Genomic DNA, 72,089 nt, shown 5'->3' with positions numbered 1-72,089 from the left:
GATAGAAATATAATTTATTTTTCTCAAAAGGAATACATTGGAAAGGTATTGGAGCATTTCAATACGTAATGGGGAAGGCAATGAGTGTTCCATTGCCTCCATACTTGAAACTTAGCCAAGAAGATATCCCCAAGTCTGATGAGTAGAAGGCTAAAATGGCTAAGGTTCCTTATATATCCATAGTCGGTAACTTGATGTATGCCATGGTTGCTACACATCTAGCAATTACACAGGTAGTGGGAGTTGTTGGCAAGTGCATGGCAAACCTTAGCAAGAAGTATTGAGAGGTAGCAAAGAGTATCGTATGATAGTTGGATAGCACCAGCTCTATGAACATATACTTTGAAAGGAAAGATCCATTTGTTTTTAGATGTCTAGATGTTGGTTTTGCTGGGTGTAGAATCTAGGAGGTCTATTACAGGTTTTGTCTTCACTTTCATAGGTGGTGCAACCTTTTGGGTCTCTAGAATTGCAACCATACATGGCTTTATCAACTATTAAGGCATAGTACATTATAGCCACTGAGGCATGCAAGGAAACTATATGGTTGACTCATCTAGTGGGAGAATTGAGTATTGCACGAGAGGCAACTACATTGCATTGTGATAGTCACAATGTATTCAGTTGGCACAAAACCCAGTCTTTCATGCAAAGACAAAATGCATTGAGGTGAACTATAACTTCATTAAGGAGGTGCATGAGGACAAGTGCATTGAGATTGTCATACAAATGATAGGGTTGTAGATCTTCTCACAAAGAGTTTACCTTTTGAGTGCTTTGCACACTATAAAGTGTTGAAGGGCGTTGGGTACTATGTTCACTTTCTTCTTATACTCCCATAAAGGTGCATTGACCTTTAAGTGGACAGTTGTTGGGGTAAAGGCCAAATGGCCTATGGCTAGGTGGGCACATCTTGTATATATACGCATTGTACAATCATATTTAAGTGAAGATAACAAAGAACAAGGGTACCAACCATTTTGTACCCACACAATTCTCTCTCTTTCTCTCTCTCTCTCTCTCTCTCTCTCTCTCTCTCTCTCTCTCTCTCTCTCTCTCTCTCTCTCTCTCTCTCTCTCTCTCTCTCTCTCTCTCTCTCTCTCTCTCTCTCTCTCTCTCTCTCCTACCTTGCATCTCAGCACTGCTTCTTGAGAGAGGATGAGAGAGTTCCATAGTTTTTTTCCTATTCATAGCTTCTACCTCTTGAATTCCATCATTGCAGAGAGAGAGAGAGAGAGAGAGAGAGAGAGAGAGAGAGAGAGAGAGAGAGAGAGAGGCTTCTCCTCTTTCCTCATGCACTTATTATTCCCTCTTCTCTATGACTCTTTCCTTCTTGAGGATATTCATCAAGATGGGTTTTCATTGCCAAGCATGATGAGGATTTTTGAGTCATTGGAGCTTAGGGTTGAGGTAAGGATATTTTTTCCTATTCGTGTGAAGAGATTTTTCTTATATTCTTGAGATAGTGAAACTCTGATAGAGAGAGTAGAAAAGGCTCAAAGTAAGAGTATGAGTCATCTAGGTGTAAGGTAGATAAGCCATTGACTAAAGAGAACACATAAAGAAATATGCAAGTCACATCCATCTATATTAAGCTTTCTAAGTTTAGCTTGGCGTACTCTTTATCGACACCCTTTAATGGATAGACCATAATAATGGAGACAATTGGACTTCTTGTCATTCTCTTGACCTTTCTTTTCTCCTAGCTTGCATGCATGGTTAATGTGGAATGGGAGGAGGAGAGAAGGATAGAGTGAGAATAGAGTAGTCTAGATGAGAGGTAGAAAATTTATGGATAGAAGGGATTATAAGTCTATCATGTCCCTTTTTGTGAGCTTACTTTAGAGCAAGTAACAACTTTCACGTTTGCCACAGAGACAAATATGTTTCTTATTCTTATCACCATGATCATTAATTTTAGTAGAATTTTATGTAGAAATTAACCTAGGCTTTGAGCACTAGCAAAAGAAGCATTTCATTTGCCTTTTGATGACTTGCATGTAGCAAATGCCTGATCAAGTCTATGCATGATAGATTTGTGTGGATGGTTCCTATTATAACAACCTCAAAGTAAACTTATCAAACATGATAGTACTTCATGGACCAATGTGGATATACAAAACTTTGATATTTGTCAAATAAGGCATTCAACAGTTTACTAAACTAATGTGCCATTTTTGGAATGGTTTTATTAATTGTAATAAAATGCTCCTTGAGATTCTTGTTTTTGGCAATGAATTCACTCTCTGTGTCATGCTCATTTTTATTCTCAAAATCCAATGGGTTATGTAAGCAGGCTACTTGCGACTCTTTATATAATGGATAGAGCTTACCAAGTACATCTAGAGCTTGCTTGGAAATTCAGTAAGAAGTAATGAGCAATAGACTTGTTTTTTTTTTACTTAAAGGCAATAGTACATAAGCATGTACATCCTTTCCATCCCATCGGGATTCTTTTTGAGTGGATAATAGATCGAGGATAGTTACAACCATAGATTCTTCACTATTAGGATCTATCCATCCTCCACTATGCCTCAAAAGTAATTGTGGGTAGCTTGGGCTACTTTTCAATACCTGTAGTAACATCCCATGACCTTCTACCAACCCACATATGTCACATAGAAAGAAAAATGAATAGTTGGCTCCATCAAGCTTGTCCTCATATATATTATTGCTTCTAGACATTTTGACATCTCACATGTACCTTTATATTGCTCAAGTCACAATTGCAAGCATTCCAATTCACAAGAGTAATACATCTACTTCCAATATAGAAATGACTATTGTAACAATTCAACTTGTGTTGCTAAATGAAAAAATGGTATAGAGCAAAGAGAAGACTTTATGGATAAAACAATAAAATGAGAGTGGGTTTGTTGAACCTAGTAACTATAGACATGAACTTGTGCAAAATTTGATTGTTGCAATGCAATAAATAGCCTAAATATTGTACTAATATTTCTGCATCAAAAATGACACTAAAAATATGCTTGTAAAACCAATCATGTATTCAAAATCAACTTGTAAAGTATAGAGCACACTTAAAATATACATTTTTCATAAACATGTTGTAAGGGTTGGGCATGAAGTCCACTTCAAATGTGTAGAAGAGGCACTCAAATGCCATCTCTTAGTTACTCACTTATGCTCCAAGTGCTCAATGTTGTGAGCCCCCTAAATGCAGAGAAGCCATGATGTTCACTAGACAAATTTAGTATAGTTTCTAGTTTAGAGGCTACAATGGACCTACCCTTGGATGGTTACACAATGGCTTGTGTGATAGAGTGCATGAATACAATGGAGTGTACTTTAGATGATGTGTCTTATAGGATGGCGTATGGGATAGAGTTAATGGAGTGTACATTAGATGATGTGTTATCAAGTGCACTTACCAATATAGTCAGAGGCTAGTTCCAACTAGGGGTCCTAGGGGTAAGAGCCCTTGGCCTAATAATATATAGAGGTTGGACCCCCTTAGTGGGGTTCTAGGGGTGAGAGCCCCTTGGCTTGACAATATAGGGAATATTCCCTAGAATATCATATGTCACATACATGGGTGGCAACTAATGGGTCGATCAAACCATGTGGGCAGTGAGTTGAGGTGAATCCATTTGCACTTAAGACTAATCAATATCCAGTATCACTTACACCTAAGCAATACAACTCTCGTGCATATCACTCTTTGACTTATTTTGATGAGACAATAAAATAAGAGTGGGTTTTTGTACCGTGCTAGAATTGATGTTGCAATGCAATAGATAGCCTAAACATTGTACTAATATTTCGAGATTGCAAACAATACTCAATAGATGCTTGTAGAGTCCAAAATGCATTTGAAATTGGCTTATAAATTCTCAAATATACATTTTTTCACAAAACATGGTATGAGCGTTGCATATTGTTGCAAAATCACAATTATTTAGATAACATTAATAGAGAAATGACATTATTATGATAAGTTGGGAGATTATGTGATCATATTTTTGTTTAAAATTTAATTTATATTATAATATTAACAATCAGATTCTAGTTGGCTATTTGCTCTTATATCATAAAGTTGAAGATTCTTTGAGTATGGATGATCTCTAGGTCATTGTAAAGTAAGTGTAATGTTATGATAGTATGTTTATGCATTAAAAATACAACTTTTTCACGAAACACATTATAAGCATTTCATTTTTTGCAAGGTTACACATTGTTGCAAGGTCATAATTTTTTACATCGTATTAATAGAGAGATTGAATTCTTAGGATGACTTAGGAGATTGTATGATTTTATTTTAGTTTGATAACTAATTTTATATTACAGTATTAACAATAGAATTCTACTTGAGTATTTGCTCTTAGATTATAAAGTTGAAGAATCATTGAGTATGGATGATCTCCAAGTCATTGCAAAGTAGGTGTAATGTTACAATGGTATGTTTATGTATGATATTGTATCATATTGTCACTAAATTGATTGCTTATTACGCATTCTCTATTTAATAAATTCATGTTAATAAATGAATCTCACTTTTCTTTAAGTGTTGATGATGATCTAGCATGGCCATGAGACCATTTAGAGACCAATATTCCTAGTGCATCACTTAATGGGGTAATCAGAGCACTGTGACGGAAAATCTGGTACAGGCAGTACAAGTTATGAAGGGGGAAAGAAGTGTCTGCCAAGTGTAAGAGTGTACACAAGAACCAAGGATTTACACATAAATGAGAATGGATTGAGTTCTAAGAGGAGGAAGTACATTAGCATCGTGTATATGTATTTATGTGTGCATCCAAGGACACCTGGGAATGTTTACTTGTGTGTAATGAGCATTGCATTCAGTTGGGGTCATCCTCTCCCCTACAAGTCAAGGTCTAAGGTCTTTTCTTTCATTAAGAAAGATGAGAGAGGGAATTCTCTCACTAAGAAAGATGAAAGTCGTAATCCTCTGGAAGTGAGGAGAGATGTGATTTTCTCTTTCTAAGGTCTAAAATGACACCAGCTTTTGCGTGGAATTCAATCTTAAGGTTGAGGCGGCCCAAGGCAATCTAATGAGCTCTCCTTATCTATGACTCGAGGTGGTTGCATGGACCACGAGTTATGAGTACAATTTAAAAAGCTATATTTTTAGAAAATCTATTTTTAAATATTGCGCAATAGAAAAACGATCTCTAAAAATGGGTCGCGTGGGTTATCAAAAACAATGAGATCTACAACTTTTGTGTTGGACGTTTTTTCATCCAAACAATGCACAAATAGATATCTCGAAATTAGTGCTACAGAGTGGAACAACCACGTCTTGCATGAAGATCAACTCAACTCTCTCTCAAAGAAGAGAAACTCTTGAAAGCCTATAAAAGAGGAGGCTCTCCTTGGGTGTAAGGGAGAGGTGAAGGAAGCATCACTTTGCATGTATCCAAGAGGAGAAGAGAAGGTGCAAGTACTGCGGAAGCCCTACTAAAATCAAGTGCTGTGGAAGCTCTACTGAAATCAAGTTCCAAGAGGAGAAGAGAAGGTGCAAGTGTTGCAAAAGCTCTACTGAAATCAAGTTCCAAGAGGAGAAGAAAAGGTGCAAGTGCTGCGGAAGCTCTGCTGAAAACAAGTTCCAAGAGGGGAAGAGAAGGTACAAGTGCTGCGAAAGCTCTGCTGAAATCAAGCGTCGAGAGGAGAGCCCTACACATATTGTGTAGGAGAGAAGGACACTCAAGAAGGATCAAAAGGTGCCAACCTCCAAGTTGACAAGTGTTAGCCGATTGTATACTGTGCAAGGAACCATGATCTTGTTTCCAAGATCTACAAGTAAGAACTGGCTTATGTGTAACGGAGGAGCTTGCTCCTTGTCAATAATATAACTCCACAAGGGGGGGGACTGGCCCATCTTCCAGTCCCTTGTGTGTTGCCAATTTCTCTACTTCTCTCTCTACATCTTTCTTTTCTCTCATCTATTCTCCCTCTGTGCCAACATAATATTCGCCATATATATTTTAAGTATATAAGAAAGTCGAGTGTGTATCTCAGACTTTATAACACATACATTTTGTATAATTCAAAAGTATGAACTTATTTATCATTATAAATTTAATATTAATTATTGTTATTTTATTATATAATCAAATTTTAAAATTTTAATTTATTTAAGCATATTTATTTAATATAAAAACATTAGAGCACTAGATCTAAGATAAACTTTTCTTTTAGATCAAAATAAGATTTCTTTATGGAATTTTTGCTATTTTCTACACATAATCAATTTTTAGAAAGCTCTCCTAGCTTTGTTTATTAAAACAATAAGATGTATGAAAAACTAGAGAACGTGCCAAAAAGATAGTTTTTGTTGTTTCTGCTTCGTGTAAAATTGAATTCAAAGCTTTCAGAGTCATTGAAGGGATTTTGGCATGTATTGGATGCAATGCTAGTATCCAAACTGGATGATGGTTTGGCATGCAAAAATCTCTATAACTATTGTGGCAATATTTAATAAACATCTTAATACACACATAAGTTTGTAGTTTGATGTATATTTGCATTTCCTTTACATGTAGGCATGAGATATGGATGTAAGTAGCTATGTAACTCAATATTCCATAATGGAGTATATCAATCCATAACTTCCATCGTGGGGGAGGTTGGGCCCTATTGTATATTTTGTCTTTATTATTTCCAAACTAGCAGCAACTAGGTTTAATCACAATAAATGGTGCTAGATACTTTCCACTTTGATGAGGGGAGAGAAAAATGTGTTGAAGGCCGCTCAAATGTCCTCTCAATTTCTCACGTATGCCCCAATTGCCCAATGTTGCATGTCCCCCCATGTGAGGAGAAGCCATGATGTGCACTAGACATTCTTGGTATGGTTCCTAGTTTAGAGACTAAGGGGCATGTCTGTGGATGGTTACACGATGGCCTATGGGATGGAGTTAATTAAATTAGTAGATTGTACATTAGATGATGAGTTATCAAGTACACCTATTGATAGAGACTAATGTTGGCACCAACTAATGGTCCAAGGGGGCCCAACAGCCTTGTGGTGGGGGTCTAGAGGCAAGAGCACTTGATTGGTCAATTTAGGGAAGTTGGGGCCACTTGGTGGGGTCCTATGGGTGGAGAGCCCTTGGTTGGCACAATCTAGGGAAGTTTGGCTCCCTTGGTGGGGTTCTAAGGGGAAGAGCCCTTGGCTCGATAATATAGGGAATATTCCCTAACTATCATATGCCACGTACATGGATGGTGGCCAATTGGTTAATCGAACCATGTAGAAGGTAAGTCAAGGTGGACTATTGATGTGCATTTAAGGCTAATCAACATCCAATATCACATATACATAGGCAATGCAACCCTCAACCATATCACTATTTCAACTTATGTTGTTGAATGAAAAAATGGGGTGCAAAGAAGATTGTATGGATAAGACAATGAAATAAGAGTGGGTTTGTTGAAACTATGAACTATAGACAAGTTTGTGAAAGAATTGATTGCTACATTGCAAAAAATTGCCTAAAATTGTATTAATATTTAAGAGTTGCAAAGAAAGCTCAAAATATTCTTACAAAGTCTAAATTGCATCTAAAATCAAGTGCAAAGTCTAGAACACACCAAAAATACACATTTTTCATGAAATGTGTGGTAAGAATTGCATATGAAGTCCACTTCAAATATGTTAAGAGGGCACTCAAATGCCATCTCTAAGTTAGACACTTATGCTCCAAGTGCCCAATGATGTAAGCCCCCCTCATGAGGAGAAGCCATGATATGCACTATATATTCTTCACATGGTTCCTAGTTTAGAGATGAGAAGGGACCTATCGAATCATTACATGATTGCATTTGGAATAGAGTTAATGAAGATATTGGAGTGTACATTAGATGATGAGTTATTAAGTTCACCTACTCATAGGGTTTAGGGCTAGTCCCAAATGGGGATTGTATGGGAGTCCCAATGGCCCCATTGACGGAGGTCTATGGGCAAGAGCCCTTGGGCTTAACAATATGGGGAATTGGACCCCCTTAGTGGGATAACGAGTTCTAGTGAGAGCCCTCATGAGACCCTTTGGCTTGATAATATAGGGAATATTCCTTATCATAAGTCACATGCATAGGTGGTGTTTGATGGGTCAATTAGACTCTTTGGGCAATAAGTCAAGGTGAACCACCCATGTAGGTTTGAGAGTAACCACACATACCCATAGGGAATGTGGCCCTTGAGCATATCATAGCCATTAATCACTCACACCTTGCGGCTTCTATGCTTGTTGTCCTTCAACCATATCCATATGGATCACAATGCTTATGGGGTTGCATAGGTGGACACCACCTTCAATGATCTATTTGTCATAATAGAAAATTTAATTCTCTCATCTTCTCTCTATAGATGTCATGGTTCTCATGCATGTAATGTTCATAGCATGGTGAAATGTGATTAATAATTGCTTTAACGTTTTGTTAATCATATAATCTATAAAATCTTAATAACGTAAAAGCTTCAAATCATGATATTGAATGTTCTAGATGTTTATACATGCACATACATTGGTCTCCTTTGTCATTTCCTAGAGCATTCTTATTTTTTACACGTACAAATGTTTGTGTGTTCTCTCATTTCTATTTTGTTCCACATTACAATGAGGCTTTATACTATTGAGATTTATTTCATATATTTGAATTGCAAAATATAATTCACAAGTGCATACAACAAGTAAAAGAACACTAGGTTTGCATTGGCATTGAAGTTTCATAATCTTGATATTGGTATTGGTCTCAAGGGGTGCATATATGCGGAATCATCTATATAATTGCATTCAAAGGGTATTTAGAGTTACTCTTTTTTACATGCTATAAGGGCATAAAATGATCCCTTTTACTTTAATGAACTTATGAATTAATGAAGTCCTTTTGCAACTATAATCCTATAAATTTTGCTAAATAAAACACCATTTCTTTTGAACTCACGTGGTATCTTACATGTTTTTATAAGGTGTACTTCCTAAGCATTAGTTGTCTCTTCATTGTTTACTAGATAAGAATGGTAATTTTTGTGCTAAAATGAAGACAAGTAGAGTAAATTTTCATTCAAGCTCCATTGATTTTTGACTGTAATGCATTGTCTTTTATGAATCATAGAACATTCCATTTTTGTAAAGCACTTGTTTGGAGTTGTGTACTTGGAGAGAGAGAGAGAGAGAGAGAGAGAGAGAGAGAGAGAGAGAGAGAGAGAGAGAGAGAGAGAGAGAGAGAGAGAGAGAGAGAGAGAGAGAGAGAGAGAGAGAGAGAGAGAGAGAGTGTGTGTGTGTGTGTGTTGCAATGTCATAAAAAATACCATTATTTATGTGAATCAACAATAGACATTGGAAACTATAAAAGAGAGTTTTCCTTTTTACTACTTGCAAGATACTAAGGTACAATTCTAGTAGTGCCATGACTTGCTTTTGCTATTCATCCTATGGTTGTGACACACATGCAAGTTTCAACTCAATAATGAGTATCATTAACAAGTCTTCATAGTTTTGTTGAACCCATGGGTTGTAGAATCCACATAGAATTGACATTGAGAGCACAAAATCTATATAATCTTGACATTGTGAGTATAAAAACTATGACATTGCAAATGGTAGAGAAACCTCTAATTTGTATGAATAATATAAGCAATCCATTATCTCGTCCTTAAAAACAACTTTATATTTGCCAAGCTGAAATTAAAAGGAGATGAATGGGTCGAATTTTTTGCGACCATAGTAGTACAAGAAACCTAGCTAGGTTTAATATGAGAAATTTTAGTTTATCAAGAAGGTATGTGTAGGTGTATCATTAGCCATGAACAGAGGCTTAATCACCATCCTAATCCTAATTTCTATTACCTTTATTAGTTGGCTAAAAATTTCAACAAAAATCAATGAACAATGTTTGTTGAACACCCTCTTCAATTGTGTTTATGAACTCAAGCCTTTGTTCAAGATTGATGTTTTGGAAACCGGAGCTTTTTTAATTGTGATAAGGTTGCATAAGATGACATGTTCATGAATTATATGGTTATGTTCTTGAAGAAAATAATTATTCTACAAAGGGAGATGCTTTGCACCTTTAGAAGAGTGCCATCATGGATAATTGTAAGATATTTGACCAAAAGAAGGCATCTAGAAAGAAAGTTTGCCCTTTGAACACATATGAGCAAAAAGTTGCAATAGGGGAAGCATTGCATGTCTTTGGAAGGCTAGAACCTCTCTCCTCCACATGGGAAAATTTCAAATATTAAGATCCAAAAGTTGCAATATGTGACACGATTCATGAACTATTTGATTCTTTAGAAGATGGTATGTGGAGTACTACCTTGGCAGAATTAATAACACCAAAAGCTTTGCATATGTTTGCATGCGATTCAGACTTATCAATCATTCATTGTCTCATTCATTAGTGTTTAAGGGCATGTAAGCTAAATGTTTTAAGGAGACTGGATTTGATTAGTTCAGTGTGAAGATGATGTGTTTATGAAAACCATAAGTGATAGCTAGTGACAAGAAAGAAGCTCACCTCATTAGTGTTTAAGGGCATGTAAGCTGAATGTTTTAAGGAGACTGGATTTGATTAGTTCAGTGTGAAGATGATGTGTTTATGAAAACCATAAGTGATAGCTAGTGACAAGAAAGAAGCTCACCTCTTTGTTTATCAGATGCACTAATTGTATGATGGGTGCTAGTTATTGACAAGTTACACCATGATTGCATCGATTAAGAGTAACTTAGCAATTTGATGATATGGCATTCATTGATAGGTGAAAACACTTGTCTATTAAGGTGCAATAAAGCAATATTTTCAATTGATTCACCTTGAAACTTTAGGCATGTTGATGCACACAGCAATGAATGAGCTTCTTATGCAGACAAAATTAAAACACCAATATTGCCAAAAAGTAAATAAATAACAAGCAAGTCTATTTGTTTTAGCATATGATATTAAAGAGTTGTCATATTATTGTTGTGAACCTGAAAGATGTTGTGCCATTGGGGTGAAATCCTCATGTCTTCTCATCTTTAATAACATGAGCACTTGTAATGAGGCCTAACTAGCTTTGTTATGTCCAAGCATAAAAAATACTTTGCGATCTACTTTTTTGTAGTGGAATGATGGGTTCTTTGTTGCAGTGGAATGAGTAGATAAAGCATGGATGCTTATATGATTCACATTCCCATTGCCTTTGTTCATAATCGAACTCCTTTTTCTCTCTTTCAATTGATTGCTAAGTGCCAATGCTTTGAATTGTGGCAAGCATAGGAACCCCCACTAAAGACAAGTGAGCTAAGCTAAGGTTGCATGCCTATGCCATTCAAGCTTGATTTTAATAAATAAGGAGCAAAGACAACATGCATCATTGACACAACTTTTAGTAGACTTTAACTAGAGGTTTGTACTATCTCTGGTTCTCTTCTAGTTTTGCCACACTAAGAGTTGATGCTAAGCATTGGAAGCCCTTCTAAAGGCAAGTGAGGCAAGGTGCGCGCGTGTGTGTGTGTTGGGTTGTAAAAAGGATTTCATGCAGATAGGCAAAGAAAACGTGAGTGCTTCTTCGATTTTTAGTATTGCCAAATCTATTCATAACATGGATTTTGTTGGCTCTTTGCCCATTCAACATGGGCAAGGGGCTATCAAGATGCAGGTGCTTCTCATGTTAGTCAGTCTTGTTGAATTTGTTCATGGAATGGATTTTTATAAGGCATTAAGGATAGCCTTAGACAAATGCAAGGTGAGGCAAGGGTGCATGCATGTGAGAAAGGGATGAAAAAGAGATATGATCATAATAAGTGGGAAGGAATAAAAAGAAACATGGGTGCTTATCACGTTTGGCACTCTTGTCGAACTCGTCTAGATCTTGCAATTTCAATGCTCAAGGACATGAATGTGTTGTAGATGTGGACAACAACATTTAAACCCACACAACCAAGGAGCTTAATCCACAAGGGGACTACAACTCGATTGTTGGCAGGGATACACTATATTTTGATTGGACCATTGGATGGGTTGATGCTTTCAACGTGAAGTGAGCCGGTGTTTACAAGAAACCAATGTTTAATGCAAAATGAATTGCAAAAATCTTGAAAGAAAACTTTAAAATTTAGACAAGAACGTCAAAAACCTTAGCTTTGACGAAAATTTCAGCTATAAAAATCGCAAACAGATGTACTTCGGTTTAAAAATCCCTTGAAAATATAGAGTCAAAGATATTCTGTATAGGCAATTACTGAAAATGTGAACACTAGGGTGAGGAGAGGAAGTAGCTCTATGAGCTCTACCACCTCTAGCTTGCTGAGTGGAGTAGAACACAGTATCTCTACTTTGAGAGGTACTCAAACTTGAATAAAGCACGGGGTAGAAGAAAAGGAGGAAAGAGGAGAGGAGTCCGATTCTTCTGAACAACTCGATGGTGAGGAAAATATTAATTACCTAATAATAATAATATGTACATTAATTAATTGAACGATGGTGTGTTTTTCATCTCCCTTATTCGCACCGCTTTCTCTCGAGTCTCTGTTCTATATGCTGGTGGTAAGCCCATATATAACATACAATATAAATACTTACGACCCATCTCTATTTTTCCTCTCAAGCACCCCTTTCCTCTCTCTCGCTCTCTCTCTCTCTTCCTTCGTCTCCCTCTCTTCTTCTTCATCTTCTTATTCCTCTTCTTCGTCTCCCCCTTCCTGATGCTGGCTTTTCCCCTCGTCCATCTCCTGCTTCCGCCTGCCACCGCCACAGGAAACCCTAACCCCGCCCCCCGCCCCACCCCCACCGCCTCCCCCGAGCTCTCCCCTCCCCCCCTCCCTCCCTCCTCCCTCGCCTCGATTCTCCCCTCCCCCTTCCCCCCCTCGGATCACCCCTCTCCCCTCCCCGGCTCCTATCATGCCCCCCTCTGCACATCTCGTGGTGTGAAGGCGAGCCGGGGGAGAGCGGGGTTGCAGGTCTTTTATGGAAACACGCAGCCGTAAGCGGGCGGAGGCCACTGGACAACGGCCATCGCCTGCACGGGCCGCCAAGCGAGCACGCATCCCCCCTGCATCCTCTGCCTCTATCCCCCCTCGTTCGCGCAGAGGAATCCTAGCAGCAGCAGCAGCATCAAACAGCACCAGCACAATTTCTCGCTCTCTGGAGGTAAGTATGGATTCGCCGTTCCAATCGTCGTCATCTGCATCTAGGAACGAGAAAAACCCTAAGAAGGAGCAGGACAAGGAAGACGACCAGGGATCTCGCAAAGCCATCCTGGGAATGGACACAGAGAAGGAGTTGGAGAAGGGGAAAGAGAAAGAGACGGAGGATGAAAAAGAGCGGCAGCGTGACAGGGAGAGGCACAGCGGAGGTGGTGATGATGATAATGATGGAGAGGGCAACAGCAGCCTGCAGCACAACCTCGCATCTGCAAGCAGTGCATTGCAGGGACTTCTCAGAAAACTAGGAGCAGGATTAGATGAGCTTTTGCCAACTTCGAGTCCCCATCAGAGCAGCAAATTGAAGAGGATTCTATCAGGATTGAGGGCAGAAGGTGAGGAGGGTAGACAGTTGGAGGCCCTCTCTCAGCTATGCGAATTGCTTTCTATCGGGACTGAAGAATCACTAAGCAGTTTCTCAGTAGATTCTTTTGTGCCTTTGTTGGTTGGACTTCTGAATCACGAGTACAACCCTGATATGATGCTTCTAGCAGCTCGGGCACTTACCCACCTGTGCGATGTGTTACCGACATCATGTGCTGCTGTCGTACATTATGGTGCAGTTCCTTGCCTGTGTGCACGTCTGTTGACTATAGAATACATTGACCTGGCAGAGCAGGTAATAGAGATGCCCTAGCAGGAGGTGACACAAAATCAAGCTTCTGTTTTGACACACTTTTTCTGCTCCTTGCAAAATTTTAATTGGTCGAGGGTGCTATTGCAGTCCTTGCAAGCTCTTGAAAAGATTTCTCATGAGCATCCAACTGCCTGTTTACGAGGAGGAGCACTACTGGCTGTTCTGTCATACCTTGACTTCTTCTCCACTGGCGTGCAGGTGACTAAGATTTTAGCTACAGTAGTTGATTCTTGAAACCTACTTTGTCCTTTATTGTTCTTATGAATCGGTATAACTTTAACAGAGAGTTGCCGTTTCAACTGCTGCAAACATATGCCGGCAATTGCCTTTGGATGCCTCTGATTTTGTGGTAGAAGCAGTTCCCATCTTGACAAACCTTCTTCAGTACCATGACACAAAGGTAATACAGACCTGCATTTCTCTGGTTAATGCTAGTGTTATTCTGTCCTCAAAAGTATGTAACACATGTAAATTTGTTCATGATTCTGGTGCAGGTTGTAGAACATGCTTCAGTTTGCCTGACTCGCATAGCAGAGTCTTTTGCTTCGTCTTCTGAAAAGCTAGACATGCTGTGCTCTCATGGCTTGATACCTCAAGCTGTGCGTCTCATCTCTGTCAGTACTCCTAGCAGCGGGATGGTTTCACAAACTTCTCTCAGCAATTCAACTTACACGGTGTGTATTGTTTGTATAGGACTTGTGACTTACATATTTCAAAGCAAGCTCATTGGATACTGACAGATTTTTACTCACTGTAGGGTTTGATACGGTTGTTATCCACTTGTGCAAGTGGCTCAGCGGTTGCTGCAGAGAGTCTTCTATTGCTGAACATCAGCAGCATTCTAAAAGACATTCTTGCTGGCTCTGGGCTTGTTTCTAGTATTTCTGTATCACCTTCGTCCGTGAATCGGCCACCTGAACAGGTAGGCATTTTCTATGTTATCTATGTTTGGCAAATTGAGTGTCAACATTAATGTAGTTAGCAGACACGTTTTGGTCAGAAGAGTCAGGATATTAGTTGATATGCACATTGCCTAGATACAGGAAGATACAGTTCTTCATTGGTTAAGTGTGGCATAATGTGCTCTTTCTGGTTACATCATGTGCATCTGTTAAGTTGAAAATTGTAAAGGGTTCAGACACTAAATAAGCATAGAGCTGAGAGAAAGCTCACGATTCCTCTCTGTAAGCTGGCGTTTCCGAGTTTCTTTGCTCAATTCATTTTTGCCATTGTTGATCAAGTTTACAACACAGCGGAGGAAAAAAGAATTAATTTAACAGAAAGGACAGCAGCCTACTCAGAATCTCAGAGTGCTGAGAAAGCTTATGATTCCTTTTTTAAAGCAGGTGCTTTCTGAGTTTCTTTGCTCAATTCATTTTTACCAATGCTGCCCAAGTTTACAATGCAGAATTGGATTTCTTGGGTAGGTTCAACTCAATTAATGAATGAGCTAATATGTTGAAGGCAACTATCCAAGCTAGATATGCTACTTTGTAACATTATTGGGGGTACGTACTGGACATGGCACAACCTTGTAGTCTCACCTACCTAAGATGCTTGAAAAAATGGGCTCATAAACAGTGCTCATTGTTATTTGAGAAAAAGATGAATGAATTGGACACAAAGCACAGTACTTATTCAGAATCTCATTGATGTAAAACGTTTTTTCTCAATTTACTTAGCCAATCTAGTGTTGTTACTTAACTGGTTTGCATTTCTATTTTCGTCTTTCTTTTATTGGCTTTTCTTTGTTCCCTTTGTTTATCTTGTGGGCCCAATTTCTCCATTGGTTCTTTTCTCCCCTTTAAAATTTCTTGATGTTTTATAAAATAAGATGGTTGGTGTGACTACTTGCTAATGTATTGATCTTTCATAGATCTTTTCCTAATTGAACCCTTAGCACAAAGTTCAAATGGATTATGGTCTATAGATTTTGTATCATGCATTGACTAAGTTGACGTAGAATAAAGAATAATTGAAAAGTTTACCATTTGAGGTCCATTTTGGCCTATAATTAGGATTAGTGGCTTGGTGAAAATATTAGAACAACAGAATTTGATTGTAATGATCTCATAATCTTTGTTTTTAAGAAAAAATTGAAATGACACCTCAATGTAAAAAAAAAAAAACTCAAAAAAAGCTCAAAGAAAGGAAGAAAGTCTTTAGATTAGAGCTCGGAGAAAATGTCATATAGAATCTTGCCAATGTGTTTAGGGCAAATCCAAGCAATTGAAAGAAAGTTCATGATGGTAAGAATTTTATGTATAAACCCTTGATCTGCTTGATACTTTTGAAAATGAGTTAGAAGAGCTACACTTGGTGCATGTTGAAGCAAAACATTGCAAATTTTATCCTCTTTGTCTTTTCTAGGTGGTAATACGGCTCAAGCTTTAGACACCTTTACTTGGTGCAGAACAAAGTTCTAGGGCTTAAGCCCTTTTGCCTTGAATCCTCAACAATTTAAGACATTACACTTTGCTGTCCGACTTTGATTTGGCCTTTTGGTTTAGCCTTTTTTAACTCTCTTGAAGTTTCAGCTTGTCACAATATTCTTTTGCACAACTACTTTCTTAAAAAGCAAGGCTTATATGACATTTGATTAGAAAAGCAACAACATCTATGGAAAAAGACTAAATTGAATAACTGGTTTTTCCTCATTATAGATGGATAAGTATAACATTTCACCATTGTCACAATGCTTTCCAACTTTTAAGTTAAAATTTTCTCAATGATGTAACTTAAAGGATTAGAATTAAAAGAAAATGCATCGTTGAGATGCAATAATATATCAGTAAAGTGATAATGGTTCATCCTGTCAGAAGTGGTGTAGCAATGGAAGCATAAACAACATGCTGAAGTAAATTGTTGAAACACAAGACGAGAGAAAGAAAGAATGAATGAATACAAGTACAGATGAGAACTTAGATGTGTGCTCGGGAAATGGAATCCATATCGAACATGAGACAGCAACACACAACAGTGAGTCACTGGCTGTGTGGGCACCTTGGCACCGGCTCCTCTCTTCCCAAAAGAATCCACAATTGATGGCTGAAGTACACGAGAGGAGGAGGAGCCCTAGCAATATATAGGCATAGAATGGGGGGAGCAATAAATGTAATCAGCTAGCATTTAATGTTGGTTGACCAGCATTAAATGCTCCCTAGCCCTAGACAACACTCTAGAAAATGCCAGATAAATACTATATAAAATGTTGTAGCCTCTGTAGCATAGACTCATACCTGAGTTGACTAATCTGCTAACACATCCTTATTGTTAAAGAAAGATAATATTTTTTCCTTTTTGGAGAAAAGAAAATTCTATTGATAACACCTTGAAGAAAATCCCCCCCCCCGAAGGAAAAATACAAAGTATATAAGGAACATTGTAAAGAGTAGTTAAGTATGTCATGATACGATGGTTGTGTGAATAACCAATTTGGTGGGCTATAATGCTAGACTATTTGTAGGTAGTATAAAAGAGATGCCAAAGCCCTAGGTGCATATGAAGGCATCCCCCCTCCTTATTCTCCCAAAGCCACCTTGTGTCCTTTGCCATCTTGCATAGAGTGTGGATGGTCTTTGTTGAGATCTTTAAAAGAGTTTTGCTGTTGATACATTGTAAATGTCTATAGCATGGCTGTACCTCTTGTTCCAAATGCAAGACAATAATGTAGCAATTAGCTTTCGTCTATGATACTGTTCTTGGGTCCATTTTGTTTGCGAGTAAGTTGGAATGGGGATCTTGCATAGGTGTTGTCCAACGATGAGAAAAAAACATCCGCATATCCCCATGGGGTGCCTCTCTCTAGGACCCAAGTTATAGCCCCTTGGATTGTGACAATGGTCTCTATTAAGATGTGAAAGATCATTGTGTATAGGGATCCTGCTTAGGTGCTTTCCAACAATGAGAAAAGGAAGGCTTTCTTGAACATCATCATATCCACATGTGGGGCCTTTCTCTGTGACCCAAGCTATAGCACCCTTGGCTGCATGGCCTTTAGTGTGACATGAAAGATCATTTTGAGGGCTCTCCTTTGTATCTTCTAGGCTTTGCGATAGTCCCATAGGTAGTGGTGTTGCGTCTCCCTTGGCTCACCACATCTCACAAATGTCATTGGGTCTTGGCCATATCTAAGCCAAGTACTAATTGCTAGGCTCCAATGAGCTAAAAGCAAGAGATTTTTCTAGGCCTAAAGTTGTCCTCTAGCTTTCTCTAAAAGTTTGACAAGAAATGATTTGAGATATTGTGCTTATGGCATATACCAATGGGTTGTGGTGTTTGGCCATGTGATCTTACTCATTCGAATCCTCCTCCCTAGCCTAGTAGTGTAAACAAAAAAGGCCATGTTGCATGGCCTATCAAGGAATGGATCCCTCTCCATCCACTCTCATCGATCTCATCATAGTTTTTGAAAGGGCCTTTGATTAGTTGAGTTTCTCCATCTGTCTAATAGACAATTGGCTAGGTTTGGATTGATGTACCACTTCCTCTTGTGGTGTGCCATTACTTCAATTCTTTGTTTAGAGTATCATGTGAACTCTTTTTGGTCCAAGTCTCACATTAAAGGCAACCATTCCTCTTAGCCATAAAAGTAAATGTTCTTTTCTTGCTAGTCACAATGACCACAAGAAGGATCATGGATGTCCTTTGGAGAAGCAACCAACGTGGGCTTAAGAAGTGCCTATAATAGTTTTCTAGTTAGGAGGTACTTTGTTTGCCATGGCCTTAATTATAGCTGATGGAGGCTAGATGCAACATATATCTCTATGCCTTGATGATAGCAACTATAAGTTTGACCTCAAAACTTCTCTCTATGTCTTTTGCTCCTGATCTTCTAATAGATTTAGTTAATGTTGATTTGCCATGGTTCTTCATGCATAGTGGGACAGATTGAAGTCTCAATGGGTGCTTTTTTAGTGGCTGCTCACACAGTGGTGCGCTACCCTAGACAACTTATGCCTATAAATAGGTAGTCACTTCATTCATTCTTCACTTCTATCACCCCACACCACTCTTTAGTCATTCTTCACCTCTCTTCCTTCGTTATTAGACACCCTTCCCTTCTCTCACCAACCCCTTCCACTGCCCTCACACCCCTTTAGGTCATTGCAGTTTGTGGCTGGTGGCTCATGCCCTGTGACTGCCTTCACCTTCCTCTTTTGCTTTAGGCATCCTGTTCCAGCATCAAGCCTTGCGTTTGGAGCATCTTCCACCTAGCATCGCCATCATATGCTTGGTGTTAGCATCCTTCTCCATCAGGCTCCACCTTCACCTGCGTTTTTCAGTGTGGAGGCCTTCTCCTTGCTTGGCGTCATCATCTCTAGCTTGGCATTTGCATCCTAGCCTTTGACGACAATTTACTTCAGAGTGCAAGTGATTTTATCATTCGACTATCATAGGGGTTGTTGAGACCTGCGTTTTTGTAGCTTGGCTCCTCCATCACTTGGGCATCACTCGTTTATCACAAGGGTTGTTGGGATCCACGTTTTTGTAGTGTGGCTTCTCCTCATCACGTGGTGTCATTCGTCTATTATAGGGGCTGCAGGGACATGCGTCTTTGCAGCTTGGCTTCTCCTCCATCAGTTGGTATCACTCATGTATCACAAAGGTTGTTGGGACATGCATTTTTGCAGCTTGGCTCATCTTCCATCATCTAGCATCATCATTATCCACATGGCGTTAGGATTTGGGCTTCTCTCCTTGTGTTTGATAGCTCTGACACTTTGGGATTTGTGTTGTGCTACCCAGGTCACTCCCCAGTATTAGGGGATTGAGGTTCGCTCCCCCGACAGTTGGTGATCATCTTCCACATCTTTGATGGCTTCAAAGGACTGCAAGTCGCTCTCTCAATTGCTGTCCTTCACCTTCGAGTGATTACTTCGATAGCCCACTACTTGGAGGATTAGGTTTTGCTCCACTCACTGTGCAGATTTCCCATAGTGGTGTTGTCGATTGTTTCAGATAGGACAGTGTGGTTATCTTTTGAGCTTCGGCTCTGTTGTATTAGCTTTTCTTCTTATAGGATGATTCAATGCACCATCACCATGTTCTTCTTGCGTTTTTGAGTTTCTCCTCTCTCAATGTTTGCCATACACACTGTTTTACTCCTTGCAAACCCTACTCTCTGCACTGTGGCTTATTTTGACATGGTATTAGAGCATACTTGTTATTTTTGACATGCCTCTTCTTTAGAAAAAGACCCTTGGACAATGAGGTTAGCCAATAAGATTCTCCTTGGCTATTTGGATCTATGCCACCCTTACTCTAGCTAGAGGCTTCCATCTTCTCTTAAACAAATTAAGTTGTTGATGAGGCACTTCACGTGGCTAATGTATGACAATGAGAATGCCCAATAAGAAGTGATGCACCACATGGTTGCAAGTAAAACTGGGTTGGTGACTACCACTCTCTCTAATAGTGAATGCTTGACCAAGCTTCAATAAAGGAGCTTCTCAGAAATGCAAAGTAAAAGAGGTAATGTCAATTTCCATATGGCATTTAAGATAACTCACCATGGTCCGATGGGGGGGAATTAAGCAAAGTCGTTTTGGTATCGTCATTTTGGTTGCCTAGTGTCACATATTACAAATCCGTAGGACTTATGCCAATTAACTAAAGGTGCTTGTTGCTTTACAAAATATGTCCATGGTTGCTACAAGGGCCCTAAAGTTACTCTTATCCTTTGTTTTTAGATAAATTGTTGTGCTCGACATCAAGAAGCTTCTCTAGCTCAAGGGTGGAGAACTTGGTATCTACTATACATGTGAATCGATCTATCAAGGAGGAGTTCATGGTCTCTAAAACAAATAAGAACAAGGGGGCTAGTGGACAACCTTGTCTTACTGATGTTTGGATGTTGAATCTCTCTTCTTTGGCCCAACTATTCATAAATAGGCTATATGTTGAGGAATAAAGAGTTGTAGCTCCTTTATCTATCGGGGAGTTGATCCATTGCCTTGGGAATCCCATCCTTAGGCATCATGCCCATGGTTGGACCATCTCTTCAATATAGACTCCATTCATATAGCTCGGGCCTCAAGGGTCTAGTTGTGGACCCTAGCAAGGTTGTATAGTACTTTGTAGCCATTTGCCTTGCCTCTAGAGGGCCGTGTGCTATGGATCCAATAACTCTCTTGAATCTTCATACACCTTGTTTAGAATGTTTAAGTGTTTTGGCCTTATAATGCAAAAGGAATCTCCATTAACCTGGTCTTTAAACCGAGTCTAGAAGGAAGCTCTTGCATGAAACTTGTACTTTGATCTGACTTCCTTTGTGGCATTATATTTGATTTGGCATGCAACTAGTGATGCTCTAGTGGTTCTCTCCCTCTTTAGGAGGCCTTTGTCTCCTCCTCAAGGCCATCTCTATAAAGAAGGAATTGATCTTGTGTAGGCTCTCATCCAAGTCTCTTGTTGCGTGTCAATTAAGAAGGGTTTGGATTTCCAAGTTTGTGTGGCCAATAAATTGTTGTGCTTGAGATCAAGAAGCTGTTCTAACTCAAGGGTGGATAACTTGATATCTATTATATCCATGGATCTATGTATCAGGGAGGAGCTCATGGCCTCTAAAACAAATAGGAACAAGAGGGCTAAGGGACAACCTTGTATCACTGATGTTTGGATGTTAAATCTCTCTCCTTTGGCCCAACTATTCATAACCCGACTATATGTTGAGGAATAAAGAGTTGCAACTCCCTTCATCTATTGGGGAGTTGATCCACTGCCTTGGGAATCCCATCCTTAGGCATCATGCCCGTGGTTGGACCATCTCTTTAACATAGACATAGCTTGAGACTTGAGGGTCCAACCATAGGCATCATGCCCATGGTTGGACCATCTATTCAGCATAGACTCCATTCATATAGCTCGGGCCTCAAGGGTCTAGTTGTGGATCCTAGCAAGTTTGTATAGTACTTTGTAGCCATTTGCCTTGCCTCTAGAGGGCCGTGTGCTATGAATCCATTAACTCTCTTGAATCTTCATACACCTTGTCTAGAATGTTCAAGTGTTTTGACCTTATGATGCAAAAGAATCACTGTTAACCCCGTCTTTAAACCGAGTCTAGAAGGAAGCTCTTGCATGAAACTTGTACTTTGATCTGGCTTCCTTCATGGCATCAATCTTTGCTTTGGCATGCAACTAGTGATGCTCTAGTTGTTCTCTCCCTCTTTAGGAACCCTTTGTCTCCTCCTTATGGTCAACTCCATGAAGAAGGAATTGATCGTGTAGGCTCTCATCCAAGTCTCTTGTTACCTATTAGTTGAGAAGGGTTTGGATTTCCAAGTTTGTGCAACCAATTCTCTAAGATCGTTATCATAGAATAGGTGCTTTGCAATCTCGACATTGGAGTGGGTCCTTTGAGACTATAAAGAAGGACCAATGGAATTGATGAATCATTCGAGCGGGTTGTGATAGGTATGATGCCTACTAGTCAGCCTTTGTTGCAAGTCTAGTCATCCACATAAACTTTTTGACCTGGAGAAAGTTCTAGCTCTTGCTAGCCTATCTTTCCATACAAATTTTGTTGATCTTGGAGAAAGTTCTAGCTCTTGTTGGCTTATCTTTTTTAGATAACTAAAGTGAGCCTATAGATGTGCCAAGGTTTATTGTGGACTGTGGTCTTGTCCTCCAATGTGAAATAAGAGCTCTTTTGAGGTAGCTTGCTCGCCTCCCCTAATGGTCTTTATAAATTTGACTCCCATCTCCAAGGCCTCCACCATGTAAAAGTTGCCACTCACCTTCCAATGATCAACTTGGGATAGGGATTAATTGAGGGTAGTCCAAAGTCATTTATGATTGCACTGGCCATTTGAGGCATAAGTGACCATTAGATCAACAAGTGCAGCATCCTCTCAGAGAAATCTATTTGGCTCTCCTTGGAATTGTGATGCCTCGGCCTTATATTGATTTGGTGCTTGTATCTTTGTAATACCCACAATTGTTACCCAGTAAGAGTGGCTTTGTCTTGGCCAAAGCTTCCCATTACATGAAGATATTCTCTATCTTGAGAGGTGGTGCTCTTGTAGCATGAGAAAATCTATGAATCCTCCTACAAATGCTTTGAGTAAATCTTGTTCTATGAGGCTTTAGCTTGAAATGATGTCTTTCGAAGCCTTGTACATTCCATGAGAGGATCCTCATGGGGTGCATCCAAGTCTCTTGGGCTAGTGTGGCTTTGCCCTCTTATCTCCAATCTCTTGATTTTTAGATGTTGGGTGACTCTTTGCCATGCATCTCAACTAATGGAAAGCACATCAAATCGAGTGAATGTGATAAGTGCTTACTCATTAGTCACCTTGCCTCTATGGAATTAAGTCCTTAGAAGCTACCCTAATACCCTAAGGTTCTAGATCCCTGAATAAATCTGAAAATTTGACGGGTTGGAAAGGCAACAAATGGCCTGCTTTCATATTTAATGGTGCCTATTACAAAGGATCTCACCAAAATGGTTAGAACAATCTAGACTAATTTAGAACAATCTAGATTAATTTAGCTTGGTTAAATCAAAGTGATTAATGGAATTACTATGTCGAGAAATTATTCATCTCAAATTTGATTGATGAAAACGAAGCAAAGAGTTTCTCTTAGCGGAAATGAAATAATAGCTAATCTGTCTAGGAAAAATCTGCACTTATATGATCGGGCTAGGCACAACTCAAAAGCAATGTTTTGAATATGAGAGGTATGATATGATAGATGTTGAAGGTGTAGAGTGTTGGCTACTTATGCTTCTCTTTCTCAAGATGTGAGTTCAAAGATGTTGGATAGGAAGACGAGGAGTTGTTCGGCTGCGAGAAGCTGAAATAACCCAAAACATTCGTTTTAGTTGGTATGATGATGTGGTAGGCTGTTTTTGCGGCAGCCATGGCACCAGTCCACCGTATTTTCTTGCAATGCCTTTGCTTCCACAATCATCGCCAATGCTTGGAGTTGCCGTCTTGTAGTCTACAACAACATTTTGTAGTTGAGGACCTGCTGTTGTTGAGGCAGCCTTGTTACACCTTTAGACAACCATTTGCCAATTCTACAAAGAGATTTGCTGTTGTCTGCATCCGATTCTTGAACTAGTCATCAAATTCCTGTTCACTTTGCTGGTCATCACCCTCCTTATGCCTTGAAGGCCGTGCATCCTACCCAATTGCAACATTTTCAGCTTGATATGTGTGGCCTGATTCTTGTCCAAGGTCAGGTATTGCATTTCCTTCATTCCCATGTGAATGTTTATATTGAGAGACATTATCACTGCTTGAGTCCATCTCACTGTATGAAGACATATTGCCGTAATTTCTCAACTGAGAGTAAAGATCAGCACTAGCACAAAGCTTTGGCTTGCAATCAGGTGCTTTAGGCCCACCAAATCAAGGGATTGAGTGGTCATCTCGGCGATGGAACCATGAAACCAACCTTCCTTCCGTGGATGGGTGGTAATTCCGTAATTACAACTTAGTTATTACAAATCTGAGAAATGCAAATTAACTTATAATCTTGGACAATAGAGACCTTTTTGGCCCCAAAGCTGACGCACCTCTCGGTATTTATTGGACTTAATTGAAGAAGTTGATGTACAATGGGATTCTCCCAATCCCTTTTGGTATTCCAACTCCCATTGCTGTCCAAAATGACCACAAGTTTTCAATCTGTTTTACCCCTTAATTTGGATAGTCAATTGGCCTTCACTTGCTTTGATGGAGATGAAAAATGTGTCAGAGTGCAGCGGTGCGGAAGCGTAGGACTGAGAGAGAGAGAACGCAGAGAGAGAAGAGAGAGAAAGAGACAGTGGAAGATGAAGATCTGCTGTATAAAGTGTGCCGAATACAAAGATATGCAGATATATACACGGGCGCAGTGCGCTGGACTGCGTGTCTCCACCTCGACGATGCAACGTGCTGTTCACCTCAAAGTCCGCTGCAGTCTGCACAGTCTCCTGTCTGAAATCTGCGAATAGAGACGGAATCTGCGCGTGTCACTGGTCTGTAATCTGCGAGCAGAGAAGTGTGGGAGACTGTTGGGAATGTCGGCTATTTATAGCCAAAATCTGGACAAAACAGGGCGCCAGAAATACCCTGTCGGCTACAGCCGATTGCCTGCACAGGTCGGACTGCCACGTGGCAGTCCGACTGCACACTGTCCGATTGGTCACTGCAGCACCTAACTGACTGAACCTGGCTATGATCTCTAACACCCCCTCTCAGAGCCGGGGCAGGGCAAAAGCCTGAGGGATCTGGAATGTCTCCGAAGTAGAGCCTGGGGCAGTGCCTTCGTAAACAAATCCGCAAGATTGTCCTCCGTCTTGCAGTACTCCACAGTGATGGTCGCATCCAGAAGCTTCTCTCTGATGAAGTGGTACTGGATCTCTATGTGCTTTGTCCGGGCATGAAAAACAGGGTTCCGTGCCAAGGCAATGCAACTCTCATTGTCACATTGCAGCAAAGTAGGACGAGTTTGGGGGCACCCAAGCTCCTCCAATAATCTTCGAAGCCACACAGCCTCACATGTGGTGGAAGACGCGGCCCGATACTCTGCCTCAGTAGATGAAGGGGCTACTGTGGGCTGCTTCTTGCTACTCCATGAAATAACACTTGCACCCAAGGTAAAACAATAACCTGTAGTAGACCACCTGTGGTCCACATCACCGGCCCAATCCGAGTCGCTCCAACCTGCAAGTACAAGATCTGAATCATCTGTCCCTGCGGGGTAATGAATCCCTAAATTAGACGTCCCCCTCAAATACCGAAGTATCCTCTGAGCAGCCTGCCAATGCACCGTCTTAGGTTCACTCATGAACCCTGCCAAGAGCCCAACAGCAAAACATAGATCAACCCTAGTGTTGAGAAGCCAAATCAAGGACCCAATCAACTGACGATAGGGGGAAGAATCCGCCAAAGGAGAAGCTGAATGGGAAGTGGCCTTCCAGTTCGGATCCATAGGAGTAGAAAGGGCCCGACAATCCTCCATCTCAAAAGACACCAAGAGCTCTTGTACATATCTCTGTTGAGAGATGAAGATCCCCCTCTGAGACTGATAAATCTCATGGCCCAAAAAGAAATGGAGTAGACCCAAGTCCATCATCTTGAACGTCCGATGTAAAGCTGACTTCGTCTCTTGGACCTGTTGTGCATCATCACCTGTGACAATCAAATCATCAATATATAAGACAAAAAGCACACAACCATCCTCGGAAGTGTGAACATAAAGTTGCGGATCGGCCTTGGAACGCCGATATCCCAACTGAGACTGGAGGAACGAATCAATCTTCTCGTTCCATGCATGCGGAGCCTGCTTGAGGCCATACAAGGCCTTCTTCAACCTGTAGACTTTCCCATCCGAGGATCCAAAACCAGGAGGCTGCTCAACATAGATCTCCTTCTTCAAATCACCATTGAGGAAGGCCGACTTCACATCCAACTGGTAAACAGGCCATCTCCTATGGCCAGCCAAAGCAAGAACAACTCTAATGGTCGCCACACGAGCTGTGGAGGCAAAAGTGTCATGACAGTCAATCCTTGGGCGCTGTGCAAAACCTTTAGCAACAAGGCGAGCCTTGTGCTTATCCAAAGAACCGTCGCTAAGGTATTTGGTCTTGAAGACCCACTTGACACCAATCACCTTCTTATTCGGGGGGCGGGGCACGAGTGACCAAGTGCCATTCCTCTCAATAGCCTCCAACTCGGCTTTCATAGCTTTCTTCCATGGTGTGGACTGTAAAGCCTCCTTCACGGAGGTGGGCTCTCGATCCTGCATAACACGGGTCATCAAACAATAGTTAGAGCAAACAAGCTCTGTAGAATGTGCCTGGTGCCTACGTGACCGCTGCGGACCATCTTGCAGTCCCTACTCCTCAGGAATCCCCTCGATCCCTAAATCACGGAGTGTGTCACGGGCCTAGCGAGGAGGAGGCCGAACCTCCCCTCGTCTCTCTCCATCAGCAGAAGACTTTGGAATATCCACCGGTGGTAACGCCTTAGGGGTGACCAGTGGAACTGTAGACTCTGTGTCAGAAACAGAATCATAATCAAAAGGCACGGGCTCCAGTGGAATTGTAGAAGGAGCCCAACTCTCCCCTGGATCTCCAAAAACGGGATGCTCCTCACCCGTTGAGATAGCCGGAACCTCCACAAACCGCACATCGTGGCTAGTGTACACATCCCGCTTAACGGGATCATACAGTCGGTAGCCTTGGGACTAGGAGCTGTAGCCAACAAATACATGTCTTCGGGAAGCTGCTTCAAATTTATCACGGTGAGCCTTGGGAATGTGAACATAGGCATCACACCCAAAGACCCTAAAGTAAGAAACATCTGGCTTCGTCCCAAATTAAGCCTCAAACGGGGTCATCCCTTCCACGGCCGAAGTAGGGGATCAATTAAGGATGTGGACTGCAATAGCCACAGCCTCTGCCCACAGAACCTGAGGGGTCCGTCGGTGCTCCATCATGGTGCGCGCCATCTCGATCACACTGCGGTTCTTCCGTTCAAGAATGCCATTTTCTTGAGGATTGTTGGTATTGGCAAACTCTTGGTGAATTCCTTTATCTGCACAAAACCGAGCAAACTCATTAGAAACAAATTCACCGCCCTTGTCGGATCGCAAGGTCTTCAACTTCCGGCCCGATCGGTTCTCCTCAAAGAGAAGCCAATCCTTGAAGTGTGAGAAAGCTTCTGACTTTAATGCCAAAAAATAGGCCCATGTCATCTTGCTGTAGTCATCTACGATCAGCATGAAGTACGAGCTCCCACGCAAGGACTCATTCCTCATAGGGTCACATAGATTCGTAGATACCAGCTCCATCGGTGAAGTAGACCGCCGTGAAGCTGTGTGGGGAATGGCATCCCTATGCTGCTTCCCTCGTATGCAGGAGACACATGGCTGCTGGCTCACCACTATAGCCGGTAACCCTCGAACAAGCTGTCCACGTGACGCCCTCCGAAGATAATCATAGTTCAGGTGACCAAACTGAGCATGCCATAACTCTGATTGTGACTGAGAGGTAAGAAGAAGAGTAGAGAGGGCGGTGGTAGACTTCAATTTATAAATGCCGTTCTCCTCATATCTAGATGATAGAACCTTCCTCGATCCACGATCAAGGACTCACACTGTAGAACTGTCAAACTCCACCAGAAGGCCAAGGGAGCAAATCTTATGAACTGATAGGAGATGGTACCCTAAGCGTGGTACATGCAAAACCTCGGAGGTATGGGTACCACCTCGTCCATCGGGAATAAGCTGCATCTTACCCCGACCTGCAATAGATACTGAAGAGTTGTCTCCAATGAGAATTTGCCCACGCTAGGGTCGCAACTGGGCAACACCATCTGATGAAGGAGTCATGTGCCGTGAGGGACCACTATCAACGATCCACTCTCGAGCCTGGGGAGCCGTCATCGCAGCATCAGAAGCATTCGGTGAAGCATCCTCAATGACAGCTAGATGAAGAAATGCAGCCACTGCTCCAGAATCCTTGGTGTCCTTCTTGTCTTTGTCAGGGCAATCCTTCTTCCAATGACTAGTCTTTCCACAAATATGGCATGTGGATTCTTTGTCCTTGTCCTTCTCCTTGTTCTTCTTGGACTTGTTATCCCCCTTTCTCTTCTTTTGGTCCTTCCTCTTCTTTTGAGAGGCTTGACCTGTCAGCGCCTCCGACTTGGAAGCATTCTGTCCCTTTAATTGTTCCTCTTGGTCCAAGACCATAGGAACCAACTCTTCCCACCGAAGAGTAGACTCTCCCCCTGAAGCAATAAGGGCAGAGTAAAATGTACCGAATCGTGGCGGCAACTGGGACAATAGTGTGATCGCTATGTCTTCAGAGGAAATTGGCTTCCCCGCATTCTGAACCTACATCTGAAGCTGCCTTAGCTTGTTGATGTGCTCCCGCAGTGAAGAAGACTTGTTTACGGACAAGGTCCGCATCTGTACCTCCAAGGAAACCCGCTTCATTAGGGTCATCCGATTGTACATCTGATCAAGCTCCAGCCATATCTCCCGAGCCACCGTCAAGTGCTCAATGTGAGCGATCACGGCTGTAGTACATGATAGAAAAAGAAAGGAATGAATCCTGGCATTCAGTTTGTCCTAATGAGACTGAGCCTTGGCCAACTCTGCACGAGCATCGGAAGAGAGTTTGGACTCATCTCTTACCGAGGGCCGGTCGATCTCCTCCTGTACCAGCTCCGCCAAATCATAGGACTCAAGGATGGCCAACATCATGACGCGCCAAATGCGGTAGTTGTCGCCGTCGAGCTTCTGATCTGCAGGAAGAGCCGGTAAGACAGGCACCTTCCGGTCCATAATCGACTGGAACTCCAAGTCAATCTCTCTAGACATCTTCACCTGTAGTGCCTTCACAAATGCAAAAGCAGCCCCCTCTGACTGTGAAAACTCAGCCTGCTAAGGCTCTTCCGCGTCTTGTACCTTCTTCACCCGCCGGAGGCGATGAAAAAGCAAAACCTGCACTTGTAGGCTGAAAACTCAAACTTCCTCCACGTCAAACAGCTGTAAACAGCAGCAAATCCACCACCTGGACTCCTTTCCTGTGCGCCCACACTCGCTTCAGCCTTGTTCCAAGGCGTAGCCCTCTTGTCTGCCCTTAAATGCAAAAAATGCAAATTTGTGTCGTGATAGAAACTCCTCTTCAGGTTGATTCTGCGCTCAGTCAGCCCTCTAACACTGCTTTGATACCATGTCAGAGTGCAGCAGTGCGGAAGCGTAGGACTGAGAGAGAGAGAACGCAGAGAGAGAAGAGAGAGAGACAGTGGAAGATGAAGATCTGCTGTATAAAGTGTGCTGAATACAAAGATATGCAGATATATACACGGGCGCAGTGCGCTGGACTGCGTGTCTCTACCTCGACGATGCAACGTGCTGTTCACCTCGAAGTCCGCTGCAGTCTGCACTCTCCCCTGTCTGAAATCTGTGAACAGAGACGGAATCTGCGTGTCACCGGTCTGTAATCTGCGAGCAGAGAAGTGTGGGAGACTGCTGGGAATGTTGGCTATTTATAGCCAAAATCTGGACAAAACAGGGCGCCAGAAATACCCTGTCGGCTGCATTAAATGCAGCCGACTGCCTGCACAGGTCGGACTGCCGCCATGTGGAAATCCGACTGTGCAGTCCGACCGCACACTGTCCGACTGGTCTCACTGCAGCACCTAACTGACTGAACCTGGCTATGATCTCTAACAAAATGCCCCAAATTCATTGATTTGTTGGTCTCTTCACTTGAATTTGACTAAAAACAGCTTCAGCCCTGTTGAATCTAAGTCTCGGACCTTCTAATTTCTGGAGGTTGTTGCCAAATCCTAATTTCTACCTTGTAGATTAGGGTTTACAGCAGAGAAATTGAAATTCCTTAAGTCTCTGGTGATCTCAATGCTGTAATCTTCGGAGCAAGGTTGTACAAAGGTTGGGGCATGAGAGAGAATGCTAAGGAGAGAGAAAATTCAGACTTTCTTTGCGAAGAATTGAATAAAATTTGTTATTTATTACTATTGCCTTGTCTCAACAGATTGTAGATGTAGGGACTTGTTGTTGATTGGTCTTTTCTTGCCCCTGGCTACCTCAGAAGATCCTTCAATGGCTGCAAATTAGACCAGCAGCATCTCCTTTCTCTCTCTTGTAAGCTGAATATACTAAAATGCCTCTCTCTAGCCTCTATAGACGTTTTAAGTTTTGCATGGGCATTTTTGATAAGTGGCGGCCTTCTCAGATGGTTTTTCTAGCATTATTCATAATTAAATATGAATTTTAATTTTTAAATAATCTAACACTTATGGCCAAATGAATGACCTAAGCCATCAACACCACCAAATATTGGCACCAAATACCACCAAGTACTTGTGTGGCATAATTCATAGTAACTTTTGCCTTTGACATCCTATGATTTTCTCGGGTTTCGGGCTCGTAAATTTACTCTTAATCCCAGTTACAGCTCACATGTGCAATGTTTATTTAACCATATGATTAAAAATTAATCCACATGTCAAGTGGGGTTTCAAAAAATACATGTCCTCATGACATATCTTTGGCCATCCTTGTCACGTCTCTATTTCTGTTCGTATCCTTGTCATCGTCCCTATTCCCCGTCGATTGTGATTCTCTTTTCAATGGCCCATCATTTGACATTTGCTTGATTGGGAGCTATGTGCTGTTCCTTTCTTCCCATCCCAATGACATCATCATCCAAGTTGATGGACTATGTCAATAAATTAAGTATGCTTTGATACCATGTCAAGAAATGACTATTGTGTTTCAAACCAAAGAGGCAATAGGGGTTGTGGGAAGAGAAACACAATGTGTATGGCAAATATTGAGAAATAAGAGAAACTCAAAAAACACAAAAGAAGATGATGAAGCATCAAATCATGCTAAGTAAATAAAGCTAATATAGGGAAGTCGAAGCTATGAAGATAACTCCTCTCTTTGTTTGTCATATTGTTTCTTTGCACAGAGCTTGGGCTCAAATGAAGCAAAAAATATGGAAGTACTTGATCAAGCACCCTTGATTATAGAGTTTTGTCTTTGTCCATATTGGTACCGACTTGGGTCTCCATGGTGATGTACAACTAGTTTTTGCATAATAGAAGGAACAACATGGATAGAAACAGGATTCAAGCTGATACAAAAATGAGAGTTGAAGACTTAGAGCTTCCAATTGTACTTTGAATGGATTCTCCCCCTTGATTTAGAGGTGATTGGTCTTGATAGTTGAGCATCTAGAGAAGTGCCTTGTGAAGCTTCTTCCCCTTCTTCCTCTTCTCTCTCCTCTCCTTCTCCTCCTCTTCCTTCTTTTCCTTCCCCTCACTCCTTCGTCACCCTCCTCTCCCTCCTTCACTCCCTCTCTCCACTCCATCTCCCCTCCCTTGTGCCTCCCACCCCACGTCGTCTCCTTGCCTCCTGCCAGGTTGTTGCGCCTGTTGCCTACATCACCTCGTCCGCGCCACCATTGCGCTGCCCTCGCCCACGAAGGAATATAAAAAGAAGAGTTGAGCTTTGGTGAATGATTCGTAGATAAAAACTAAGTGAAAGAAGATAGGAGGTTGTCCTCCACATCAAGATCATAATGTCTCGTTAGGCCCCCCAACTTTGATACTATGTTAAGATGTGCTAGGGTTCGCATAGAGAAAATACTTGTGACTATATAAACATAGTGAACTCAAACAAGAACACAAAAGAAAAGTATATGCAAGTACTTAATGAGTGAATGGATGTTGATGAATGAATGAATGAAGAGAGTGTGATATGGATTTAGGGAGCTCAATGTGTGAGTGTGCAACGGAAAGAGAAAAGTGAACATGGGGAGGAGACGACAGAGAGAGAACATAGGAGAGTGAAGTGTGAAGATATGCTAGGTTTTGCATTGAGAAAACACAACATGTACGAGCAAGAGTAAAACACAAAGATTCAGAGATAGACAAGCAAAACTCAAACCCTAATCGCAAAACTCAAAACTCAAACAAATTCAAAACTCAAAACTCGAAACTCAAAACTCAAACCCTAAACACAAAACTCAAAACATTGTTGAAACTTTGAAGTGAATGAATGTTGTAAATGAATGTAAGAGTATATAGAATGCCTAAGGACAGAGCAATGCAATGTCGGAGAGTTACATCTATTAGAGACGAATCCCAAGTGCTGTAACCAGTAGTTAGAGTGCAGGAAACACTAAACATTGATCATTGGAGTGTCAGGGAACTGAGGCGACAATAGGAGAGGTGTTTGTTGATGTAGATGGCCTGTTGGACACAAAAAACGCAAGTACTGTAGTAGTTACTTGGTAGGAGGGATGATAGCAACCTATCACATAGAACCGGATGTTGAAAACGGAGGCTAATGAGGTGCTATGATGATGCACTGGATGGAGACCTCCAAATAGCAAGGTGACGGTTGAAAACAGGCGGCATAGGGTTGGATAGTGATGGGCTATAGTCGTCAATGGTTGGACAACAAATGATAGGTGGTTGATGATTTGAATTTGCATGGTAGAGTGAGAAACTTGTACAAAAAATGTTAGTCAATTGTAATGCGTGTTTTGCCTCAACATCCCATTTGAAGTCTGAGATTGAGCCTAAAAGAAAAGTCTTGTAATGTTTATTCCAACACGTCTCATCCCAAAGCGGCCAGGGCATCCAACAAAGGGTGCACATCGGCTGCCCAGTAGCCTATCAAGACTATAGAGGCCATGTTTATCTTACCAAGGGAGTCCAAATAGTCACCCTAGAGAGGATAGGGCATCGGACAAAGGGTGCTCGTCGGTTGCCCAATGGCCTACCAAGCCCTTCAAAGGCGAAAGGAAACACATTGATTTTTTTTTTTTTTTGAGAGTAGGGATGGTACACCCAACACGTCACAAAACAATACGAGCTTACCCAATTACTCGAAGATGTCCATGATGAGAGAAAGATGGAGTATTAGTGAAGAAGAATGGTTGTGTAATCCGTCGGTGGAAACAACTTAGGATCTGTACAGTGGTGCTCTGCACAATGGGATGTCTATATATTGAAGATTGCTTATGTAGCAAGTGCCACTTGAATAGTGTTCCTTACGGAGAAATTGTTCACTTGCCTAGGTGCTCTAGTACAAAGATGATGAAATCATGCAATGCATAGAGAAAGGTACAATTAGGGGGGAGGAGGGCAATGTCGAAGACAAGTGTTGAAACCTATAGAATACCAAGAAGGGTAGGAACCCCCTCTCAACGTGGATGTCGATGCTGAAGAAGGAATAGGAGCATGGGGACGTCGATCTTCATGTGGTGTCGAGAACCATGTGGAGGAAGAGGATGAAGCATCCCTCCCTATTGGCAGAGCAAGGATAGAAGTCACCACCATGATAGCATCAAGAAAGATGTTGCACGATCTGTTGGGAAAGGGAGAAGCCTTCATGTTGGTAGAAGAGCAAGACTCGAAGTAGATGGAACCATGAAAGGAACGATGCGTATCTCCGGTCTCCAGCTCAAAAAGGACTGGTGCAAGCTTGTATGTTAGTCTACATTGAAACACAAAACCTTGCAAAAGAAATCAAAATCTGCAAGCATAGATATGAGTAGTGAGACGCTCCAAAAAATGAAACTGAAAACAAAGTAAAGGAAATCAGAGCCAAGTGCAATGCAATGAGTATGTAAGTATGTAGTGGATTGGCTAGTTGAAAAGGAGGTAGTTAGGACAATCTACCATGGTTTTCCAGGAGGAAGACCTCGGGCCTTGGTACGACACTCCTTGTCCACATGGCCCGACCTTTGGCAGTGTATGTAAAACCTATTTTTCTTAGGAATTTGTTGCCAAAGGGGTCGCGTTTCTTTATTTTTGTTAGAGGAAGTGGTGTCATCCTTGTTTTGGCTTGCCTTTGCTTCTTGCAAGTTCTTGCTATTGTTGGTTTTCCCTTTCGAAGAAGAGGCAACCAACCTTCGCCTCTCTAAATAGATGTGTGTGGACTTCTTGTGAACTTGATCATGTAGCCTTGTGTAACACAAGAATTGACTCTTAACTTATAAAAGGTTGGCAATCTAGGTTGTGAGATAATGTGCTAGATAAAATGAAAGTATTTGTTAGGAAACTCGTTCAAGAAGAATGTGACCTGATTGTCATCTAACTTTAGGGAGCTAGTAATAGCAAACTTGGTGAGTAATTGTTGATATTTGGCCAATTTGACTTTTAAATCATTCCTCTCCTTAATGGAAAACTTTTGAAGCTCAAAATTAAGATTGATACGTGAGTGCGATCTCGAGCTGCACAGCAGTCAATGGGATGACTCCAATGCTCGGATGCGGGGGAAAAATGCTGTAATTGAGAGTGGAACTCAGGAAGCAACCTCTGCATTCACTTAACATTGGTTGTGGTAGTGTGGACTCTACATTGATGGATGTGATCAGGGTGAGCTAATCGAGGGTTTGGCATAGACTCGGAATGTAATCCAAGAATTTGGAATGACGATGTGAGTAGATTAGAATGTGGAGAAGATAGTGCCGGGATGGGAGGGAGTTGAGAAGTGTGGTTTACTTGCTCAAACGAAATAGATGGTAAAGATATACCTGATGAAGGAAATATGCTTTGATTGCCTCCTTTATTAAAGTCAACATATTGGAAACCATCTGGATCTTGCATACCAAAAGAAAAAACATGAGAGGGTTTTAGCTCATATGACTCAAAAAGGTCATAGGAATCTCACACAAGGCTTGGTTGTGATGAAGGAGATGAGTTGTGAGACGCACCTGTAGAGAAACTTTTCCTTCTTTAGCAAGGCACGTTGGTATCCATGGTTTCTTTACCAATAGATGACTAGACTATTGGGTGCTCGTATTGTGGCATCACCGGACACACCACTGATGCTTGCCGACTTCGACCTTTGCTCCCCACCCCTCCGGAATATGTGTCTTCCACCAGGCACTCCTTGTGCCACCTCTCCTTTTTGGGCCATAGAGATTGTTCTGGATCGGCTATCAGAGTACTATGCTCAAGGCAATACGATGCATCCGATATGCACTAAGTCCTTTTGAGCATCTGGAGGATTGATTGGCGCTACGACCTCCTGGAGATTGTCGCAATGCCAGCGATAGTCTTCTCCCACTTATTTTCAAGTACAGTGGCTTCCACGACCTATGGATTTGCAGTCCACTCCATTAAGAGACAGTGATTGTTTGATACGGTCTCCTCGTCAGTCTACTCCTTCGAGAGACAGTGGTTGTGTGACTCCTTCCTCTTCTTTGGCTACCCAGTCTACTCCATTAAGAGATAGCAACTGTTGTCCACCTCTTGCTCATTCTGAGCCCCACCCTTTCCCACCCTCGACTACTCAAGTTCGAGAGGCTACCTTTGGGATCTGTTCGGTACCCTAGATATCTGCACTTCCTTCATCATCAAACATTTCAGAGTCCGTGATCCATGGGTTTTTGGATTCCCTATCTACTTCAGAGGGGGATTCAAAGGGGGATGTTATTTCTTTGCCGTTAGAGGGGGCATCTACTTCTTGTTCGACTTCAGGGGGGCCCCTCCACCTCCCACCTTAGAGGGGGAACCTACTCCACATGAGGTTCTTCACCCATTCTCTACTTTCTTGGGGTGGCTGTCTTCGACCAATCATCTCTTCTACTGATACCTAGGATCTTCAGGTACCACCCAGATCGGGAACTCGAAGGTTCAGCCGCAACTTGGTGACGAGGCCTTTGTATTCCTTCCAGCATGGATGCACGGAGCCGATGGCTTCTCTCCTGTGGTTTGCATTTAGGGTTTGTAGACCCAAAAAGAGGCGCCATCCTAGATTGACTGTGCCTATTTATAGTCCACTCTCTTACTCATTCCTTACGGCTGATTCATTCAGTCCGTCGTCTTTTCTCTCCAGTCTCTCCACTACCCTCACACCCCTTCAGGAGGACATGCGGTTCGTGGTTTGTGGTTGTCTTCATCATCTTCCTTGTGCTACGGCACCCTTGTTCCCTTGTATCACATTCACTCCATGATTCAGATCTTCATTGTTCCATTCATTAGAGTTTCTTTTCTCTTCTCTTCTCTTCTCCATGTTTGCCGAGTTCACTTTGTGTTCCTCCCCGCAAACCTTATTGTCTCATTGGTACGTAATCTTTTGAGAGCATCGAATGTCATGGTCCTTCAAGATCAGAGAGATGGCCAGTCTCACCAATCAGTCCAGACAAAGTAGTAGCACTTGTTGGAGAGTGTAAATTGAACGATTCTTGAACCCTAGAAGAAAAGAGAAAGACTTGTGGAAAAGGAAGTGTAAGCGTCTCCATCAACCTGGTGCAACTAACTTCATATTCAGGAGGAAATGTCAGACTTAATCTTGATGTACCCTAGAGGGATTGATTTCTAAATGAAATAAGAGCTTGACCAAAATATTCACCTTATCTTACTAAATTGATGTCATATCTTGTTGGTTTGGAAATATCTTGAAAAAAGGAGTGGATATAACTTACGATTACCAACTCTAATCAACTATATCCGAAGCTAATCAATGATGAATCTTACTGTTCTTTGACAATTTCCCAGACACTATTTTTCATAGAGACTGAAGCCAGCCTGAAAATGTTGTCGTCCAGCCTTGCATATGAATAGAAGATCAAAATGCAGATGCTGAGAACAAGAACACAGATCTAGCAGGCATTAAATGCTGTTGTTGGGCATGAAAATAGGTCACCTCAGCCTGCAAACATAAAACACATATGTGGCCTTGGAAAATGCAGATGTGAGAGAGTCAATAACAGGTTCCCAACCCTGAAACAGTCCCAAAAACAGTAAACATTGAAGGCAGGCTGCAAAATGCAGGCTGAACAGCCAAAAACAGGGCCGTTTTGGTTGTAGAATCCTTGAGGTGGACAAAGTGTAGGGTTTCTATAGAGCCTGCCCCTCTAGGAGAGTGCTCGCTATAAAGTCACTGCCTCGAATGTAGCCAACACCACTTATATAGATGCCAACCCTGGGTGATGAGCACGAGGAAAATGCTGGCAAAGAAAATGAAACCATTCCCTTCAAGCTTATGTAGCGAGAAATGAATGCATGTTTATCCACTCCTCCTGGAGCCCCATCTTTAGCTTGTCTCTCCATAGAGGCCAATTGTTGTAAAAATTTTTAGTTTCACATGAGTTATTGTATACTTCTTGTCTCCTTTGTTTTGATCTTTTTAATGCAAGAGCAATGCCTAAGTTTTGGGATATCCTTTTTGCTTCTTCTAGCCTCGTTTTGTGCCAAATTAATATGTAAAACCACTAGAAAACTTCCAGTAGGTTGTTTGCCTTTTTTGCACCACCATTGTGTCTTATATACCTAAAGTATGTGGTTTTTTCTTGGTAATGAGACTTCTCCATTCCTTGGGTGGACCAAATCGACGAACTCCCATATTGCCTCGCGAACTAGGGGCAGTGGCTCTAAATAAAATGATGTGCATTAGAAAAGACATGGAATTAGTTAAGTGCTAAGTAGCAAGTTCTGGGAGGGTCACTGCCAAGTGAAAAAAGCACCACCCTTAGATTGCAAGAGCCCCATATCGCTTGGTAATGACCCTTTTGTAGGTGTCACTAAAGCCTCATATTTTCTTTCCCTTTCTCCCAAAAGTTTTTTTAAAGTAGAAGGAACTATCTTACCATGTGGTACATGAAATCTTTCCCTTTCTCCCAAAAGTTTTTTTAAAGTAGAAGGAACTATCTTACCATGTGGTTCATGAAATTGTTTTCTCCCCAAGCATCCTTCATGGAGGTTTTGAACTTGTCGAGGGCCTTTTTGAAGGCGTGGAGGTCCTCAATGGACCAAGATGTTTTATCATAATACAATAACATTGTGTCCAATGCCTCCTAGACTTTGCACTTCCTATTTCTTGCTCTTCCATTGGTCTTCCATCATCCCCATGGTCTTTGGTTGCATTGTATAGCGCTTTCCATTGGTTGTGATAAATGTGAAAAGAACATTTTTTGGGCTTGCCATGGAACCCCAAAAATCTGGTGGCCTTAATCCCAACTATCGAGGGTTTCTTGGAATCATTATTTCCATTTTTGGATCTCTAAGGATTTGCCTTGATAACAACGTTCCCCCGTGGAGACCAATGTTTGATAAAACTCTCTCAATAACCTTGATAGCACCATGCCTAGCCTTTTGGGGTTGCAATTACCATGCAAATCCAATGTACAGATGCATAATTTTCTCAACTATTCTACACAAGGCATGCAATGTGCATATGGATATTTATTTAGGGGATATCTAGAACGGCCCGAAAGTTTGGATCTTTGGTGTCTATTGTGTGGTCGCCTTGTTCTAACAAGCAGAATTGCACTCCTTGGCCATGGCCATGCAATAAATGCAAGGACTCTTAGTAGTAGCGTCTATGGTTACATTATACATGCACTTTAGTGTCTTTAAATCTGCGGCCATCTACCAAACTTTGGTGTATCTATTGTGTGGGTGCCTTGTTCGCGTTCTGGCTGTAGACACATTGTAGCAGTCAACAAAGTCCAATCAGCAGCAGAAAACTCAAAACGCAAAGCTGAAGTAGAATAAATCAGCACCAGCAAATCTGAAAGGCTAACTCTAGGAATGAGCAAAGCTCCAACTTGAGAGTTGATACTATGTTAGAAGTGGATGTGGCAATGGAAGTGTAGAAATCTGCTGTGGACTGCGTAACACAAGAGAAAAGAGAACACTTCAAAGAAAAGAAGAACATTGTAGAAGAACTCAAAAAGAAAGAGATGCTTGGAAATTGGAATCCATATATCAAGACATGAGAAAGTACACACACAATTTGAGTCATTGGTTGTATGGGCATTGGCGCTAGCATCCTCTCCATCGATACCTGCTATGGATGTATATAGATGAATGACTATCATAGGAGGAGGGAGCTTGAATATATAGGCATAAAATAATGCCAAATCTGCATTAGGTCGTCTAGTTGAATAAAATAATAATAATCAAGTTGGTAGTTTGGAGTGATGGTGACACATGTAGACCCCATGATAAGCTTGGAGTAGCCTAGGCAGTTGATGGTAGGTTGGTTGCAAAGGGGGCAACTCCTAGATGATCGACGACAAGACTTGAGCAAAAGCAAGGGGGGCTAACTCCTAGATGATCAGTGGCAAGGCTTGAGCAAAATATGTTGGAGCAAGTATAAACATAGAGTGTTGTACAAAAAGTCTAGTGTGTTGTATAGAAAAAGCTTGGAGTGTCAATGAATGTTAATAATGAAAAATGCAGCACTAGTAGCCTCTAGGAGCAAACGGAGCAGTTGGGAATGTGTGGAATGATAGTGATTGTAGTTAGGGCCTTTTGATATATTGGCGGGAGCTAGACAATTGTGGGGGTTGGTTGGTAGCAGTGGTGACTGTGGATGGCAGCTTGCAGTGGATGAGCATCCAATGATTGAGGGTGATGATGAAGATGGAGAGGTGGCAATGGACTAGGACACAAGGGATGAAAGTGATGTGCATATTGAGTCGCTCTTATACAACATGTTGGACCAAGAAATAGTCTAGTGTGTTGTACAAATGGTCTAGCGTATTGTATAAAAAAAGTTTGGAGTGTTGATGAATATTGATGATAAAAAATGCAGCAAGTTGCAGCCCTACAAGAGCAAAAGAAGCAGTTGGGGATGTTTGGAATGATGGTGACGGTAGCCCAAACAATTGCGGCGGTAGGTTGACAACAAGGTTGCTAGTTTGCCTTAGCGGTAGGTTGGTAGCAAAGGTTGCGCCTCTTCTAGATGTTGGTTGATACCTCTAGAGGTGGGATGGGAGGCTACAATGGTAGCAAGGGCGACAACTTCTAGATGTTGGGTAGCAACGCCAAATGTAGGGTGGGAATTGTAATTGGTAGATTGTTGGTGATGGGAATAATAATAAAGATGGAGAGGTAGCAGTTGAATGAATTGGGACACAAGGAATGAAAATAAGCACAGTGAGTCCTTTTTGTAGAATGTATGTGGTGGAGCAAGAAAAAGTCTAGAGTATCGCACGAAATTTCTTATGTGTTTCACCTCATAAAGCAAACATGTCTTTTTGGGGTTTTTTATCGAGTTAGATAAATGCCACAAAATTCTAGTAATGTAAGAGGCAAGTGTTGGTAACTCGATTGAAGTGCACCATGGACATTTCAATGTAGGGTTTTGTTGGAGACACATTGGAGTAGCGTGAAACACCAGCAATAGGTCAAGTGCAAAAAGGATGCACAAGTTGCCACACACCAAAGTCATACAAGGTGTCAACAAAGCTTGCTAGAGCTAAGTATTAATGTGGAATCTCTCTCACGAACACAAGCATGCTCAATGGTTTTCTTATGGACACATGCCAAGAAGCATTAAGTACAAGCATATGTGAGCTTGGGAGACTTAACACATTATGATATTTCAGCCATGAGCCCTCTTTGGGGTAAAGGCCCAAAGAACCGTTAGATATAGATTGTGTACTCTTAAGAACATACAATCAAAAAATTTCTCCCATAAAAATTATTGCAACAATGAAAGGCAATCTTGTCTGTGACAAGATCAAATAACATGCTTTATATACATCTTTGCACATGCTTTACCTAGTTGGATGTATACGAAGGCAAAAAGTTGATTGTATGCTTGGGGTTGATTTTGATGAATATATGGGTGTGTTGTTTTTCTTGATTTCGTTTTACCCTTTGAAAGAGCTAGTTGCCTTATAATCTTTGGAAAGATGGCCATGGTCCTTTTGCAAGAATAGAAATGGGATAGCTTTTAGGGAGGTTCGATGGATAAAAGGAGGTGAAGTGAGTGATGCATAATGGCAATGCAATGTCCGGCGATGAAAATGTCAGGTAGAGAGCAAACCGTGAGCAAGAGTAGAGAGTGAGAGTCAGAGAGAGAGATGCACTATGTTCTTGGGTACAATTTGTTGTGTTGTACCTCTTTCGGTTTTAGGTAGATATATATGAAAGTACAAATGTGTTAAGGGTGTGTTTACACTCGTGCACATATAATAGGCACGATGGCCCTTTATTCCCCACAACCTCCCACCTAAAGGCAATGTGCCTAAAGAGGAGAAAAGAATCAACTAAGTTTAGGTATGTACAAAGTTGAAATACATATATCTATCCAACTCCCATCATCTGTCGGCAATGAGCAAATCGCTCTATTGGAAGACCCTTCGTGAGAAAATCTGTAGGATTATCATCTGTATGCACTTTGACAAGCTTAATGCTCTTGTTGTTAAGTACATCTCTAATGAAGTGATACTTCACGTGTATGTGCTTCGTCTTTGCATGAAAGACCGGATTTCGTGCTAGCATGATAGCACTCTAACTATCACAATGGAGAATAAGTAACACTGTAATGCCAAGCTCTCCCACTAGACAAGAAAGCTATAAAGCCTCCTTGCATGCCTTAGTGGCAGCCACATACTCTGCCTCTGTAGTAGACAATGCAACATGCTTTTGTAGCTTGGAGATCGAAGAGAATGCTCCTCCTGTGAAGGTAAACACTTACTTAGCAGTGGACTTTTTGTAGTCTGCATGACCAACATAGTTTGCATCTGTAAAGCCAACGACAGATGCCTTATGCTTTCCAAAGCAGATGCACAAATCCTTTGTGCCTTTGAGGTATCTCATAATACCTTTCACTGGTTTCCAATGCTTTTTACCGGGGTTTGCCATGTATCTGCTAACCACTCCGAGTGCAAAGGCAATGTCAGGACATGTAGCAACCATAGCACACATCAAACTGTCAACAACTAAAGCATATGGTATCTTGGTCATTTCAACCTTCTCATCATTAGATGTAGGACTATCCTCTGCACTTAGTTTCACATATGGAGACAATGGAACCCCAATTGTTTTCTCCCCCTTCATATTCAAACAGTGCAAAACCTTAGAGATATATAACTACTGAGATAGATAGAGCAACGCTTTTGGCATATCTTTGAGTATTCGCATGCCAAGAATGTGATTTGCATCACCAAGATCTTTCATATCAAAGCTGCCATGAAGAATTTGCTTTAGTGAGTCCAAGGCATGCGTATCCTTGGCGGCAATTAGCATGCCATCAATATACAGAACCAAGATAATCAAGCTGCCATCTATTGCTTTCTTGGTGTATAAGCAGTAATCCACTTAACTTCTATTAAAACCTTGAGATTGCATAAATGTATCAAACTTATGATACCATCCTCTTGGTGCTTGTTTCAGCCCATACAAACTCCTTTTGAGTTTACATACCATTTTCTCTTTCCCTTTTGCTACAAACCCTTCAAGTTGCTGCATATATATGTCTTCATGCAGATCACCATGTAAGAATGCATATACCGCGAAATACCATTCTATACTGTATAGCTAAATGGGCAGAAGGTGTCTTCATTATGAAGTCAGATGAGACCACACAAAGGTTTCTTCTAGACTGTGTCAATTGGTCTGAGATAGAATTACTACATGAATGGCAGATGGACATCTCTTTGCTAAAAAAGAAAGAACTACTATCTCCCAAGGTTATTAAGGTACATAATATTAAAGGTAACTTTGTTTTTGCCCCAACAACAAGCACAAGAAACATTTGTTGCTGACTTTGTGATTTCTCTACTTCCAGTACAACCATAGCTCAAGGTTTCCATTCTCAAAAGGCAAATGTTTTGAAGTTTCATACATACCTGTGTTCTCATGAACAAATTGTATATGGTGTGTGTCAATATTGTAGAAAATTAATAGAAAAGACTTCTTCTTTATCGGTTCTCAATGTCGTACAGGAATTTGAATATGAAAATAATCAGTATAAGGCTGCTTTTTACTTGAGATTCCGAGATACTACTTCTTGGACTGCTGAAATCCAAGTTGTCAACTAGAGATACTTAGTCTTGGCTGACTTAATTGAAAATATGAATTCTCTACAACAAATATTTGATTACATACTTGGCTTATGCCAACAAATGGTGAAGTCTTCTACAACAAAATCAATCCCAATACTATTAACAAATACAGTCACTTCACTCATGCCCACTACAAATGTTGTTACAGATTGGCCAAATTTCTCCAACAAAATATTATAGAAGCGATGGAGTTCTCATTTTGCCTTTCCCTCTTCAAGTACTTTGAATGTTCATCAAGTTTTTCTTTCTCAGGGCAAAGAAAAAATGATCATATCTTTAGGAGAAGGTACTTCAAGAACTATAAAAACACCTCAAATTTCAGAAAAAGATCCCTACTGTTATGAAGATCTTGATATTTGTGAAGATGAATATGCATATGATTTACTACAAGAAATGCAACATATTTACTTTTCCATGTTGTCAGACTTTCAAGATTAGTCTTCTATCAGTTTTGGTTTATTCCAGAAATTTCTTCAACCTAGCTATACTACTGAAAAATTAGCAGAATACCTTGAATTTATGTTTCTAGATTCGTTAGAAAAGGATTGTCTTTTTGCCTTTGACGTGGTTGATGAATATGATCTTAGCCGAATCCAGCGGCAAAGAGAAGCTAACAAAGTTTTGGATCAAATGTCTTTGTGCATTGATCCAGAAGACTGGGAAAAAGATGAATTTACCGGTTATGTCGAAGGTTGACTCAATTCTAGATTTATGGATGAAAGCATTGAGCAACATTCTCCACACATTCCTCTAACTAAATTCCTTGCATGACACTTTTATGACCAAGAATCTTTCCAGAGAAATGCTACTTATACACTTACTTTCTCGGATGAAGATGGTAAGCGTCATCGATAAGAACTTTGTTCCCATAAATCCATACAGATCACAGATCTCTTAATATCAGTTCTTTGTGCCTAGATAAATGCTCATCATGTAAGTAAAAAATCTTCAAAATTGTATCTCGTCAATACTTCTATTTTTGTAAATGCTACATCTACTTCCACTTCTACTCCGAAACCCTTGTACAACTAGTTCTACAAGAAGATTGATGTGCTCAAAAAAGTCGATTTATTTCCAATGTGGTCAATAGATGAAAAATCACCTTAGGAAATAAAACTCCTCGTATACATGATGTATGCATACGTTATACAAAAAATGGTGGAAAAGCAACAGACAAATAGAGTAGATATTCTAAATGCAATGACACGGATTTGTTGGTGGCCTCAAGCAATGGTGGATATCTATATAGCCATAGGTTAAAATGGTGATTGTTCAACATGCAAAGCCAACCTAGATATTTTTAAAGCTCTTACTAGGTGAGCTACTTGGAAACAAATTGGATGACGTGCTTGAAGTATGAGAAGCATTCCTCAAGTCTAAACTGTGTGACCTCAGAATGTACAAAGAGTATTTTATCTACATGAGAGATTTGATATACGAAGGTCTTGGTGTCTATGACAACTCAATGAAAGAACATCTGGTATGCTCATTACTAGAATCAATTTCTTTCTATTTTAAATAGAAAATGAAAAATGAAAAAAAGAGATTTTATAGATAGTATAGGATAAAATATACAAACTATATAACGAACTATTAAAGAAGTTTGTTATCATCAAAAGATGACCTAGCTGAACCAAAAGTTTCCTCCATCTATTTGTAAAATAACCTTAAAATTTGAAGTTGATATTGGATGAAAAAACTGTAGCTATGAAACTACTAGCTAGATCCTTTCGTATGCTGATGCAGATAGTGCTCTACTCGTGGAAGAAATGAATCGGCAGAACAATGCATCCAACAAGTCTTTCACTGCTTTGTATACTAGGGGAAGATCATAGCAGAAAGTTAAATTTGATAGCAAGGGACGCATTAAATCACGTGGTAAGGATGTTGAATGTCATCATTGTGGCAAGAAGGGTCACTTTAAATGTGATTGCTACAAATGGAAGAAAGAGAAAGAAAAGAGCAAGAAGACGGATGATAGCAAGGAAGAGAAGAAAGAGAGTCAGCCTAAGAAGAGTAGTGTCAAATTTGAAGAGGTAAATGTAGTCACTCATGATAGTGACAGTGGAAATGACATACTCTTTGTCTCTTCACACTTTAGTATGCATGCTTTACTTGCAGATACGGATGATGACATGCACACTTGGATTCTAGATTTAGGTGCTTTCTTTCATGTCACCCCTCGTCATGAGTGGTTTTCTAACTATACAGGGGGTCGACATGGTGTTGTCCATCTTGGGAACAACTATGTATGTGACATTGGAGGTATTGACAGTGTGCAGTTGCAGTTTTATCATGGTTCTGTCTTTACACTTCAGCATGTACGACATGTACCTCAGCTTAAGAAGAGCTTGATTGGCACATGGTAGCTAGATGACGGTGGATTTCATACCACCTTTTGTGATGGGAAATGTAAGATCTGTAAGGGATCAAGAGTGATTGCCAGATGTTGTAAAAGTGATAACTTGTATCGTCTCCATGTATGTAGTGTGTGTGACCATGTTGTTATCGTGATCGAGTAGCCAAGTGTTTCTTTGTGGCATGGCTTGTTGGGATACATGAGTCAAACTGGAATGAAAGTGCTTTCTCGTTTGGGTTACTTGCCTTGTCTTCGTTATGTTGATTTTGAGCATTGTAATCATTGTGTTTATGGTAAATATGCACAGATGTCTCATAAGAAGTCTCTTTCGTTGAAATCTTCTCATGTAGAGTTAGTACATTCCGATGTATGTCAGATGACAGGGTTATCTTTAGGGAGACAGAAATACTTTGTCACCTTTCTTGATGATGCTAGACGGAAGCTATGAGTTTACCCTATTAGTGGCAAGGACGAAGTGCTTGATGAGTTTAAAAATTTCTTGGCATTGGTTGAAAATCAGACTAATAAGACACTTAAGTGTCTTCGTTTTTGACAATGGTGGGGAATATGTGTCCAAGGCCTTTCAGGCATTTTTTGACAACAAAGGGATAAAGAGGGAGCTTACTGCCCCTCATAATCCATCCCTAAATGAAGTTGCAAAGCCTATGAATCGGACCATATAGGATAAGGTCCGTACAATGCTGTCACATGTTGCTTTACCTTATGGTTTTTGGGCAAAGGCTGTTATGACAGCCGTACACTTGATTAATCGGTCACCAAATAGGTTTTTGCGGAGGGAAGTTCCCCAAGAAGTGTGGTCGGGCAAGCCACCTTCGTATGCACACTTGAAAGTGTTTGGCTGTGAAGCATTTATGCACATGCGTAAGGACGATCACAACGAACTTGAGCCAGAGTCTTGTAAATGTATTTTTCTAGGACATGGTGATGAAGGTGAAATGGGGTATAGATTATGGGATCCTGAGAAAAGAAAAGTAGTATGCAGCAATGGTGTTATCTTTCGGGAAGATCGCATGCACAAACAGCTCGAAAAAAATGAGGAACTCCGTGGGGTTGTATTTCGGGAAGGAATACCTTTTGGACAACAAAATGTGGCCGTTGTACAGCAGCAAATACCTGCTGTAAATGAACCTGCAAATGCAGAAAATATTGCTAGAAATGATCAGCCGATCATTGCCCATAATGATGATGCACTTGATGTGCAGGAACAACCAAGATAGCAAGTTGTTAATGTTGATTTGCAGGCTGAAATGCCAAGACAGCAAAGCTGAAAATGGAAATTTGTAGGCTCGACAGCCATCAAACAATGATCATTGGGTTAGGAGATTGTCTAGGGCTGCTAGACAACTTGATAGGTTCGTTCTTGGTGCAAACAATGTGGCTGATTATGTCATGTTGACAAACCGTGGTGAATTGTCTTGCTTCAAGAAGCAATGGATAGACAAGACAACAAGAAATGGTATAAAGCCATGTTGTCAGAGATGGACTCTCTTGAGAAAAATGACACTTGGGACTTGGTGGAGTTGCCTAAAGGGTAGAAAATCCTTCCAGGCAAATGGGTTTACAAGATGAAGGTCACTTCTGGTTTCTCGCCAAAGTACAAAGCAAGATTGGTTGCAAAGGGGTACAAGCAGAAACATGGAGTTGACTTTGATGAGATCTCCTCTCCTGTGGTCAAGATGATTGCATTGAGAACCTTTTTTGGCTTGGTTTTAGCTGAAGGTATGTACAGATGGATCTAAATATTGCATTCTTACATGGTGATCTGCATAAAGACATATATATGCAGCAACTTAAAGGGTTTGTGGCAAAAGGGAAAGAGAAGATGGTATGTAAACTCAAAAAGAGTTTGTATGGGCTGAAACAAGCACCAAGAGGACGGTATCATAAGTTTGATATATCTATGTAGTCTCAAGGTTTTTATAGAAGTCAAGTGGATCACTGCTTGTACACCAAGAAGGCAACAATGTTGAGAAACCCTTCATCCTTCACTCGCAGTTTGCATTTTGGGTTTAGGGTTTGCAGCCCTAAAAAGGGGTGCCATCCTAGATTGACTATGCCTATTTATAGGCCACTCTCACATTCATTTCTCATGGCTGATTCATTCAATCCGTCACCTCTTCTCTCTAGTCTCTCCATTGCCCTCACACCTCTTCAAGAGGACATTGCGGTTCATGGTTCATTGCTGTCTTCATCATCTTTCTTGTGCTATGGCACCCTTGTTCCCTTGTATCACATTCACTCCATGATTCAGAACTTCATCATTCCATTCATCAGAATTTCTTCTCTCTTCTCTTTTTTTCTTCCATGTTTGCCGAGTTCACTCTGTGTTTCTCCCCGCTAATCCTACTGCCTCATTAATACGTCATCTTTTGATATGGTAACAGAGTTGGATCTGTTCAAACAACGGCAAAGATCATCCAGTCCAATGAAGGCAAAGACCGGTGGCGGGTTCCTCCACTTCTCTTCTTCTTCCGTTGCATCAACATCTTGTTTTTGCAGGGTTTCAAGTGTTTCAGCTTGCTGCCCACACCCTGTTCGCGGAGGCCATCTTAGTTGAAGCTGTTCATTGCTGCCTCCATCGGTTGGCGCCTGGTTTCCAGTCCTCTTCACGCAATTTGGAGCTGATTTAAGTTAGACGACTGTTGTTCTTGTGGAGACTTGTTGCCGTACAACCTGCCACATCATCACAGTCCTGCTATTCGCGTTTTTAGTCTTTTTCTCTCTTGTAAGCTGTGTTGCTTGCACTTTTAGTTTTTTTCTCTCTTGCTGCTTGTGTTTTTAGTCTTTCTCTCTCCTTCAAGCTGTCACTCTTGCGTTTTTAGTCTTTCTCTCTTGTTGCTTGTGTTTTTAGTCTTTCTCTCTCCTCACCTGCGTTTTTCTAGTGGTTGTTGTCTCTTACTACTAGTCACATCCTCCCACTGACAGCTCACTTTCAGCTTTTCCACTACCCTCCCATCCCTTCAGGTGGACATTGTAGTTCGTGCTTCACACTGTCCTGACACCCCTTGAGACGGACATTGCGGTTCGTGGTTCATGGTGGTTGACCTCTTCCTTCTTCAGCAAGGCACAGTAGTATCCATGGCTTCTTTACCAACAGATGACCAGACTACTAGGTACTCCTACTGTGGCATCACCAGACACACCACTGATGCTTGTCGACATCGACCTTTGCTCCCCATCCCTCCGGAGTATATGCGTCTTCCACCAAGTACTCCTTGTGTCACCTCTTCTTTTTGGGCCACAAAGATCGTTCTACATTGGCTATCAGGGTACTATGCTTAAGACAATAAGACGTATCGCATGGGCACTAAGTCCTTTCGAGCACATGGAGAATCGATTGGCGCTATGAGCTCTCGGAGATCGTCGCAATGCTAGTGACAGTCTTCTTCCACTTATTTTTAGGTACAGTGGCTTCCACGACCTATGGATCTGTAGTTCGCTCCATCAAGAGACAATGATTGTTTGATACCGTCTTCTCATCAGTCTACTCCTTCGAGAGACAGTGGTTGCGCGACTCCTTCCTTTTCTTCGGCTACCCAATCTGCTCCACTGAGAGACGAGGACTGTTGCCCACCTCTTGCTCATTCTGAGTCCCACCCTTCGCCACCCTCGACTACTCAAGTTCGAGAGGCTACCTCTGGGAGCTCTTCAATAACCCAGATACCTTCTTCGGCTCGACTGGCGGTAGTTCCTTCGTCATCAGACATTTCAGAGTCCGTGATCCATGAGTTTTTAGATTTCTTATCTACTTCAGAGGGGAATTCAAAGGAGGATGTTATTTCTTTGCCCTTAGAGGGGAAATCTACTTCTTGTTCGACTTCAACGGAGGCCCCTCCACCTCTCATCTCAAAGAGGGAACCTATTCCACATGAAAATCTTCACCCATCCTCTACTTTTGGGATGGTTGTCTTTGACCAGTCCTCTCTTCTACTGATACCCAAGATTTTCATGTACCACCTGGATCGGGACCTCAGAGATTCTCAGTCGTGACTTGGTTATGAGGCCTTCGTATTACTTTTCAGCATGGATGCACAGAGCTAGTGGCTTTTTTCAGGAGGTTGTGTTTCAGGTTCTCCAGTTCACTCTGTCTATTGGTCTTTACTGCAAGTTTTGCTTTTCGGTGGAAATCTTGGATCTTAGGGATCCTCTACATCTTTTTCCTTCTCTTATCTTTTTGCCTTGGTCACCTGGTTAGCATGAATCCACCTCTCGAGATCGAGTACGGGCATATTCTTATGGTTCTCGGCACCAAGCAAAGTTTGAAATTCCTCCTATGCATTGCATGCTTTCATCATCTTTGTACTTGGGCACTTGCGCAAGTGAACGATTTTTCCACAAGCGACACGGTCCCAATGGCACCTGTTGCATGAGTATTCTTTGGTATGTAACATTCCATCTCCACCTCACTCTTCTCTTGTTGTCCTTTTTGGGCCTGAGAGGAGGTATTGAGAAACCCTTCACCCTTCAACTGTAGTTTGTGTTTTGCGTTTAGGGTTTGCAATCCCAAAAAGAGACGCTATCCTAGACTGATTGTGCCTATTTATAGGCCACTCTCTCATTCATTCCTCACGGTTGATTCATTCAGTCTGTCAGCTCTTCTCTTGAGTCTCTTCACTACCCTCACACCCCTCAAGTGGACATTGCGGCTTATGGTTCGTTGCTGTCTTCATTATCTCTCTTGTGCTACGGCACCCTTGGTCCCTTGTATCACATTCACTCCATGATTCAGAACTTTCATAATTTCATTCATGTTTGTCGAGTTCACTCTACGTTCCTCCCCGCCAACCCTACTGTCTCTTTGGTACTCCATCTTTTGACAAACAGATGGTAGCCTGATTATCTTGATTCTATATGTTGATGTCATGCTGATTGTTGGCAGGGATACTCATGTCTTGGACTCACTAAAGCAAAGTCTTCATGGTAGTTTTGATATGAAAGATCTTGGTGATGCAAATCACATTCTTGGCATGCGAATACTCAGAGATATGCCAAAAGCGTTGCTCTATCTATCTCAGTAGTTATATATCTCTAAGGTTTTGCAGTGTTTGAATATGAAGGGGGGGAAAACAATTGGGGTTCCATTGTCTCCATATGTGAAACTAAGTACAGAGGATAGTCCTACATCTAATGATGAGAAGGTTGAAATGACCAAGATACCATATGCTTTAGTTGTTGACAGTTTGATGTGTGCTATGGTTGCTACATGTCCTGACATTGCATTTGTAGGGGGAGTGGTTAGCAGATACATGGCAAACCCTGGTAAAAAGCATTGGGAAGCAGTGAAATGTATTATGAGATACCTCAAAGGCACAAAGGATTTGTGCATCTGCTTTGAAAAGCATAAGGCATCTGTTGTTGGCTTTACGGATGCAAACTGTGCTGGTCATGCAGACTGTAGAAAGTCCACTTCTGAGTATGTGTTTTTATCTTCACAGGAGGAGTAGTCTCTTGGATCTCTAAGCTACAAAAGTATGTTGCATTGTCTACTACAGAGGCAGAGTATGTGGTTGTCACTAAGGCATGTAAGGAGACTTTATGGCTTTCTTGTCTTGTGGGAGAGCTTGACATTACAAAGTTACATGTTCTCCATTGTGATAGTTAGAGTGATATCATGCTAGCACGGAATCCCGTCTTTTATAGAAAGATAAAGCAAATACACGTGAAGCGTTATTTCATTAGAGATGTACTTGACAGCAAGAGCATTGAGCTTGTCATAGCGCATATAGATGATAATCCTACAGATCTTCTCTCGAAGGCTCTTCTAGCAGAGCGGTTCGCTCATTGCCGACAGATGATGGGAGTTGGATATGTATATGTATTTCAGCTTTGTACATACCTAGACTTAGCTGATTCTTTTCTGCTCTTAAGACATATTGCCTTTAGGTGGGAGGTTGTTGGGAATAAAGGGCCATCGCATCTATTATATGTGCACGGGTGTGAACATAGCCTTAGCACATTTGTACTTTCATATATACCTATATATATCTATATATATCTATCTATTTCAAACCTTAAGAGGGTTACTAGTCATTGTACAGAACATCAAGTGTCGTGCTCACTCTGCTTTCTATTGCTCTCTATTCTGTGTATGTGTTATCCGTCGGGTTCACTCTCAGCTCCGTCACACTCTATTAGTAATTCTTGTTGCATCAAAAGAAAAGCATTTATCACATTTGCATCTGCTTGTTGTGTTCCCGTAGTCAGAGAGGAGAGTGATTGTAGTTATCGGGAAGCAGTCTTGGGTTGATATGGCCTTTTAAGATTATATGACATGAACATGTTTGCTTGGCCTTTTGTTTCTGGTCTAGGTTTGCCTAGTTTGGGAAGATTATATGGATTGGAGAAAAGGTATTGTGTGATCTTATTCTTTTGCTTTTTTAAGGAGGAAGTTATTGATGTATCAGAATTATTAGATTTTGATGAGCTTTGTTTTACTTGCTTTTCTTTTGGCCTTCTTGAAGATTCATCTCTAAAAGTAGAAGTAGAAGAAGTATCTATATACATTTTCTTTTCCCCAAGAAAATGCATTGCATGCGGATTTACATGTTTAAAATTATCAGGATTAATCATGTTATCCTCAGAATCTTTAGTGGAATTTGATATTGTATGACTCAGTACTTATATTTGCGGTAGGAGTATGCTAAGAAGTGTTGCTATCTCTGGAGTCAATAGAGATGTCTTCATTGTTATAAGAGTAACTTTCAGTATCCGAATAATCAGAGTATTCATCTGATGAGGTAGAGTTATAATGATACATATTTACTTTTGCAGAATTAGCATGTGCTTTGCCTTTTTTGGGATATTTATTTGCCAAGTGAGATGAGCTTCCTCAAATTTAACATTTGAGGTCTTTCTTTTTTGAATCCTTTTCATAGTTTTTTGTCTTATCAGATCTGTGATAAGATTTTCCATGTGTGTGGCAATGAGAATGCCAAGAGTGTTTGGAGAATCTATAACCATTGTCTTGCTTGTTGAAGTAAGACTTGAAGTTTCTGTGGTAGTTGTGACAATGCTAGTCTTTTTTGCTAGTAGTTTCATAGCTACAGTTTTCCCATTCAAAATCAAGTTCGAATTTTAAGGTTGTTTTACAAATAGACGGAGGAAACTTTTGTTTCAGTTGAGTCATTTTTTGATTTCTATTTTTATGAAGTTTGTCCTACACTATCTATGAAATTTTTATTTTTATTTTTATTTTCTGTTTAAAATAGAAAGAAATTGGTTCTAGTAATGAACATACCAGATGTTCTTTCATTGGGTTGTTATGGGCTCCAAGACCTTCGTATAGCTAATCTCTCATGTAGATAAGATACTCTTTGTACATTCTGAGGTCACACAGTTTAGACTTGAGAAATGCTTCTCGTACTTCAAGCACGTCATCCCATTTGTTTCCTAGTAGCTCACTTAGTAAGAGCTTAAAAAATATCTAGGTTGGGTTTGTATGTTAAACAATCGCCATTTTGACCTGTGGGTGTATAGATATCCACCATTGCTTGAGGCCACTAGTAAATCCATGTCATTGCATTTAAAATATCTATTTTGTTTGTCTGTTGCTTTTCCACTATTTTTTGTTCAATGTATACATATATCATGTATATAAGGAGTTTTATTTTCTGAGGTGATTTTTAATCTATTGATCATATTGGGAATGAACCAACTTTTTCGGGCACACCAATTTTCTTACGAAATTGATTGTAGGAGGGTTTCGGAGTAGAAGTGAAAGTAGATGTAGCATTTACATGAATAGAAGTATTGATAGAATGTAATTTTGAAGATTTTTTACTTACATGACGAGCATTTATCTAGGTACGGAGAACTGATGTTGGGGAGGTCTGTGATTTGTGTGGATTTATGGGAACAAAGTCCTTATTGATCACACTGTTACCATCTTTATCTGAGGAAGTAAGTGTATAAGCAACATTTCTCTGGAAAGTTGCTTCGTCATGAAAGTGACATGCAGGGAGTTGAGTTGAAGGAATGTGTGGAGGATGTTGCTCAATGTTTTTATCCATAAATCTGGAGTTGAGTCATTCTTCGACATGGCCGGTGAATTCATATTTTTTCCAATCTTCTGGGTCAATGCATAGAGGCATTTGATCCAAAACTTTGTTAGCTTCTCTTTGTCGTCGGATTCGGCTAAGATTATATTCATCAACAATATCAAAGGCAGAATGATAATCCTTTTTTGATCAATTTGGAAATATAAATTCAAGGTCATCTGCTAATTTTGCAGTAGTATCGCTAGGTTGAAGAGATTTCTGGAATAAACCAAAACTGATAGGAGATGGATCTTGTAAGTCAAACAACATGGGGCAGTAAATATGTAGCATTTCTTGTAGTAAATCATCGTATATTCACCTTGAGAAATATCAAGATTGTAACAATGGAGATCTTTTTTTGAAACTTGAGGTGTTTTGATAATTCTTGAAGTACCTTCTCTTGTAGGTATGATCATTTTTTCTTTGTCCTTAGTAGAAAAAACTTGATGAACATTTAGAGTACTTGAAGAGGGAGAGGCAAAATGAAGTCTCTATCCCTTCTAGAATCTTTTGTTGGAGGAATTTGTCCAACATATAACAGCATTTGTAGTAGGTCTGAGTGAACTGACTATTTGTTGATAGTATTGGAGTTGATTTTATTGTAGAAGACTTCACCATTTGTTGGCATAAGCCAAGTGTTTGATCAGATATTTGTTGTAGAGAATCCATTTTTTCAATTAAGCCAGTTAATGCTAAGTGTGTCCAGTTGACAGCTTGGATTTCAGTAGTCCAAGAAGTAGTATCTTGGGGTCTCAAGTAAGGAGCATCCTTATATTGATTATTTTTATATTCAAATTCCTGTACGGCATTGAGAACCGAAGAAGAAGAAGAAAAAGAAGAAGAAGCCTTTTTTATTAATTTTCTGCAGTTTTGGCACACACCATCTACAATTTGTTCATGAGAACATGGTTATGTATGGAACTTCAAAACATTTGCTTTCTGAGAAGCAAAAACGTTCAACTGTGGTTGTACTGGGAATCGAGGAATCACTAGGTCAGCAATAGATGTTTCTTGTGCTTGTTGTTGGGGCAAAAATAAAGTTTTCCCTTTAATATTTTGTACCTTAGTAACCTTGGGAGGTAGTAGTTCTTTCTTTTTTAGTGTAGAGATGCCTATCTGCCATTTATGTAGTAATTCTATCGACACAGTCTAGAAGAAACCTTTGTGTGGTCTCGTTTGACTTTATAATGATCGTGTGGCCCTTATCTTTAGGAGCGTTAACTCCTTCTATAACTCTAGGTATAGCTAATGACATATAGCGAAATACCATTCTATACTGTATAGCTAAATGGGCAGAAGATGCCTTCATCTGCAGCCCCATAGTTCTAATATGAAGCATTAACAATTTTGATAGGTAGGGGTCATCTATGGCTATTACATAGTTAGGACGCAATTCAGAGAAAATTGGTCCATTAGATAGAGGTGAGACAACATCACCTACTATCATATCATGAAGTTGAAGATGTCGTGTATCTAGAATAGCAGCCATACAAGAGGCATTAAGGCCTCGACGGAAGAGGGGAATAATTCAAATCGCTATATATCCTAAATGGATATAGGGATAGTCCTTATGTTGGTGTTTTTGAATTTTTGGATAAACAAGTGTTGATAGATTTACATGTTGATCTTCGGAGAGAGAGAGAGAGTCACCTACTGTGAGTATGCCTTGGTCTTCAATATACATGGTGCTTTAAACTGGAACAATTGATTCTCACCGTAAATATGAGATGCATCGATTTCATGTAGAATCCATTTGGAGCTTGGTTGAGACTCATCGACGATGATTGTTGAATTGCCCAAAGACTAGTAACACTTAGAAAGTGTCGGGTGCAAAAAACACATTATCAGCTTGATGTGAAGAAGCCATTAGGGATTAATGGACGACTGAGGGTGAACGCTAAAAAACACAGCAAACAACGGCGACACACCCTAACTATCTAAACACAAGCAGAACCTCACTTTGTCACTGACTACCTTGCTTCTCTCAAGTGGTTATGTGATATGGCTGTGATACCAAACACAGAGTGAGCACAACGGAAGGTAAAAATGTGTCCGGCAGGATCAAAATCCTTTGATTGTAGATAGAAGTGTGAAGGGCAGGATCAAAATCCTCTAACACTCACTGACATCTTGAGGTCCTTGGCTTGTCACAAGGATGTGAAATTTTGAGTGTTGTTTAGCATATGTGATGCACATGGTAGTTATTTCATAGTAACAAGCCAAGGACCTTGAGGATGCAGTGGGTGTCAAAGGCAAAAGTTGTGTTAAGTTATGCCAGTTGGGCTTTAGGGATTAGTTGTTGTTAGTTTTGATCCTAAGACAATTATTTGGCCAAGAAGTGTCGGTGGTGACACTAGGGAGGTTGGGGACCACTCCAGGTTGCAAATAGCGTAGCCAATTTAATCATGGATGGGCACATTTAATTTTGGGCAAGGTCATAAATTTCAGGATTATTTTATTTTGAAAATTAATTAAATTGGTGGATAATGCTGAAAAATGGGTTTAGAAGGTTGCCATGAGGCAAAAATGCCCATGCAAATTGAGAAAACGTTTTTGGGGGTTGGGTTTCAGCCATTCAGTGAGAGAGAGAGAGAGAGAGAGAGAGAGAGAGAGAGAGAGAGAGAGAGCGAGCTGCTGGTCCATTTTTTGATCAGCGAACAACAATTTGTTGCAGAAGACAAGCCATCTGGGGCCCCCGAGAGGGAGTCACCTTCTAGGGGCTAGCAATAGCATTGGTGATCATGTGACAACATTTTGGAGGTGCTTGGCAATAGATGGTTGGAGCAACTAGCGGGCAGAATTTAGGGGTTTCTTGCAAAGAAAATCAGACTTTTCTCTCATCTCCGCTTTCTCTCACCTTTTGCAACCCATTCTTAGGAGATCTAAGCATTTCTTAGCCATTTTAAGTAGATCTCAGATCTCAACCAAATTTGATGGACAACAAAGAGATCTTTGTTGTAAACCTTAAATTTTTGAAAAGCACTTGAAATTTGTGGAATTGACAAGGATTTCAGATGCCAAGCCATCCATTGTGAATTGGGGCAACATTTGGCCACTTGGTGGTTCCATTTGTGCAATTCCTAGGTGAAAATCAAGGGGCAATTGGCCCAAATTGCTTGCTGATTGTATGTACAGCAAGGGGCTTTTGGATCAGCAAAGGAGATTGTGGAATCTCAACTTGCACTCAATCCATTAGCAATTAAAGCTAAGGAAATACTGAAAGGGGCGCTAGTTTTGGGACCAATCGGGTGTCTACTCTCCAAGATTGCTAAGGTAAATTGCTCATTTCAATTTATGTTTATTTGTTGATTGTTGTAATTAAGTGCTTAATGGGGGAATTGCTACCCTTTCCAAGAAGGAAGGTTGGTTTCATAGCCCATTGTGAATAAACAGCCTTGCATAACATGTGCGCCTCACATTTGAACATTTGATTGACAACTAAATCAAATGCTAAGCAAAGCATCAGCAATTCTTGTCCTTTTGACACCAATATAACTTATTACGACATTTTGCGTGTTGACACCCACTAACATCTTGGGGTCCTTCATTGTGAAATAACTAACTTGTGCATCACACGTTTGCACATTTGATCAACAATTGATCAAATCCTAAGCAAAGCATCAAAATTTCATGTCCTCGTGACAATTGCAATTATGTAATGCTTTATAGTATAAGTTTGGTGAGCAAAACATGTCAACGCATACTATACAAATGAGAAACAGAACTGAATCCACTAGTGTGCAACCAAAGCAAACACAACAATTGTCACCGTGGCAAGGAAGAGCAAGAACAGATCAACCTCTTTTTGTCCAAGAGGGAGGATCTTAGCTGCAATGGTTCTAGAAATACAAATGGTTCCACAAAATGGCAAGGGCACATACATGCGGATCGAACTTCAGCAAGTGACTGCACCATGAGAGAACACAAACCAGTCAAAAGGGTGGCTGGGGGCACATACATGCGGATCGAACTTCAGCAAGTGACTGCACCATGAGAGAACACAAACCAGTCAAAAGGGTGGCTGCCTGATTCCCCATAAGGTGGACACACATGAGATGCTAAAGTGACTGCTAACAGTGCCTAGGTGCAATAGTATATCTGTTCTTAATAGTTCAGGAGTCTGGCTGGGAGATGTGTCACCTTTCCTTATCCTTCAAATCATTGAAGAAGAGTTGTTTACTCCTAGAATTGCTATAAAGATTCTGATCCTCTCTTGTTCAACTTTTCAAATATGCTAATGCGGATGTGTGTTGTTGAAGGAGTAGCTGTTTAGTGTTGTCCAGAAATTGCTCTTTCTGTCACTGTGTTTAGGCTTTGTGATATTCATCTCTTATGTGTGAGATTCTGTTATAATATTCGTCTCTTATGTACGAGATTCTGTTATGATATTCTTCTCTTATGTCTGAATTCTGTTGCAGCTTCGTGAGATTGTTACTCTTGTCAATGAACTGCTACCCCCAATGCCACAATCAGCTGTCCCACCAAATGGGGTCATTTTGTCACGAAGTGCTTCCCGAAAGCAGTCTGCTGGCTCCTCTGCCAAAGCTGATGAGATAGCACAGATGTCTACTCGTGAGAAGCTGCTGCAAGATCAGCCTGATCTCTTAAGTCAATTTGGGAGCGATATGTTTCCAGTTCTGATCCAGGTGACTGTGCTTCTATTTTGATCAATGGCTTAAGCTATATGTACTACCTTGCTGGTGTTCTTAACTCCACATGTTTTGCAGGTATATGGGTCCAGTGTAAACCCTCAAGTCCGACACAGATGTCTTGCCGCGATAAGTAAACTAGTGCATTTTAGCACACCAGACATTTTGCGATCTCTTTTCAGAGAATTAAATATAGCAAGGTAATGCTAGTAACTATTAAATACTGATTTTATATAGAAAAACGTAGACACATGGGGGAGTGTTTGAATGTGCCTTGTGCTCTTTTTCTGCAGCTTCCTTGCCGGGGTACTGGCATCCAAAGATTCTTCTGTGCTGATAACAGCCTTGCAGATTGCAGAGATGTTAATGTTAAAGCTTCCAGACGTCTTTACAAAGCTCTTTGTCAAAGAAGGAGTAGTCCATGCAGTTGATAACATGATTGTCGCTGATCATGGAAGCTCTTCCATTCATCCATCTCCCTCTTTGGGAAGAACAGGAGACGGCTCAGCAGGACATAGTGGCACTCCACCTGTTAGACCACGACGGGGAACAAGGAGGCGTTCTAGTGGCTCTCACAGTGAGATGGTACCAGAAGAAGTCAAGTCTCTAAGCTGTGGTGGACATGTTGGCTCGCCTCCATCTAGTTGTAGTATAGATGCATTGACACATACATCCAAGAGCAGTTTGCGTTCTCAAGCATTAACATCAGCTAAGCATTTCAAGGAGACCTACTTTCCTGCTGAGTTGGGTATTGCAGACGTGGGCATTACTGAGAGTCTCAGCAAACTGAAAGCATTATGTTTGAAGTTAAATGGTGATACAGCACCTAGCTCGAAAGGTAAACTGAAAGGCAAGGGGAAGACTTCTGGACCACCTTTGATAAATGATGAAACGGCTATGGCAACCTTAGCTGAGATACTGACTGAACTTTGTAGAGGCGATGGTGTTTCTACATTTGAGTTTGTGGGGTCAGGAATAGTAGGATCTTTGCTAAATTATTTTTCTTGTGGGGCTCAGTCCATAGAGAATCTGTTGGATGCTAGATTACGACAGCAGGCTCTTGACAGGTTGAAGCACTTTATTGCAGTTGCGATGCAACCTGTTGATGGAGGAACTGAGCCACCTGCTACTATACTAGTACGCAAACTTCAAAGTGCCTTGGCATCCCTTGAACGATTTCCTGTTGTACTTAGTCATGCCCCTAGGTCTGGTTCAGGCAGTGCTAGTATTGCGGCTGGATTGAGTGCTTTGGCTCAGCCCTTTAAGCTGCGGCTTTCTAGGGCTCCGGGTGAGAGGACATTGCGAGATTACTCATCAAATATTGTTCTTATTGATCCTTTAGCAACTCTCTCCTCAATTGAGGAGTTTTTATGGCCAAGAGTGCAAAGATCAGATATCTCACAGAAACCAGCCCCAGTGAGTGCTTCAGAAGTTGCTAATTTACCTAGTACAAACTCGCCATCCACTTCTGCTCCTGCAACAAGGCCATCAACAAGGTCTCGATCGTCTGCAGCTATGGCTTCTGAGGCACGAGCCTCAGCCAGCAAGGACTTTGAGAGTGGTACTATTGCGAGCTCCTCCAAAGTAAAAGGCAAGGGTAAAGTAGGTACTAGGCATTCAGGAGAAGAGTTGAGGGGGCCTGAGACAAGAAATGCTGCAGCAAGGAGACGTGCTGCTGCCACCACTCCAAGTACCAAGCAGGCACAAGATGAGGCTGGAGCTCATCTTGGAAGTGAGGTAATGATGTTCTACTTTGGAAGTCAGATGGTCTCGAAGTTTGTAATTTGAATAAGATTGATCAATTTCCAATGATTGGCATATATGCAGGATGAGGATGTAGAGGTTTCTCCTGTTGAATTGGATGAGGCAGTTGCTATGGAAGAGGATGATTTTTCTGAGGACGATGAGGATGAAGAGCATGAGGAGGTACGATTGGTGAGTTCTTCGGGCTCCCGGAGAATGATGACTTAAGATTGTGTGCAATGCATGGCAAACTGTTAAAAATTAAATCGCTTTATTATTGGTTAGTCACGGTGTGGCTGCCATAAATACATATGCCTTAATACAATGAATGCATTAATTAGAACAAGCAGTCTGGCAGAAGCTTCTGAGAAGCCTCAAGTAAACTTCAATTTTGCAGAAAGGTAGCACAATGCATCTTTCTAGAGTTAAACTTAATTTGCAGTCACAATGTTCAAGAGGAGCCACATCCTGATAGTTCTGACCTGCTACATGCAAGGATCCCATCTTTGAATGATAGTGGTCATCTTGTAGTTGGTGTGTTCTTGATGATTGCTTGCTAACTCTTCAACTTATCACATGAATTTCTGGTGAGTGAAGGCATGTATAAATGGTTAACTGACAGTGAACTTTTGATTTACTTGCAGGTCTTTGGTGAAGAGCCTACTCCATTATGTGTAAGTGAACGTGTCCATGATGTTCGATTGGGTGATACTGTGGCTACTGGTAATGGTGCTTCAACAAGTGCAACATCAGTAGAAATGCTGTCACGGCCGTCTGGTTTTGGCTCCACTATTCCAAACATTCACCTAAGCAGCAGGTCAGGGATTGTAACAGGTGGGGTTGAAACAAATGAATCGAGGACAGGAGGATCTTCAACATCCAGAAACTCATTGTCATTTGCAGCAGCTGCCATGGCTGGACTTGCATCAGCAGGTGGCAAAGGCTTACGGGCAAGTAGAGATCGCCGATCATTGACACCGATAGTTTCATCCTCTAACACCCCTGCAAGACTTGCCTTCACTTTGGCGGGCAAGCCATTGAACAGGTCATTCACAATTTTCCAAGCCATCCAGCGTCAGGCAATTGCAGAAGAGGAGGATGATGAAAGGTTTGCAGGACCTGAGTACTCAGCTGGTGAAGGCAAACGTTTATGGGATGAAGTCTACACCATCACCTATCAGAGGGCTGATTGTCTGTCAGAAAAAAACAACACAGGAGCCTCGAGTAGTGCTTCGTCACCAAAGCCCACAGCAGTGGCTCAAAGTCTTGCAACCACCACTGGAACAAACAATGATGGTGTAGATGGCTTAGGCCAGCAAGCATCTTTGCTTGACAGTGTTTTGCAAGGAGAATTGCCCTGCGATTTGGATAAATCCAATGCTACCTATAACATTCTTCTTTTGCTTCGTGTATTGGATGGACTAAATCGTCTCGCTCCTCGACTACATTCACAGGGAATTTCCAATGCATTTGTAGAAGGACAGATCAGTCACACGAATGAGATGACGATTTCAAGCATGTGTGTTCCTCAGGAAGAGTTTTTAAGTAGTAAGCTGACACCAAAACTTGCACGCCAGATGCAAGATGCTTTAGCCTTGTGCAGCGGTGGTCTGCCTGCCTGGTGTTACCAGCTAACTCGGGCATGCCCTTTCCTATTCCCTTTTGAAACACGTAGACAATATTTTTATTCAACAGCCTTTGGCTTGTCCCGTGCCCTTCAACGTTTGCAACAACAACAGAGTGCAGATAATCCAACTGCGTCAAATGACAGGGAGCTGCGTATAGGTAGACTGCAGCGTCAGAAGGTTCGAGTTTCAAGAAATCGCATTTTAGACTCGGCAGCAAAGGTCATGGAGCTGTACTCTGGTCATAAAGCAGTTCTTGAAGTGGAGTACTTTGGTGAAGTAGGTACTGGTCTTGGTCCAACGCTGGAGTTCTATACCTTACTGAGTCGTGATCTGCAGAAGGGCTCACTGGAAATGTGGCGGGCGAGCCCGATAGTGACGAGGCTTGATGATGGTGCATTGGGTGATGTTGATATGCATGATGCAGATTCGGAAGATCTAGATGATGCCTCTGTCACACACCAGGGAGGGGAAACAAGCAGCGGCAGGATTTTTGAGGAGGATGATTATGTACATGCTCCTCTTGGATTGTTTCCGCGTCCGTGGCCTCCTAACATGGGAAGTGGCAATGATGGAAAGTATGCCAAGGTGATAGAGCATTTTCGACTGTTAGGCAGAACTATGGGAAAAGCTCTTCAAGATGGTCGGCTGTTGGACTTACCATTATCAATAGCCTTCTACAAATTAATGCTTGGGCAGGTGAGTTTGCTGTTGACTAATCGTGTTCATATTTCAAGTAAATTGCCGTTAATTTTCTTCTGAGTAGAGGCTATGTTCAGTTTCTGTTTGTTGACTTGAATTTGTGGTTGGTTTCATGTATTTTCAAATGTCCAAGGTGCCTTGAGTTTGTTTTCTTCTGACTACATAGAGGCTGTGTTTGGTTGACCATCTTTGTTTGTCTTGCATTTGTGGTTGGGTGGTCACTGCATCATCTTTAGATGTCTATAGTGTCTAAGCTTTAGCTGTTAACGTGCAGGAGCTTGATCTTTATGACGTCAAGTTATTGGACCTGGAACTGGGTGCAACTTTACAAGAGATGCAAAATCTTGTTCGCAGGAAGCAGTTTATGGAGTCATCCACAGTAGATATAAGGCAAGACTCACACAACCTGTTATTTCGTGGGACTAAGATTGAAGACCTGTGTTTAGATTTCACGCTGCCAGGATACCCAGAGTATTTACTGAAGGCAGATGGACAGAACATTGTGGTATGTGGAAATATGCTTGGTTACAATTTTGGTCTTTCTCAATTCACTAGCATTATGCTGATAACATGTATACATTAGGTGACTCTGGAAAACCTGGAGGAGTACATATCCCTTATAGTAAATGCCACTTTGAAAACAGGGATTGCCCAACAGATGGAAGCCTTCCGAGCAGGGTTTAATCAGGTATTGTTTACTCTTATGTGTTGTCTGAATTCCATTGATTTTCAGCTATATATTTTGTGCAGGCACATGATTGCTTGAGCTTTGTACTAATAATCTGAATTAGTGGAATAGATAATAGTTTTTGGTCCAGATTATACAGAGAGGGCAGACTGAACTATCAAATGTTTTTGACCCAAATTCATGGGTTCATTACTTCACTGAGTGCCAATGATGGCTCAGTTGCCAGAAGTGGATCATCACAATATTTATTAAGGAATTATTTTTTTCTGGGCAGGTTTTTCAGCTTTCATCACTGCAAATTTTCAATGAGGAAGAACTGGATTATCTACTTTGTGGTTGCCGAGAACTTTGGGTGGTAAGTATTGACATATGTAAAAAGGTCATCTGTATTATAAGGGAGGGCTGAAAAGCATGGAAAACTAATTAGGCAGCTGATATTTACAGCCAGAGACCCTTGTTGAGCACATGAAGTTTGACCATGGTTACACTGCGGCTAGTCCACCAATTCGACATGTAAGTATATAATACAGAGAGTGGTGTAATTACCTCTAAGACATCACATGTCTTATCATTTCTCTCTTTTTAAAAATGTCAGCTTTTGGAGATAATGGGTGAGTTCAACCCAGAACAGCAAAGGGCATTTTTGCGATTTGTCACTGGTGCTCCACGACTGCCATCTGGAGGGCTTGCTGCACTGAATCCCAAACTCACTATTGTCCGGAAGGTAAAGGGTTGCCCATTTAGTGGTTGTAACTTGTCTTGGATGCTTAGAAATCGTTTTTTATTCAACAATCACAATACTGTTTCCTTCTTGTGCCGTGTTTGATTCAACAATCACAATACTGTTTCCTTCTTGTGCCTAAATTCAAAGGGGGTCTTGCTTAAATTCCTTTTTTGGTCTCTTTGGCAGCATCCAACTGGAATGAGCAGCACTGCAGCTGTATTGGGCTCAACTCCACCTGGAGCCTCTGCCTTGGGAACAACCTTAGCGGATGGTGATCTGCCCAGTGTTATGACCTGTGCAAATTATTTGAAGCTGCCTCCATATTCCTGCAAGGTTAATTCTTTTTGCATTTTTCCTTTGCATCTTGTGCACTTGGTTTTTGTAGCGTCATTGACATTGTGGTGCTTTCAGGAGGTCATGCGGGAAAGACTGTTGTATGCTATATCTGAAGGGCAAGGCTCCTTTGACTTGTCTTGAGGAGTCCAGATACAGACTTCTCTACAAGTTTAACCTAAATGATAGGCTTAATGCACGGGTCTGATCAGCCTCCTGCACCATCTACCCTTTTCAAGTTGCTTGTGGTGACTACATTCTGGTGATCCTGGTTTGTTAATACGACTGTACAGGAGCAACACGTGTGCCATGTAACCATCACCAAATGAGTTCCACATGGATATAAAATGTACATCTTAAGCTATTTGGTTATGGAGGCTTTAGAGGTGCTGAAGGAGGTTTTGGAGCCTTCTACATTTGCTTTGACTTGCCCAATGTTCCTGTGTAAAGGGAATGTTGTGTCGAGGCAAAATGAAGCCTTATTAGTACTGCGTGATCTCGTCCAGATAACAGGTTCTGGTATTGATTGCTATTTCAAGTTTTTGCCAACAAATATTCTGCTTTGCAATGATGAGGCAAAGTGTTACCACAAGATATAAATAATTTTTACCTCAAAAGTCTGCACAACACAAGTGGATCATCAGTACATCCTTGCTTTTTTAAAAAATTGGTGTTCAAATCTCATGCTGTTGGGCAGTTTAAAATGGCCCATGCCTTTACATAGGCAATATAATAATGTACTGGATACCTGAATATTTTTCTTTCTTTCACTCAAATATCAAACAAGATGTAAGAGCTGGCCCTGTGGCCTACGGTCTATATGGTCTATCTCCAAGTAAATGTATTACTGTCATCAGAGATCATCTTTGTTTGCATGGGAGTCACAATGAACTAGCCTAGTCTGTGTTTGTCATTGCGGGTGCTAGAAATCTGTCTAAAGTTTTGAGAACTTCTTTAGGTGTAATCTGATCATGGTCTGAAATTTACTCAGATGTACAGATGCAAGTTATTTATTTTGTTCATTCGTTTTTCCTTTACAAGAGCTCCAAGTTGACTACAAAGTGACGTGCTGATCTGTTTACGGTTTTACATTGTTAGTACACAGGTAGGTTGGTTTTGCACTTGGCATCCATGGACACATCTTGAATTCATAGATAAGATGGTATGCCTGGGGCAAATCCCCTTGCACCTGTAGCAGAGGTGAGTTGAAAAGCTTGCTGATACACAGCTTGATGATCCAGCTTGAAGTAGCAGAGGTGATTTCATAGACTTGCAGACCGTTCAGTTTTGAGTTGGAGGGTTGGCCTTTTAAACGTTTTACCCCTTGCTTTGCACATCAAAGGTCAACATGTTTAGGTGACAAAAGTGTACTCATTCACATGACATAACAAATCGAGGGCGTTCTTGACTTTTAAGTCTTCCTCACCACTTGCTTTGCATATCAAAAGGCAACATGTTTAAGAGTGAATATAGTCTCCTCTCTGCTTGTGAACTTGTGCCCTTTTTGGCTAATGGATGGTAACTTTGTCTCAATACATGCAAGGGCGTGTTCAATATAACGCTTGGTGATTGGGGGCATGAACACAGGTTTGTGGGAAGATGGCTGCATTTAATGTTTGGGGTACAACTGCTGATGGGTTGGCGAAAGCTCCAACTTACAAGCATTGGAAACACTAGTTTTTTTCAACAAAATGCGAGGACAATATTGTATTCAGGAAGAGGTAAATATTCACACCAGCAAGGGAATAAAATTTATAACTCTCTTTTAAGAGCTTAAAAACAGGTGTAAGAGCCTCATCAGTTTTAACCATCTTCTTAAGCATCTGGTACGCATCAACTAAAGCACTATTACAAAGGCTATCCGGGGAGACTAATGGAGTTGTGAGGCAACCAAAGACTGCCTTTTAAAGATACGGCAGGTTCATCATAGTGATACATCTAACAACATTCCAAATCTCTTTAGAGACTTATTCTGGTTTCCATGATCACCTAGAGGAATTTGCTTTCAACCTACCAAGTGATGCAAGTTTATTTTTTCCATAGCTTTCTTAATTTTCCTCCAGAAGGCCTGGGTCTCTGGATGGTCCTAGAAAAAATGTTTTTAATTGTTTCTCCTTTTTGAAAAACACACATGGGTGATGTGTTTATGAACTTAGATCCTATGTCCAGTGGCAAGCTTGTTAGTTGCTATCCTTCAACAAGGCATTGATTTTGAATGGAGTAGTAGTCCGTTTCTTCTTATGTCGTAGAGCCTCTTAGCTCAGCCTTTTGTCAAGGCAACATGGTCTTGAGTATAGCCCAATGCCACTTGGCAGTGAGCATTAGCTTTGTCATGATAGTTAATCTAATATTTGAGAAGTAAATGACAGTTCATGTGGGGAGAGGTAGGCCATCCTCTTTAATTTTTGGAGAGCACTTCTTGCAACCATACCATTTCCTTCCTATTCTTCTAAAATTGAGGAGCAACTTGCTTGTAGGGGAGGCCATGATCCCAAGCATCGTACTAGCAGCCAAGACCATAGCCTTGAATTTTGAACCACAAATTAGCATTTTGATGAGTAGGAATAAAGCTAGAGATGTGTCTTCCTTGCCATTAGCTGCACCACACCAAAAGATGTAGGGGAGAGGCCATGATCCCAAACATCGTACTAGTAGCCAAGCCCTTAGCCTTGAATTTTGAAGCACAAATTAGCATTTTGACGAGTAGGATTGAAGCTAGAGAGGTGTCTTCCCTACCATTAGCTTCACCTCCTTACTGAAAGGTGTAGTAGAGGACTCACAATGTTGAAACAATTTGATTGGCAACATCAGAGTATTGATGTGAGCCAACAAAAATAACACATCATTTCACATCAGGTCAAAATTTGCCATAAATCTTGGCACTGTGGAGCCAACTTCTTGTCAAAAGTGGACCAAGGGTGACCCTTCGTAATTCTTGAGTAGCGAAATAAAGAATTTTTTGAGCTTTCTCCTTGAAAGGCTCAAAGTTGAGGCCACCCTCATTAGTGGGTGAGGGAATCAACAAATAGAACATTCATCATTTCACATCAGGCCAACTCTTGCCTTAAATCTTGGCATTAGAGATCCAACTTGTGATCAAAATAGTGACCCTTCGTGATTCTCAAGTAGAGAAACATAGAATCTTTGAGCTTTCTCCTTGAGAGGCTCCAAGCCAAGGCCACCCTCATCAATAGGTGAAGTGGCTTGCTTCCATGGAATTGTAAGCTAGACCTCGGCTTTTACAAAGTGCCAAAGGACATTTGTAAATAAGGCTCAATATTGTCCCAATTCGCCTTAATGTAAATGGATATTTGTAAATAAGGCTCAATCTTGTCCCAATTTGCCTTAGCAAAGGGAAAGACCAAAGTAGTGAACATCATCATGTGAGATAAGATGCATTTTATTTAGCTTTTGAGGGTTAGGCCAACCCCAATCGGGATGTTGAGATGCCTTATGTTTTGCCCTTTTGGAAGCTCATGAATCCCAAATTGTTCCAGACATTGAGCGATGCCTCCCTAGGAGAGGAATAAGAGCTCAACTTTAGAGCTAGACAAGAATGATAATTCACTATAGATCCCAAGCAAGGCGCTTATTGAAAGGGGATTGGTATGAACAATGTTGGAGCTATCATATGCGAACGTTTGTGTATAGAAGTACTGGTAATCTTGGAGAACCAAATGTTGAATAGGATGGGCCCTTATAGCATGATCAATACAACATTCGAGGGGGTATGGGGCCATTGTGAAAAGTAGAGGAGCAGTAGGACATCCTTGCCTAATGTTGCTTTGCATGCAAAAGTTGCTAGTTGCATAGCCATTAATGGACACAGTGGTAGATGCATTCGAAAACAAAGAGTGGATGATGAGACACAACTAAACACCAAGCCTAGCCTTCTTAAGGATAGCCATCACAAATTCTCAACTCATTCTATCATATACATTCTTAAGGTCCATATTTAGGAGTAGATAATCTTCCTTCAGAGATAATGAATGATCAATGCCAAATGAAACATTGAGGATTGCATTGTGAATATGCCCACTATGAATGAAACCATATTGTCTCTTATGACGACCAAGAACATGTTTGATCTTAATGGTTGGTGCTTTAGCCATAACTTTGTAAGGAATGTTTTAACATTGTAAGAACCGCCAGTGCTTAGGTTTCTTTCTTTAAGTTGATTTAGGTGTTAGTTTGGCAATTCTTGCATTAGCTATTGTGGGCATTGTGATGTTCTAAACTCTTTCAACATCTTGCAAGTGTCATTGGCGCACACATTCCAAATCCTAAGAGTAGGCAGAGCTCTCAATTGTACTTTAAGGCCAGTGATTCTATGGATAGAGGCCCCTAATATAGCCTTTGACATCCTGCAAAAGGTGTAGCAAGATGTGGTCTCTAGGAAGTAACATCAAAATTCCAAGAACTGCACCCATGAATTGTTCCCAGGGTTAGCTTGGCACCTTACATGCTTTTTACAAGATTTTGTGATCTCAACCACGTGTTTATCCCAAGCTCTCGACTATGGATAAGGAAGCAAAGTTGCAAGAGGTCCATACCTTCTTGGTAGTTTGGATGAAGGAAGAGAGAGAGAGAGAGACTCTAATGGAGGGCCCCTTTTATTAATGCTACTAGAGCAAATCATTCTAAGCATCATGATGATAGGAGTATGATCAGATTCTTGGAATTTAGCAAGAACAAATTAGGCGAGGCCCACTCAACATCATGAGGCAAACATAAGCGACCAAATCGAGCATCTCTCCATGTCCCATCCACATGCATGTTGTGCAAGGTTACACATTTCCCGTCCTTTTTCAATAGCAACATTGTGGCATCAACTGTACCAAATGATGATACCGGGTCGCTCCAAGATCTCCTTTCCTCATCAATCATGTTGCGAAACCCCATGTGAGCGATCCTTGAGGCATGCAGTCATGTTCCAGTCTCCAAAAAGAACTGATTCACATTCTCTAGATACATGTGACTTGGTCCATTACCTCATGCTGGCTCTTATGCCAGAGATGTTTGGTGCATATACCAAGAAGCAACCCAAGTCTAGATACATGTGACTTGGTCCATTACCCCATGCTGGCTCTCATGCTAGATATATTTGGTGCATATACCATGAAGCAACCCAAGACCTCACCTCACATTGGTATTCTTATTCTAAGACATTACTACTTCCATATTTAACAATGACATTTTTCCTGATAAGAATTAGAAGCCCTCCCTTCCCTCTCACACACACATTAGGAAAGCATATGCAATCGATAATATTAATAAACACAACACTAAGATGATCAAGCTTAACTTTTGTACTCCAACAATATGGAGTTTACACTTACACAACATGGCTTGTAGTGACTTCTATCTCTTTTCCCCTTGCTTTCTTTGTTCTAATTGATCTCTTCTTATTTGTATCTAAGGGCTAAAGGACTTTATTGCCCTACATGTGTCCTTTACTGCCACCACCACTTGCAGTCAATGTAGAGGGACGTCCTTTGGCATTATTAGTGACAGTATCGTTAGCAATTGCCCTTATAGTGTTGTTTACTTTATTGTTTGTTTTCCTATCAGCTTGTTGAGTTGGCAGAGCTTGTTCTTGCTTCTCCTATTGAGACATCTATTGCATGTCTCAGCTCCTTTTTTGCTGCCCTTCTGTGGGTAGGCCTTGGCAAAATGATTAGATTGATGGCAAAGATAACAAACATAAGGGAAATTAGAGAATCAAACTTCACAGACAATGTTCAAGCCACATTTATCATGAATCTCAAGCACATAAAGCAATTTCCCAAGAGCAGAAGTGATAGCTCTGATTCATTCTTAAAGACTGCTTGGAGATTAGGGAAAGAAGCCCACACATGACACTTTGAGAGGACATCCTTCTAGAGAAGATCGTAGGACTAGGGAAGGCAAAGGACAAGATTGCCCCGATAACCAATAGAGCATGCAAGCATCCAATTCCTCTCAGCATGAGATGCAACCAAGACTTGATAGAAGCCTTTACCAATGAACTTGAAATAAACCAAGTTACAGTGAGCTTGATAGATGTTGATGAACCACCTTGAGAAATCATTTGTAGAAACACTACCAATAAAATAAAGATATAGCCTAGAAGTGGTAAAATCATAATACCTAAATTGAAAGCTCCATTTCCACCCTATGAATCTTCTTTCTTGTTTCCTCACATTACTGACTTTTGACATGTCATTGGTGAAAGCTTTGGCATATAGCTTGAATGTTTGGTCCTTTTTCCTTTGCATAGGAGTCTACCTGAATATCACCATCCTTGCTAGACCTTAGGACTTTAGCAAGCTCCCCTCTGCAGAGTCACATTCCCTGCTACACTTGGCCTGCATGCATGTGAGATGTGTACCATGAAGGCATAATGACTAGATAGCACACACAATTCCCACCAACACATCCCTTCGCTCTTGCTCTTTCTCTCTCTCTCTCTCTCTCTCTCTATGTGTGTGTGTGTGTGTGTGTGTGTGTGTGTGTGTGTGTGTGTGTGTGTGTGTGTGTGTGTGTGTGTGTGTGTGTGTGTGTGTGTGTGTGTGTGTGTGTGTGTGTGTGTGTGTGTGTGTGTGTGTGTGTGTGTGTGTGTGTGTGTGTGTGTGTGTGTGTGTGTGTGTGTGTGTGTGTGTGTGTGTGTGTGTGTGTGTGTACCTCCCCCTCCACACTAATAAGACATGAAGTTGCGAAGTGGTTTTGGAAACATTAGTCATCCTTTCTTGGAAAGGGTTTGAGAATCTGATCTCTTGTACACGAAAGGGTTTAGAAATCCTTTAAAGAACTATCATGTTAAAAGGAACAGCTTCTTTCCCTTTTGCTTATACTACGACTTTTTACCATTGTTTTTGATATGCTACATCACCTTGTTGATATCATCATCCATATTTCCTTATCGGGTCTTAGAGAAGTATTTTTGGGTGTCTCTTTCATGCTTTCTCTTTGTTTTCATTCTTCTCTTTTCTTGTGCATTTTATTTTTCCCCTCCATTTGGAATACATTATTTGTGAGCTTGCTTGTTTGACTCACTCGTGGATCTATTAAGCCACTCATGTGTGGGAGCTTAGCCACTCAATCTAAGAGGCCACTTGAGGGGGTTGGCCCAAAAACCACTAAGTAACGAAGTTGTAATGAAAGAAGAGGTCATTGCTACTCTTGAACTCAAAGTTTGAGTATTTTATACCAATGATTACTGGTGGAGATTATGTGGTTGAAGTGCTCCAATTTAGTACTCTTGAACACATTGAACTGCTCAACATGTCACTCATCCTTATTGTTTGTCTTCATTTTTTAATCCTTGCTTGACTATTTGCTTGTTTTTAACATGTAGCTACACACTTGTTGGAAGCTTTGTCAATGACTATTGCTCTAATGTCACTTGTCACTTGTGAGCCTTGCACTTTCTACCAATTACTATTTGCTTCGATAATTTACCATCCTCACAAACTTGCCACAAGCAAGACATCTCATATCAAAACAGATTTGAGTTGTCACATTCAGTAGCAAACTAATGTACATGCTCCACATGTTTGATTATGGTGGACAAAAAGTCATTCGACCAACCTTGAGGCTAGTGCCAAATCAATATGCAAAGTAGCACCCCCCTCATCAATATGATGCCACCATTATTGGTGTAGTAAGGTGACACCTACAATGTGCAAGGACCAATCTTTTGAGCACCCATCCTCCATGGTCCTATCCCATCAGTACTCTCCTTTGGCCCCATCCTCCCAAGCCCTATCTTGTCAACATCGATCCATGTTGCCCCCTACACACACTTGGGAGGCCCTAGGCCACTTATTTCTTTGTTGAACGTCTTATAACCCACAATGGGTATTGAGGTCTTAGCTTCACCTTGCTGTCTTAGAGGAGGTGTTGCTAGACCCTAGTATTATTGAGCTAAAAAAACATTGTGTAACTATCCAAGAAATAAAAAACCCCATTTTATTCCAAAAAGAATAATAGTAGACTTTACAATCTTGCTCAAGTACAAGGCAATATTGGTAGCCGAAGGATTTCAGCAAGAGAAGGGAATGGACTTTGATGAGATCTTCTTACTAGTAGTCAAGATGAACACCCTTCATAGGGTCCTTGATTT

General features: G+C 41.0%; 1 protein-coding gene across 4 annotated transcripts; it reads left to right on the top strand.

Moving 5' to 3' along the window:
* The first annotated feature begins 12,567 nt into the window (after positions 1-12,567).
* KAK (HECT ubiquitin protein ligase family protein KAK) lies at positions 12,568-64,602 on the top strand. Of its 4 annotated transcripts, none has more exons than XM_087671481.1 (17): positions 12,569-13,791; positions 13,897-14,007; positions 14,093-14,209; positions 14,304-14,483; positions 14,567-14,731; positions 57,940-58,167; positions 58,249-58,370; positions 58,464-59,907; positions 59,998-60,096; positions 60,558-62,237; positions 62,515-62,745; positions 62,824-62,928; positions 63,203-63,283; positions 63,373-63,441; positions 63,524-63,652; positions 63,839-63,985; positions 64,064-64,602. In XM_087671481.1, the coding sequence occupies exons 1-17, from the start codon at positions 12,937-12,939 to the stop codon at positions 64,127-64,129; spliced, it is 5,829 nt and encodes a 1,942-aa protein (XP_087527607.1). In that variant the 5' UTR covers positions 12,569-12,936; the 3' UTR covers positions 64,130-64,602. The 4 variants fall into 4 exon arrangements, with proteins under 4 accessions (XP_087527605.1, XP_087527604.1, XP_087527607.1 ...); XM_087671480.1 differs by having other exon boundaries at positions 59,998-60,105; XM_087671479.1 differs by having other exon boundaries at positions 12,568-13,791; positions 63,839-64,602.
* The last annotated feature ends 7,487 nt before the right edge of the window (positions 64,603-72,089 follow it).

This window comes from Lygodium microphyllum, chromosome 29 (genome assembly GCF_053477565.2).
Source record: "Lygodium microphyllum isolate KBCC chromosome 29, Lygodium_microphyllum_v1.1.10, whole genome shotgun sequence".
NCBI lineage: Eukaryota > Viridiplantae > Streptophyta > Polypodiopsida > Schizaeales > Lygodiaceae > Lygodium > Lygodium microphyllum.
This window is presented reverse-complemented; position numbering and strand designations above follow the sequence as displayed.

Excerpts from the sequence above, each read along its gene's own strand:
- KAK (XM_087671478.1), top strand. The coding sequence starts at position 12,937 with ATGGAAACACGCAGCCGTAAGCGGGCGGAGGCCACTGGACAACGGCCA. Across the intron at positions 14,484-14,566 it reads TCAGCAATTCAACTTACACG|GGTTTGATACGGTTGTTATC; the intron begins GTGTGTATTGTT and ends TACTCACTGTAG. Across the intron at positions 58,371-58,463 it reads AGAGAATTAAATATAGCAAG|CTTCCTTGCCGGGGTACTGG; the intron begins GTAATGCTAGTA and ends CTTTTTCTGCAG.